Source organism: Lepidochelys olivacea (assembly GCF_965140295.1).
Source record: "Lepidochelys olivacea isolate rLepOli2 genome assembly, chromosome: 7".
NCBI lineage: Eukaryota > Metazoa > Chordata > Testudines > Cheloniidae > Lepidochelys > Lepidochelys olivacea.
This window is the reverse complement of record NC_140417.1, coordinates 10707562-10779650: the sequence shown is the minus strand read 5'-3', so window position 1 is coordinate 10779650 and position 72089 is coordinate 10707562. Positions and strand designations below refer to the sequence as shown.

Here is a 72089-nt window from a genome sequence, read left to right as displayed (position 1 = left end):
TTCCATAATCTAAACCCATCTGATACAGTGGGCAGGATTCAGATTATAGGAGCCTTGTTCATGGACCAGGGCCCCATTGTGCTAGGCGCTATGTAAACACAAAACAAAAAGACAGCCACTGCCCCCAAGGAATTTACAGTCCAAGTATAAGATGAGACAACAGATGAGTATAGATAGATGGGGGAGTATAAGGAAACAACGAGACAGTGTTGATCAGCATGATAGCAGTGGTATCCATGCAAAGGCAGCATAACCGGTGTCAATTTTTTTGGTGGTATGATGGCAAAGAGTTTTAAGGAGGGATTTTGAAGGAGGATAATGAGGTAGCTTTGTGGATGTTTATGGGGAGATCCCCCAAGGAATAATACTTTGTGACAACTGTAAAACAGAAAGTGACACAACATTAAAGTAATATTGGGACATTACCATGACAATAGTGTAAGGAATTGTAAACCTTGATAGTATTACCTGACTTAAGTGGGTTGCACAGCAACCATGCTTCCCTGCTGTAGCCTGTAACACACAGTGCATTGGCTCCCAAATAGTTAACAAGTAGAGAATAAAATGGTGATTTAAAGCAAAACAAGCTCCTCCCAACATCAGTCCCTAACTCCACTTTTAGGAGTTCCAACTGCCAGGTCACAGAGGTGGCATATTCAGGACTCCCATGACAGTGGAATAGATTAGCACAGGAAAGATTTGCAGCCAGTAAAACTAGATTTAAGCCTTTCTGGCTTGTCTCTGTTCATAGAAGTATTGCCACACTAGTGCAAAACATGCAAGTTAGACCTGACCAGGAGGTTCTCCCTCAGTGTCTCTGAGATAATGGAGAATGACTGAGTATTACTGAATCCAGCACAATACCCTTCCACCAAGCCACTAAACATGCATATAGTTATGCAGGTCTGGTCCAAAGGTGTTAGAGATGAGCTATCCAATTTTTGAAGGGGTTATCCCTGACAGTTTAATACCTGAGATTTCCATACTGGGGGAGTATATTCTATCCTGACAGGAAAACGGTCTCTGACTTAATGGGTCTATTCCATCTCTAACTACTGAGTTCCTGTAGCTGTTGAATAGAAAAAGAGAGCACAGCTCTGCACTGACACTAATCCTCCTCCACAGCAAGCTGGATGTTTTGAACTAGAACAGCTACTCGCATTTTCCCTCATGTGATTGTGAGTCAGGCTTGGCTTCTCTATTCTTCTCCATAATTGAACAGAAGATTATTTTGACTGGAAATAACCAGACAGACCCAGCTACCAGGACTGTGATTGCTTCCATGCATGCCACTTGCTAAAAGTTCTTTAGCATTCGCGTTCCCTACAACAGACGTTAGCTTTTAAGAGCTCACTTAATGGAGAGGGAAGAAAAGGAGGCAGGAAGAATAGGCATTTGGAATTCAGTTCTATCACTGTCTTTTCTAAGGTTGACATTCTGTGCTGCTGATAACGTGCTGTTCTTTAGAAACTGAGCTTTTGTAGATCAGTTCCTCTGTGACAGAGGACACAGCAGTAGCAAGGCAGGAAATACCAGCACCATGAAGTCTTTCTGTATGAGCTTTTGGTAGCTCTTCCAGACCCTGCCAGACACATGTTGAGAAGTTGCAAAAAGTAATCGTATGAAAATCTCTAAGGAAACTTCTATGTGCATGCAAGTTTTCTTCCTGCCTCAGTCCACTTTGCCATGTTACCCTCTCTTTGGGCCACAACTTGTCTGATTTGGTAGCATTTTACCCTCCTCGCACATGTGTAACTGACTAATCACTGTGTAAGATAGTGGGGACTCAGGCCCTGTATCTGATTGAAAGAGTGTCTTGATTTTTGATGCTGGTCTGGCACCTGCCATATTAAACAGGTGTTGGAAGCCTGCAAGGAAAAGCTAATTGAGCCCTGATCATTATGGCAGATGTGGCTCATTGGCTCACCCTGAGTATAAGAGAGGTAGACAACACCCCCCCTTGGTCAGAGGAGAAAGGGCTGAGTCTGGGGTTTAGCAAGTTGTTTTTATGCTAGCAGAACTGGCTAGTAAGGACTACCTGAACCTCCCAGCAGGTATGTTGGAGCAGTGTAAAGATACTATCTGTTTATAATGTCCCACAAGAGGAAATAACTGAAGCTCTCCAGTTCCTTGAACCATAACTCTTTGGCTCCCTCAACATACCAACCCCACAGACTTTGTCAGTAGCAACCTAACTACCTTGAATCAGGGCTATTCTGCCTGTGCACCTAAAGCCTCAGCTCCTTATTCTGGAGCTAATGAGCTTATGGAGATATGATGGTGCTTAAGCTCCTTAGTCCAGAGATAAGTAGCTTGCTGCACTTAGACGCTCCACCAGCCTCTTGTTCTGAAGCTATTATGCCTCTCAACTTCAAAATCCCCTCCTTCAGTAGGAGAGGTTATAAATTCTTGTGACTAAATAGATGTGCTATTAATTATCTGCATCCTTCTTTAAGGACTGGATGTCACCTGAGCAGAGAGATGAACATACAGGCTGTGAAATAGGGGGCTGAGAAGGGAAGGAATTCTTGTCCCCCTGTGACAACAATGCATATGGGTAACGGGTGATCTACTTCTAGTTCTACCTCTGTCCCTCTCCAAACCAGGCCCTTGAGGTGGGGTGCCATAAGCTCCTGTGGAGCTGTATTGTATGGTCTGAAGGAGTAGACCCCCTTTGTGAGCTCCCTGAATTTTGTCCTTGGTGTAGCAGGACCCTTTTGACCACTGAATTCAGGGCCCTCCTCACCTGTCGGAGTCTGAGGGGGAATTTGTCTTTTAGCATATAGCCTTGTGCGTCATGTTCTCTTCCACATTCTTAACTTTGTCAAACCTTTTCCATATTCAGACTTAGCAAAACATGTTCTCTCTGCAGAAAGGTCCATTTAGAGACCATGGGCTGAACCTGTTAACATTGAAATAAATGGTAAAATATCCGTTGATTAGAATAGAAACAGAAAGCAAGTGTGTTACCATAATCTTTGAGATATTGCTGTTAAAAGCAAGTGGACACCGTAATTTTATCACGTGAAAAGGGCTTTTTTTTTTAATGGCTCAAAAGGTTTTGCTCAAGCTTTCCACAAAAACAAATTCACTTCTCAGCAGGGACAAAGCATGGAAGGGTTCAGAGAACCCTTTTGAAATGTTATGAGCCCATGGTAGGAAACCAGGTTAAAATGGAAGTTGTTTTACAATACTGAATATATAGCTTGACTTTTCTTTTGGATACTGTAGTAATAATTATTTGTTTAAAAATGTAAGATGTGCTTCTTATCATTCTATTTGTACAGCACATAATATGGTCCTGATTGGGATCTCTAGGTATTACTATAATATCTGACCTAAATTTCCATAATCAAAACATAGAATCATGTTTTACCAAAATAGGAAACACTAATTATTCCTTCATCTGCCACCAGAAAGAATCACCACAAACTTCCACACACGGGAGAATTAGCTAAAAAAGGGAAACCTCAACAAAGTCTTTTTTTTTCCAGAGGGAATGAGTACACAAGTCTTCAGCAATATAGTAAGGACCCAATTCTCCACCCACTTCTTACTAAGCTTAATGCCTACTACAACGAATAGTCTTATTTAAATCAATGGGGTGACTCCTGGCAGTAATTGCTACTCTTTGTGGGTACAGGATTTTAGAAATAAAAACATTTCTAATTGGCTAGTCAAAGCTCCTTTATTTTTATTCTTTGTTTTGCCTTATTTTAGCTTAAAAATAAGTGAGCCCAGTTCTGACTAGCTGCACTAGTATAACTGAGAAGAGAATTTGGAACACACCCCATGTGTCTTTTAAATTTTGAAGTCACTTACTCTCCGTGGAATACCTGTAGATTTGATCTCCTAATTGAATTATTTGGCATGACAGCAGTAATAATGGAGTTGTACGTTGTCACTAGGTTATAATGGGGCATATCACAAATAAGAATCTTTAACCACTACTATTGCTTGGGTATTATTCCACCTAATAATAATTACTTAAATATATTTATACGGTGTTTTTTGTGGTACTGATAAATGTTGCTTTTCCAGTGATACAGAAAGTGCTCTGGTAAGAGTTTCACAACATAATTGTTTAGATAAAAGCTTAATGCTTTCTACTGATAATCCTGTTGTCATAAAGAAGAAATGCTTTCAGACATCAGTCTTCTTACGGGCATTAATTTCTATATTCCTATTGATTCCAGAATTCAGAAAGCGTTTTGGGAATCTCTTCAAATTAAAACTTTAATATTTTTATTTTAAACCATCAAAGGGTTGAGAGTTTATTTGTACTTCTTCAAAATTGCTACACTTCTCTCATTCACTCTCAAGTTATAAGATCATTTAACTTGAACAAATAATAATACCTGAAATCTGATATTACTGTTAGACTATACTTTGTATATTAGGTTTCAGGTGATTTATGAATGATAGCTGTGAACAAGCTGGGTTTAGAAAGTCTCATGTGGCCTATGTGCCTGAGTAAAAGAAAGCAAGACACTGCCCTGCACCTCTCGTACATCCTTTACATCATTGGACAGGCTACCCAGATCTTGAATCAAGATGCTTGGAACAAATGGAACGGGAGGGGTGAGAAATGGGTAAATTTTCAGGCACAAGCTAACCTAATATAAGATTTATACCAATAGTAGAGAGTGCACATACAACAGTCACACCAGTTTAATTAAATTGACTTAAGTTAAATTGGTGCAGCTTCTGTGTTCAAACAAGACCTAAGCCAGTGTGCTAGCATCGTCTGCTATAGGCTATGACCCCCTGGAGAAAAGAGGAATTAAGGAAAGGGACTCAAGAGGTGTATGTCTGAGCTCGGGTGCCTCCAGAGACTACGTCTGGGATGGTGCAGTTTGCTCAGGCCTGTGCCTAGGGTAGAGTCTCGCCCCTATTGCTTTCATGTATGGGGGGTTAAGTAAACCTATCCAGCACTTTTTATATTTAAACGACTGCTCCAACATTATCTCATTAAAAAAAAAAATTATGCTATGAAAACAGTGCAGAAAAAGGGTATCTCATTTTTATGAGTTCATAGGTCTGTACTGAGCTTTTGTGGGCTACTAACTAAGGCTTTTAAAACATTTTTATCATGCTATATTATTATTTTAGCTTTTAAGACTGTCTAATGAAAGGGAATCTATTATTTTAATAGCTCGCTCTCTGGTAAGAGGACTTACTCACTTACTGAAGTAAGTAGAACTTGAAATGTCAGCTAGAAATTGACAGGAAGGCTGTGACACGTAATGGAGACGAGTGAATTCCGTAACCAAAATTTGAGCGGAGTTTAAATGTCAAAATGCCCCAGAACTCCCAGATGCCCATTCGGATTGTCAGACATAATGGATTGCTTTCTTTGTTCTCTTACCCATGTTTTAAGCCTTTGTGTATTGGGACTTTTTATTTTTATTCTTGGTTCTCATATTCTGTCTAAGTAGGTTCAATTTGACGGGAGTGTTTGGAACAGAAGTTCCACTTCAGGATGACCCAGAGGCCAGAGCTGTGTCAGAATAAGGGGGGGAAGCTCTTTAAAATAGCCAGCATAAAATTTGCAAACACATGGGTAAAAATAAGGAGAGGCAGCTTGTTCAGTGCCGTAGAAAACAGGGTACTTTAATCTTTCAGAATATTATTTTTAATGGTTGAGAGTCTTATGTATTAATCCTGCAATCCTCACTCATGTGAGAAAATGGGACTTCTGTGGTGAGTGAGTGCTGTGGGAACGGACCTAAATAGATTTATGATTTTTTGTTTGCCCTTTAAATGTTGTAGTTAGATTTAAAAAGGGGAGAATCAAGTACGCCCAATAAGTAAAATCCATCCCTCAAGTGAGGGTGCATGCCATTTAAAACCTTCCATGCCATTTAACACCCATTTAAGCTTCACCTTAAGGGCTTACATGGTGGAAAGGGACATTGAGACTGGGGTGAGTTGAGTCCTGTGAGCAGAATTTGGCTCACCAAGTTCAATAAGGCACCCAAGATCTGATACTGCTCCCATAGAAGAAAATGGGAGTTTGACATTGACTTCAGTCGGAGCAGGATTGAACTCCATGACAACTGAGTCCTAGCATGCAATGCTCCATTTTATGTTGATTGATGTGCCAAATCCATTTCTGTAATACGATAAACACTTAAATAAGTTTTATCTGGCTATTGATGGTATTGAGAGTCACAAAACTATTTCAAACAAGCTGGAAATAAAGCATTACCATATTGGTGAAACAGGATTACTATTACAATCCCAGTTTTCATGGAATCTGTCGCGTTGCCAGGATACTAACAACCATTAGTATTCTTTTTTGTTTGAATAGATTCATTCTAATATACAAACAATATGTTAATAGGACCTTTAATATTTAATAGGAGGCTATGGGCCTGTTTTTTATCTCATTTTCAGTATGATTTCAATGATGTTAACCCCAATTTACATCGACACAATTGAGCAAAATTTGACCCATTTGATTTAGCCTCACCTTTTTATGTGAAGAAAAAATGTTTGCACCGAAGTCTGTGTTTCATAAGGTAGAATCTTGATCTGAACTAAGGAACACACTTTGTTTGAACTCTATAGTTTTTATTTTTTAAATTTATAATTTTTTTAAAAAATCTGCATGTTTCAGTTACATCCATGAAGATAGTCTGCCTCTGGGGGCTAACTTACACAGAGGTCCATGGCTTTGCTTTCTTATTGTATTGCATTTCTTAAGTATATTGGTGTAGCCTAGGGGATGGAAGTTGCTGACTTTGGTATAGAAGATTGTTGGCTGAATCATCAAACAGATTCTAGCTCATAATCTGCAAAAGATGAGAATAGACTCCACCATATCTTTTCTTTTCCTTTTTCATATTCTTCCCTTTATTGTGGAATCTTGTTTAGTTCTTCACTATTTAAGTTACGGATGCTGCTCCCAAACTTTGCAGTTCCCAGGTCAAATCCACTCTAGCACACAAATTGAAATGTTTTGCCCGTTTTGTAGGATCTCTCTCCTGCATATTGTTCCCTTCAGCTATGAACCATACTATATACAACATGAAAAGATTTCCATCTTTATGCTGACACCAGCTCAGGAGCTGTTAGTTGCAGTGCCAACAGCATTTCTCCAAAAAAAAAAAAGTCAAATCTTTGCTCCAACGGAGGACATCAGTAACAAAATAAAGAACACATATTTGGGAAGATGCATATAATAAGTGAAGCATATTACAGATATTTCTTAGCAACATGAGACAAAGGAAAGATGCTTGGAGGGTCTTTTTCTTTATACCTGGTTTAAGGCACTATTCTAACCAATCCTGGTTTTAAGGCACTATTCGGATCAAATTTTTTTCTTTGCATTTCTGCATGTGAAATTCCTGCCCTGCTTAGTACTTGTTCCTTTCAGTGTCTCAGGGCCTGATCCAGTGCCTTATGACAGTGGGAGCAGAGATGTTCTATAAGAGAGCATTGGCGGTCTAGCAGTGACAGTAGTCTGGAGATCTGGGTTCCATACCAAGCTCTAACTCTGAGGCAAAGATTCTGTGCTGTGTTGAAGCTGTGTTGCCCCAAAGCCAGTAGAACTGGTCATGGGAGGATTAAGGAGCTGATCTAATGCCCACTGAAGTCAACGGGAGTCTTTATGTTAACTTCAGTGGGCTTTGGATCAGGGCCAGATTTTTTCCGTAACCTTTTCCATTGGAGTATGGAAGGGAAGGTATTTTCCCCTGTTATATCCTCAACCTTCCCTCTGTCCAGTTGCAAATTCCCAAAATAGTTTTGAAGCATCTTGCTTAGGAGAATACTATAGCGGCACTATCTATGCCCTTAGTACTAACCTTCCAATCTGCTCCATAGGAACTGAGGCTTAATGCATTGTAAATCACTTTGGGATGCTTGAATCAAAGGTGATCTAGAACAGGAAAGAATGGTCATTATTTATCATTAAGATATTTGTCTTCAAAAGGTTACAGGATAGATTTATATCAAGGCATATTTTTCTACCAGTTGTGAGTCATGCAATAGATAATACATTATGGTAGATGAAAAGAAGGTATCAGAAGCTCAAATTAGGATGCTGGCTTGGAAGAGCTAGCCTGTTTAGAACACAAGATGTTTGCCCCATAGCTACTCTTCTAACCTCTTCTTTAGCTGCAGAGCCTTTTTCAGCCAATGTAAGCTGTTTGGCCTTCCACATCTTTCACCTTAGGGCTTGCCTCCAGGAGCTAAACGACAGGGAAAGTCCAAAAAGAAAGACGGGCTCTTCCACCCCAGAAAAAAAGAAACTTTCAGCCAGTTTTCATAACCACAAGAGCAGGAGATTGTGAAATACCATAACCATTCCACTGATCATTTTACATTGTATTCATTTATGTAACACCTTCAGTACTGAAGTGCTGAGAGAATTTTTTTAACCTTTTACCTGAAGATCAACCTGTACCAGGCAACCAGAATTTCCCGCTCCCTTGTATCATCACTTAAGACATTAAGACATTTTCCCCTGAACGCTTTCCAATGCATTATCTTCTATAATCTATGTGTGGCATGTTAATGGTTTTCATAGTGTAACTGTAAGGGCAATTTTCTTTGCAATTATAATAGAAGTGGCAGCAACTGCTATAGCAAAAACTCTATAATGGTTTCCATTGCAAGGTCAGTTTGGGTCACCTTTTTTCCAGATGGAAATTTTCCAAGCTTGCTGTCCTTCCCAAAGGTGATTTTTTTTTTTTAAATTTGAACAAAACCAATTCAGTCCCTTTTCTGTGTTCTAAATATGTATATTTCCTTTCTCACTGTATTTAAAAACATACTTGTGATTTTTGGTTTTTTTTTACATGCTCTATAGTGAAAAATGTACTGAAGAAGCCGTGAGTTCTGAGAAGTGGGTTGCTGTTTGCTCTGTAACGTACCAAGGGGTCTAGCGGTTCCCAAACTTTAAGAACTTGTGAATCCCTTTCACTAAAATGTCAAGTCTCGCAAACCCCCTCCTAAAAATGAATATTTCCAGGGATTTTCTCCTTTACCTGAGTATAAATTATAAAAGCAGTGATCCCAGAAATATAAAATTTGTTTTAATGACATGCTTATTACGCACCATTTATTTATTAATTATTATTTATCATTACAGTATTTTAATTACATTATGAAATCAGCAACACTCTTACAAGATCTCACTTTTGTAGCTTGTATCACCTTGAATAAGGCTCCTATTTTTCATCAAGGAATATCAGATGTGAAACAGCATGAAGGTATTTAAGAAGCCAACTCAGAGTTCCCCCTACACAAGCATTCAGGTCTTGAGCAGTCCAGGAAAACGACATATGTTACAACAAAGCTTAAACTTGTTCTTCATAATAATTTTTAAAACAATACTAGCTGCCTATTTAATTTTAAAAACAGCAAAAAATAAAAAATAAACAGCAAAAAACCCCACCTCCCTTTCTTATAAGGAGTCTTGAAGTTTAAATCTCCTCAGCGTGATAGATATGCTTGTTTTGATCTGCTTAGCTCTTGGAAGTCCAGGGGCTCCGGGCTGCTGGCCCCGTGCTGTCCGGGGTCCCTAAGGCCCTAAAGGAATTTTTTCCTGAGAACCCCCTGTATCGGGGGTTCATGAGCCCCAGTTTGGGAACCACTAGTCTAGAGGATGTAAAGGTCAAAGATGAGTACTAGGCACGTCACAAATTTTGCAAGAGGGAGCCCAGCTGTGAGCATCCTTAGTTTCTCCTAAGGAAAAAAACTAGTAAATTCCAAACTACATTTAGGATGCCTGGCTAGGTACTCAAAAGTCAGGAAATGCCATAACTAAGGTTGCACCACAGCTGTAACCAGGAGTGAAATTAAAATTGAGCTTTTACTGGTACGGGGCTGCTGTGGCCCCCCTGGAAGGGGCGGGGCCTCAGGCGGAAGGGGTGGGACTGGGGTCAGCGTCCCCCAGCCAACCCATCAGAGCTGCCTGGCCCGTGCCACCTGGGGCCATGATTTAAAAGGGCCCGGGGCTCCCACCACCCCTGCTGCAGTCCGTCCCTCCCCCCGCCCCCATTGGCGGCCGGGGGGGAGGGCAAAAGAGGCAACGACAGTAACTTTAATGCTTTAACATCACTGCCCCTTTTGCACCCCCCGTCGGTGGCCCTGCTGGGTTGTCGCTGCTGGTAGGAACCTGGCAGGACCGTCAATGGGGGGTGCAAAAGGGGCGGCAACGTTAAAGCACTGCCGCGGCACGGGCCGGGACTGGCGGCTACTTTTTACTGGTACGCTGTACCGGCCCGTACCGCCTTACTTTCACCCCTGGCTGTAAATCTGAGCACCTCTGGTTAGATATACCAATGGGAAACAGTGCACTATGCAGGACTGAGTCCATACTTTGTAACAAAATAAAGGGAAGCCCATTTGTTTTTAACAAAATAAAGTTACATAATGGATTTTAGCTCTGCCATGTTCCCAATTTGCAGCAAATGAAGAACACATTAAATAGAGTATATCACTGCCCATATCACTTGAATACATTCTGTTTCCATGACAACCTCTGCTTAACAGCTTGGCTATGAAATCTTTCCTAGATGGGGGATCTCTTGCCAAAAACAGTGCAGTTCAACATTATACATATTTTTAGGCATTTAAAAACATTTCCTTTAACCTTTTAGAAGTAAATATAATGGGCTATAAAGGATGCTTTTATTATATTCTAAACTTTGCTTTGGCTTTTGGACGGTTTGCTTGTCACTCTTTCCACCTACCATCAGCAAGTCTTTTATTTCTCACAATGCCTCAACACACAGCACTGTCGCAGTCAATGATTCAGTAGTGACTGTAACATAAGGTTTATATCCAGTAGAAATTAGCTTTCATGGCTGCTGGCCCATTCTGTGAGCCTCAAGAATACCAGAATCAGGAACTGAATTGTAAGCGGTATCAGCAAGAGGATCCATTCAACTTGGAGCCTGATTCAAGTCTCATTGGAGTCAGTGGATGTTTTCTTTGACTTCAGGCCATTGATGATAGGAGACCCCAAGTTGGCTTAGAATGGAGGTGACATCTATTTTTTTTTTAAAGCAATTTTAACAAGGGTTCAGCCTCAGTTAGTTGGCAGGTATCAGTTATGTAGGCCTGAGAACACAAAGAGGAAAAGAGAACTAGTATATTGCAAGTAAAACCAACTAATGTCTAGTTAGAAACTGAATAGTATAGAACTCATTAACCAGAGGCCTTTTAAAAAGAAACTAATGAACTTATATAGTGTTATGTGCCTGAAAAAACAACCAGAGGCCAGAATAGATCAAATGTAGTCCACCATCATGTAATGGGCCTGAAACTAGTAATGTTGGATCCTCCAAACAAGGGTTGCAGATCTTTCATGATTAGGTAGATTAAGAAATAACTTGGTACCATGTCTATAGACGGTAGAATAAATGGTGTAGAATAAATGTTCTTAGATCACTGATAATATTCATGTCCTTAAATATGTTATGTAAAATTAATAATATGTCTTTAGTTAAATTAAGTGCTAATATTACTAGATATGTGCTGTGGAAAATAAATGAATGCACAATAATACATAGGGTAGTATTACAGTAATCATTCTAGCAATTAGCTAGAGTGCAATCTGACACACCAGTATTGGTTCATTAATTTCTGGTTCCACATCTTCTGTTTTTACCAAGCATGATTTCAAGATAGTCTTGAATTACAACAATGTGGCCCTTTTTGTTTGAATTGATTTAGTCTCTGTCTGGTTCTCTTGCACCTGTTTATAACATTCATTACTGAAAAAAACTTGACCTACTTTCCATCAACTTTTTTCTTGTAGGTTATTGTAAAATCTAATGAACGTTCATATACTTTTTACAGGTGAGCTCACAATTAGGTTACATTTGTCTATCACAAAAGGTCTTTCCCAACTGACTGTACATCAGTCATTCCTGATGCTTCCAAAGAGCCTACTCCAGCACTGTGTGTGTCTAATCACCTGCCCACAGCATGAAATTGGTTGAGGCTCTGCTATGGCAGAGAGGTGCAAGAACTCAAATTAGGCACAGGAAAGTGATGCTAGAGGCACACTGCTACAGTTACAGAGCTCGCTGAGCTTCTATTGCGTCCCAGATCTCTCTGAGTGGTGCCAGGCCTTGGCCTTTACCTATTCCAGGGTGGAATTTTGAAGTTCTCTCAGTCTCACCCTTGGCTACAGTAGCCTATGTATCAGCTGTGCTTATTCAGCTGGTCTAACTTGTTCAACATCTGTGACGTACAGCGATCAAGGCAGCTTTCTTAAAACCAAAGTATTAGTTATTTTAGCAGGAAGAACAAAACATTAAAGAAAAAAGGCTTTTTAAAACAGTCTACACATGTCTGTGCCTTACTATCACCTGATGGTGACCTAGGCAGTTCTAACTTTTTCAGACGCCCCAGCAAGTCCCAGTGCCTCAGTCTGGTTCCCCCGAACAATTTTTGCTAGGCTAGGTTGGCCCTCCGACATCCTCACAGATGCAGGAACTAATTTCCTGGCAGGAACTATGGAAAGCCTTTGGGAAGCTCATGGGGTGAATCACTTGGTTGCCACCCCTTACCATCATCAAACAAATGGCCTGGTAGAGAAATTTAATGGGACTTTGGGGGCCATGATACGTAATTTTGTAAATTCAGATGGGGAGATACATTTCTGCGTGGACTACCATAAGCTAAATGCTGTAATTCACCCAGACAACTATCCAATGCCACGCACAGATGAACTATTAGAGAAACTGGGACAGGCCCAGTTCATCTCTACCTTGGACTTAACCAAGGGGTACTGGCAGGTACTGCTAGATGAATCCGCCAAGGAAAGGTCAGCCTTCATCACACATGTCAGACTGTATGAATTTAATGTACTCCCTTTCGGGCTGCGGAATGCACCCATCACCTTCCAAAGACTTGTAGATGGTCTCCTAGCAGGATTGGGGGAATATGCAGTCGCCTACCTTGACGATGTGGCCATATTTTCGGATTCCTGGGCAGAACACCTGGAACATCTACAAAAAGTCTTCAAGCGCATAAGGGAGGCAGGACTAACTGTTAAGGCTAAGAAGTGTCAAATAGGCCTAAACAGAGTGACTTTCCTTGGACACCAGGTGGGTCAAGGAACTATCAACCCCCTACAGGCCAAAGTGGATGCTATCCAAAAGTGGCCTGTCCCAAAGTCAAAGAAATAGGTCCAATCCTTCTTAGGCGTGGCCGGATATTACAGGCGATTTGTACCACAATACAGCCAAATCGCCGCCCCACTGACAGACTTAACCAAAAAGAAACAGCCAAATGCCGTTCAGTGGACCAAAGAGTGTCAGAAGGCCTGTAACCAGCTTAAAGCGACACTCATGTCTGACTCTGTGCTAAGGGCCCCAGACTTTGACAAACCGTTCCTAGTAACCTCAGATGGGTCCGAACGTGCTGTGGGAGCAGTTTTAATGCAGGAAGGACCGGATCAAGAATTCTACCCTGTAGTGTTTCTCAGCAAGAAGCTGTCTGAGAGGGAAAGCAACTGGTCAGTCAGTGAAAAAGAGTGTTACGCCATTATCTACGCTCTGGAAAAGCTACACCCATATGTTTGCGGACGGCGTTTCCACCTGCAAACCGACCATGCTGCGCTACAGTGGCTTCATGCTGCCATGGAAAATAACCAAAAACGTATTTGGTGGAGTTTAGCTCTCCAAGATTTTGATTTCGACATCCAACACATCTCAGGAGCTTCTAACAAAGTGGCTGATACACTCTCCCGTGAAAGTTTCCCAGAATCAAGTGGTTAAAATCTTCCTTGAGATGTGGAAAATATTGTTAGTCTTTATATACTTGGTAGTATATTTAGAGGTGCATGTGTCTTATTAACTCTGTTTTCTCCTAGCGCTCCAGGAAGAAATCCTAGCCAGCGTTTCACCCTATCTGTGATTTGGGGGTGTGTGTCATAAATATAAAGGGAAGGGTAAACACCTTTAAATCCCTCCTGGCCAGAGGAAAAGCCCTTTCACCTGTAAAGGGTTAAGAAGTTAAGATAACCTCGCTGGCACCTGACCAAAATGACCAATGAGGAGACAAGATACTTTCAAAGCTGGAGGGCGGGGAAACAAAGGGTCCTGTCTGTCTGTGTGATGCTTTTGCTGGGACCAGAGCAGGAATGCAAGTCAGAACTCCTGTAAAGAGTTAGTAAGCAATCTAGTTAGATATGCATTAGATTCTGTTTTGTTTAAATGGCTGATAAAATAAGTTGTGCTGAATGGGATGTATATTCCTGGTTTTGTGTCTTTTTGTAACTTAAGGTTTTGCCTAGAGGGATTCTCTATGTTTTGAATCTAATTACCCTGTAAGGTATTTACCATCTGATTCTTTTACTTTTTCTTTAATTAAAATTCTTTTAAGAACCCGATTGCTTTTTCATTGTTCTTAAGATCCAAGGGTTTGGGTCTGTGTTCGCCTATGCAAATTGGTGAGGATTTTTATCAAGCCTTCCCCAGGAAAGGGGGTGTAGGGCTTGGGGGGATATTTTGGGGGCGGGAGATGTTTCCAAGTGGGCTGTTCCCCTGTTCTTTGTGTAACACTTTGATGGTGGCAGCTTTTAACCAAAGCTGGTAAGAATAAGCTTAGGGGGTCTTTCATGCAGGTCCCCACATCTGTACCCTTGAGTTCAGAGTGGGGAAGGAACCTGGACAAGTATATGTCCCACTCCCAGCCGTTTTGTTTTCTCCAACTATCAGTTAAGAGAACTGAGGTTATGGCATACTCATATATCTCCTCAATTTGATTATGGCTTAAGGGTTGTTATCAAATTCTTTACCGGCTTTACAGATACAGAAATCAGAAGTTTCCAGTACAGACCAGTATTTACTTTGTAAGAGGAGATGGCACAGGGTGGCTTTTATCATTGTGTATCACTTTAAAAATAAATTCTTTAACTACATGACAAACGTTAAAACAGTATTTTAAAGCAAAATCCTGTAAAATTCTTTAAATGTTTCAATGATTATTTCCCTAGATGTTTCCTCATTGGTCTGAATTCAAACCTGCTAGTGCAAGGAGGTGCTTTTTGTGATGCACAGAGGATTCATCCTACGGTTGTAGGGGACAGGCAGTGTTTTCATAGTTGTTCTTTGTTTGATCCAACCCAGGAAGGTGGCTTTAGCTTCTATCTGAGGCTCCATACAAGCCTCGTAGATAAAGGACGCTCTAATCCAGTGCATCATCTGACTGCATTCCCCCTCCCCAGCCAGAGTCAGAACCAAGGGGCAGGGGGTTTCATCAAGGAGTGTCCAGAATGCCCCTCTGCCATGTACATTGGTCAAACTGGACAGTCTCTACGTAAAAGAGTAAATGGACACAAATCAGATGTCAAGAATTATAACATTCATAAACCAGTCGGAGAACACTTCAATCTCTCTGGTCACGCGATTACAGACATGAAAGTCACTATTTTACAACAAAAAAACTTCAAATCCAGACTCCAGCGAGAAACTGCTGAATTGGAATTCATTTGCAAATTGGATACAATTAACTTAGGCTTGAATAGAGACTGGGAGTGGTTTAGTCATTATGCAAGGTAGCCTATTTCCCCTTGTTTTTTCCTACCCCCCCCCCCGCCCCCAGACATTCTTGTTAAACCCTGGATTTGTGCTGGAAAAGGCCCACCTTGATTATCATACACATTGTAAGGAGAGTGATCACTTTAGATAAGCTATTACCAGCAGGAGAGTGGGGTACTTTTTCAGGAGGAGGTATTTTTTCATGCTTTTTGTGTGTATATAATAAGATCTTCTACACTTTCCACAGTATGCATCTGATGAAGTGAGCTGTAGCTCACGAAAGCTTATGCTCAAATAAATTGCTTAGTCTCTAAGGTGCCACAAGTACTCCTTTTCTTTTTGCGAATACAGACTAACACGGTTGTTACTCTGAAACCAGTCTGGTCTAGGTTGATGGCTAGTAACAGCTAGTAATCTGCTGGATTTTGTGAAATGAGTTGGTGGTCTCAGCCTCGTTTCTAGGGTAACAGCTGTGCATATGAGAAAATCACCACATCTATTGGCACCGATGGACATGTTTGATGGGAATCTCAGAAAGGCATACCAATAATTTAATAGGCATGGTGACTGAACTACTGCAGTCATAGGGCCTTGATATGGTCCTTCTAGGTCAAGAGACATTGGCCCCTTCCTCATCCCCTACTCCTTCTGAGGAGAAAAACACCACATGGGTTATTTTGGCTGGATAAAGCCCCATGTTGTGTTGTTTTTGCAAGATTACAATTTTTGATGTTCCCTGCCAAAATAAAAGGAGAGTCCACAGCAGGCATATCTATGGATACAGGAATCCAAACTATTCCAAATGGTCATTATCTTCTGCCTTCTATTTGAAGAGTAAATTAAATAACAAGAGATGATGCAACTAGTTTTCCAGATCTTATTTGATTTGACAAAGCAGTTAGCAGTTTCCATCTGCACAGTATAATCATTAACTTTGTTTCCCTGGTAATGTACATCCTGTTTTTTATGGGTGACCTTACTGATGGATTCGTTTTTTAAAAGGAACATGATTTTATTGATGTTCTTTTAGGATGAGGTGTATATGAAATTATTCAGCCCATTAAATATGCTTTCCAAGAATCTGATATGATTCATAGTCTCCAGTCGTGCTCTTGCTTATGCACCTGCTTAACTTTACTATGAGTAAAATTATTTTGTATTTACTTTTTATTAGAGTAAGGTTCTAGCATGTGTGCTTTCTGAAACATAAGGAACAGCTTTCCATAGACAAAGGTAAATACATTCGATCAAAAAGGTATATAGAGAATTGTCATATGCTGTATCCCTCCCATTGCCTATATGTGGTCTACTTATGCCTTTATCCTGAAGATACACATGAGCAGTCCCATTTCACTCCATGGGATGAAACATGCATTTGTTACCCCGGTGTTTGCAGGATTAGGCCCTAAAGTCCAGATTTTACAGGTATTTAGGCACGGCTCTGCTCAGCCTTGCAAGATCTAAGTGATTTAGGAGCTTACGGTTTGGTCTACATTTGAAAGTTATATCTGCATAGTTACAATCCATCAGGGGTGGGGAAAAAATGCATTCTTATTGACTGTAGCTATGCTGACAACTGCCATTGCAGATGCAGCGATGTTGATGGAAGAGTTCTTCCATCAATGTACTTATACCTAATATCATTGAGGGAGGTGGTGCCATTACACTAACAGGAAAAATCCTTTTGTTAATATAGGCTGTCTGCCCTATGAGGGTCTAGATATACCCCAAGTCTCATTTTTGAAAGGGGTCTTAGGAGCTAAAGTCCCATTGACAATGAGGTCAACATGTGTGAATTGGCCTGCTCACAGAGCCTACTGCGGGATCAGGGCCTTAGACTGGGAGTTCTTTGGGACAGGGAATCTGTCTTCTCCACCTGTAATGCATCTAGCAAACTTCCCAGGTACAGGAAGTGCCATAATGGAAAATGGATCATGTACTTTAAAAAATGGTTCGCCCTCATTTATGAGGACAGTGACGTGTGCACCCTTCGATGTCCCTGCCTTTGTGGGGGTGTCTGTGTGTCTTTCTCCTTTTCGGTAGGCGTCGGTGTCCTGGCGTGGTGCACTGACCGGTCTGTGTCCCTCTGTCGGTGTGTCCTCCCCCCTTTCCCTGTCTGTCTGTCTGTCCCTTTCCATTAGGCTTAGGGTTGCCCATTTAGGTTGGACGCATTCCTTGGAGGTTTCATCACAGGACATAATCGTTAAGGAAAGATTTTAATTTTTAAATCCTGGAGGGCTGGCAACGCTACGAGGCTCTGGGTCTCTGTCCTTCTCCTTGTCTGAGTCTCCCTCCTTGCCTGTGTGCCTCTTCTCCCGGCATCCCCGCCCGCCCTTGTCTGCCTGCCTGTCCCCTCGTCGGTGTGTCTGTCCCCCTCCTTCTATGGGTCCCGATGGCTGCCCCCGCCCCGCATCTCCTCCCCTCCCCGTCCGTGTGTCCCTGCGGCGCGGCGCCCCCTGCTGCCCGGCGCGGGGGTGGCAGGCTGGCGCCGGCGAGCGGAGGCCCTGGCAGCCTCGGCCGGCGGTAGGAAGCGCAGGGCGATGGCGCTGAGCCCCCCCGAGAGCCGGCCGGGCCCGGAGCCCCCGCACCCGCCGCCCGAGCAGGAGGGCGACGAGGACCCGGTGCCCATCAACCACCAGCAGCTGCGCAGCCTGGAGCCCGAGCCGGGCGGGATCCCGCTGCACTCGCCGTGGACCTTCTGGCTGGACAAGTGAGTGCGGAGCCGGGGCCTGGGGACCCTCCGCGGTACCCCCCGGCCAGGCCCTATAAGCCCCCTGCCCCTGGGCACAGGGACTCTGCGCGGTACCCCCTGGCCAGGCCCTGTGAGCCCCCCGGACCCAGGGACCCTCCGTGGTACCCCCCGGCCAGGCCCTATGAGCCCCCCCTGGACCCAGGGACCCTGCGCGGTACCCCCTGGCCAGGCCCTATGAGCCCCCCCTGGACCCGGGGACCCTCCGCGGTACCCCCCGGCCAGGCCCTATGAGCCCCCGGGGACCCTCCGCGGTACCCCCTGGCCAGGCCCTATGAGCCCCCGGGGACCCTCCGTGGTACCCCCTGGCCAGGCCCTATGAGCCCCCGGGGACCCTCCGCGGTACCCCCTGGCCAGGCCCTGTGAGCCCCTGCCCTTGGGCACAGGGACCCTGCGCGGTACCCCCTGGCCAGGCCCTGTGAGCCCCCCAGACCCGGGGTCCCTCCGCGGTACCCCCTAGGCAGGCCCTATGAGCCCCCTGGGACCCTCCACGGTACCCCCTGGCCAGGCCCTATAAGCCCCCTGCCCCTGGGCACAGGGACTCTGCGCGGTACCCCCTGGCCAGGCCCTGTGAGCCCCCCGGACCCAGGGACCCTCCGTGGTACCCCCCGGCCAGGCCCTATGAGCCCCCCTGGACCCAGGGACCCTGCGCGGTACCCCCTGGCCAGGCCCTATGAGCCCCCTGGGACCCTCCGCGGTACCCCCTGGCCAGGCCCTGTGAGCCCCCCGGACCCAGGGACCCTCCGTGGTACCCCCTGGCCAGGCCCTATGAGCCCCTCTGGACCCAGGGACCCTGTGCGGTACCCCTTAACCAGGCCCTATGAGCCCCCTGGCACCCTCCACGGTACCCCCTGGCCAGGCCCTATGAGCCCCTCTGGATCCGAGGCCTCTCCGCGGTACCCCTTAACCAGGCCCTATGAGCCCCTCTCCCTTTCCCCCGCCTGGGGACCCTGTGCGGTACCCCCGGGCCAGGCCCTATGAGCCCCCCCACCCCAGGGCACAGGGACCCTGCGCGATACCCCCCATCAGACCTGCCTGGGCCTCGGGACTGTCTGCTTGACCCCTAGCCCTGGGGCCCAGGGACTCTCTGCCCAGGAACCCTCCGCAATACCACCGCCCCCCCTCCTCCGGCCCCCCGCAAGGTCCGCCTGGGCCTAGGAACCCTCTGCCTGACTCCCCGCTTCCCCCCGGGCCCAGGGACTCTCCGCCAGGCCTCATGAGACCCCCCCCAGCATAGAGACCCCTGTCCTGAGCAGGGCCCTGCTCGACCCCTAGGCCCAGGGCCCAGCGCTGCTGTCTCTCTCAGACCGGGGAGAGGTGGTGGGTCTGGTCTTCTCTGCCTTGCAGGCTCTGCTGGGGGGGAGAGACCAGCTCCATAACCGCCAACTGCAAATACATGGGGCTGAGCCGCGGGGGGCGGGGACGACCCTCTCCTAGTGCAGAGTACAAGCCCCCCACTGCTCCCAACTGTACCAGCCCACTCACCCCCACACTCCTAACTGCCCCAGTCCAGACTCACCGCCTGACACCACTCCATTCCTGACTGCCCAGCTTAGAGTCAAAGTTTAATGCCTGCCCCCATTTTTGACTGCCTCACCCTAAGGTCAAAGCTTGATCCCTTCACCCCATTCCTAACTGGTTCACCCTCACTGCTTTTACCCCATGTCAGAATGAAATCCTGAAACCCACCCTCTAATACACACATCTGTACCCAAACTTCATAATGTGAGATTGGCTTGTTATCCTACAGAACTGGGTTGTAAACAGAGAATGAGTCCAGGAGCCATAAATAAAAAGCTTCTTCCTATTAGTCAGCTGTGGCCTGAAACTAATACAATTTCTTACAACTTCTTGGATTTCATTAGCACCTTTCCCCCCACAGGGCTTTACAAATGAATCTTCAACCTGAATGCTGGGATCATTTCAGCTGCTGCTGAAATGTTGCCATGCTTATGGCAGCTGTTTAACATGTGCACAACAGCTCTCAGCACAACAAATTAGAACATGAAGTGAAGGACGACAGTAATAAAAACAAAACTTGTTTGTAATGCTGACACTTAAGATCATAAATGAATTTTTAAAGGAGTAAGAGCTCACCAAGTTTCCTGAAATACTCTTATTGCTAATTATTGAGCACCTGCAGTGCACTGAGTGCAGTACAGAAGAAGAAATTGTCCCAGTGCCGTAGTGTTTACGATCTAAATTGAATACTGACAATGCAGTTCAGATGCTACAGGCCGTCTATATATAACGTTTTAGCAATTTAAGTTTTATTTGTTTTATGGTAAACAACCTAGAGTATTTTGGCAAATAGGTATCCATTGATCACTGCTATTACTCACAGAATACTCTAGGGTTTTGATATGATGTTCTTTTTAAAAATAAGCATAAAAACATTTCAAAAACAGCTCTGATCTTCACCAGTGTCTTTTGTAACACAGGTTGAACGATGATGAGTTATTTGTCTCACCCTGACTTTCATGTGTACTACACATGGGAAAACTTTCTATATGTAGGTAGTATAGACATTAAATAAATGAAACATTTTTATATACCACTAGTTGGTAGCTTTAACATTTTCTAATACTGTAGGCATAACATTAAGAAAATATATTTCAGAAATGCCTTTTGTTCATAGTATAATAAACATTGATTCAGGTAATAGTGTTGTTTCAAGCCCTAAATTTAGACATAATGGTTGTAAGGGAAATAATAGTAGGCTAATGGTTATATTTATAAGATCGTGCTGTTATTTCACTTAAGTCATGTACACACCTTTATAGTTTCTTTAATGCCCTGATCCTGAAAAACTGACTCAACATGGGCAATGCCTCCTCCCCCGACTTTAGCGTGATTTTATGTGGGTGCAGGGATCTACCAGCACTGAGTTATTTGAAGGACTGTGGCCTAAATTTGTAATCTTTTAAAAACTGCATCACTTCTTGTAGATGGTCCAGCAGAAGTGAGCTTTTTTGAGGAAGTAGCTAAATCTTACATTAGTTAAGCAAAGTGAATATCTAATGGTCACCTAACATTTTACCTGCTTGACTGTTTTTAGGAGCTTTACCTTATTCTGTAGCTGAAACATGGGTAAGGCTACGTTTTAGTCATGGGTATTTTTAGTAAAAGTCACGGATAGGTCCCGGGCAGTAAACAAAAATTCATGGCCCGTGACCTGTCCATGACTTTTACTATACCCCTAACTAAAACTTTGGACGGGGGGTCTGAAGGAGGGTGGCGCGGGCTGTGAGCTGCGAAGCCAGCACTCTGGATGGAGATAGTACACAGAGCTGCCTGGCCATTACTCCGCCTAGAAACTGAGTATTATCTCATTCATATATGTAAAGTTGTACACTTGCAATTCTCACAGGCAGTAAGCCTTTTTCAGTATGTTTGACTACAGTATTCCTCATTAGATATTGTGTGCTGATATCTTGCCCCATATTTATTTTAGGAAAATGAGAATGATGGAAGTATCTTGGAGAAAATTATTATTCAGCAGTCGGACAAGGAAGGTCATGTGTATGATCTTCAAATGTTAATAATTCAGCTGCATCATAAAAGATCAAGGTAGCTTCCAGCGTTTTTAAAAAAAAAAAAAAAAAGATATAACTTTTTAAAAAGTGATGCTAAATTCTACTTTTAGGTTATGTTCTAAGTGTTCCGAAACTAGAGAGGAGCATTTAGCACATGAAAATTAAACTGTTTTCCTCCTCCTTTTGCAGGATCCCTAGTCTGCACCTGCTGTAGTTTACCTGCTTTTGTTGTTTGTTGTAATGCTGCAGCATGAACTGTGTTGGTGACATTGTATTGCCCACGGACCTCCATTGGGTCTTACAGATGCCTGTCACTCCAACTCAGCAATGCACCCTTACGCCCACATGGGGCCGAGGCTCTGCACAGGTGTAGGGTTCTGCCCACATGAATCAGCTTTCAGGATCTTGAGCCTTTGAGTGAAAGGAAGTCTTGTGGTTTTTACAATAATCTGCAGTCTTGCAAGTTTTCAAAAATGATCATATTTCATAGGGTATAAGCATTTTAAAAACAATGCTTTAAAAACTGAAGACTCTCGTTAGGCAGTTAGCAGTTTCCTGGTGTGTGTGATGTCTGGGTTATTGTGTTAAATGAGAATTCGACAGCTCCAAAGAATTTGGGTCTTGCAGAAAAAGAAGAGAAAATGGTAAGTAAGGAGCATGGATGCCCCCAATACTAAGGTGGCTGGAGGCATTCAGAACAATTGTTTCATTTGATCTTGGAATTTAGATCTGCAGATCATCTTTGTATAAAAAACAAAGCTACAACTGAAACTAATATATATACCCATTTACACATGTATATCAATTTCATATGTCAGTACTGAGCAAATTTTATAGCAGTTAATAAGCCCCAGAAAATTTGAACACAGCCTATAATATGACCAATGTACAACAATTTATGGCTAATGCTACACTGAGGCCTGGTCTACACTGGGGGGTGGGGATCGATCTAAGTTACGCAACTTCAGCTACATGAATGACGTAGTTGAAGTCGACGTACTTAGATCGACTTACCATGGTGTCTTCACCATGATGAGTCGACTGCTGCCACTCTCCCGTCGACTCCGCCTGCGCCTCTCACGGAACTGGAGTACAGGAGTCGATGGGAGAGCGCTCGGGGGTCGATTTATTGCATCTAGACTAGACGCGGTAAATTGATCCCCGCTGGATCAGTCACTGCCCGCTGATCCAGTGGGTAGCGTAAACATACCCCGAGTAAAAACCTTTCTAATGAATAACTAAAATAATATGCTAGTAGCACTAGCTGCTAGTTTTCAAGCTGTGCTAGGAAAAGACTGCAGCTGGATCCAGCAATCTGATCTGTGGGTAACTTCTCCAGAGCCCCAGTTACTTCAGTGGAACTCCACATGGGTACAAGGATCTGCTATGTAGGTTAGATGGTAGGATCATAACTTAATTCTGTTCCTGCATGACTGCAAAAGCAGTGCTTTTGAGCTAAATTACTTACGTTATAAGCATAGATTAATACTACTGTAACCAAAAAACCACAAACCTTTTTTGTTTTAAAAAAAGAAAAAATATCAGTGGCTGTAGTTTCTTGTGACTAAACATAGACAAATTTAGTGCAGTGTTGTTAGTCCACTCCAGGGAAGTGAAAACTTTTATTTCCAGCACTTATCCTGTCAAAAATTTAGATTTCCCTTTTCCCTTAAACGTTATTATGAGCTTTGTAATTACAAATAAAGGAGTTTAAAATATAGTTTTAAATATTTCCACCAATCAATTAAATCTGTGTATTTTAGTGACCATTTTGAAATTATACAATTGTGGATTTAACACGTATATGGCATATATAAAGAAGTGAAATAAGATAGTAACCAGACCCAAAAACAAAAATCATGAAACATCCTGTGTTTAAACAGTTGATGTCTTATTGGCCAAGTAAATATTTTAGTTACTAACTTTTTATTAATGATAACATTGTTGATAGTAGATTTTTTTTTCACATAAGTATGAGAGAGACTTTTTGTCTATGCCACCTTATAAGGGAATAAAACAGTATCCTAACCGATAGGAGTGGGGCAAGGGATGTTGTAACTACTTCCGTAAGAGGTGCAAATGAAAGGCACTGTTTTGCCATCGCAAACAATTTTCAAGGCATTTGTTGTCAATCTCTGCTCTTGTCTGCATGTATTATTAAAATTAGGATAAATCCTTCATTGCCAGATAGATGATCTGAATGGCCTAATATTAGTCTTATCCTTAAACTTCTGTATTTCGGTGCTTAAAAATTATGTTGTTTCTTAATACATAGAATTTAGCAATGAAGAGCTACAAAGATTAATTTCTGGCCTTCACAGAAAAGTGAATGGCACTTTTGCTTTACCTATTTTGAAAATGTTAAGGTGATTAGACATTAAGAGCTGGAAAGCTGTCCTGTATTTTAGTCTTGCATCAAAGATCTAGGGGAGATTAACAGTGGGCAATTGGTCGCCACCCCCATATTGAACAGCAATAATAGTTGTGATAACTAGCAAAATCACCCCCACAAACATTTTTTAGAATTGATATTTGCTGTGGTACTAACCTAGAACAAAATAAATACTGATGCACATATATTATAATAAGTTGGTGCATAAACTGGACGATAGAGAGCACAAGGATATATCTCAGTGCATCAATGTCTTATATAAAATACACTGATTCTTAGAACCACATGCACAAAAACCACCAGCTTTTTGGTGGTAAATAAGCCTGATAAGCCCTCTTGCCGTATGCTTCAGAAAGTGGCTGTTGATGCACTGGGGGTTGTAGGGGATCACAAACTAAATATGGGTCAGCAATGTAGTACTGTTGCAAAAAAGAGCAAACATCATTTAGGGATGTATTAACAGCAGAGTTGTATGCAAGACACAGGAATTAATTCTTCTACTCAGCACTGATAAGGTCTCAGGGTATGTCTACACTACGGAATAAGGTCGAATTTATAGAAGTCGGTTTTTTAGAAATCGGTTCTATATATTCGAGTGTGTGTGTCCCCACAGAAAATGCTCTAAATGCATTAAGTGCATTAAGTCGGGGGAGTGCTTCCACAGTACCGAGGCTAGAGTCGACTTCCGGAGCGTTGCACTGTGGGTAGCTATCCCACAGTTCCCGCAGTCTCCGCTGCCCATTGGAATTCTGGGTTGAGATCCCAATGCCTGATGGGGCTAAAACATTGTCGCAGGTGGTTCTGGGTACATATCGTCAGGCCCCCCTTCCCTCCCTCGCTCTGTGAAAGCAAGGGCAGACAATCGTTTCGCGCCTTTTTTCCTGAGTTACCTGTGCAGACGCCATACCACGGCAAGCATGGAGCCTGCTCAGGTAACCATCACCGTATGTCTCCTGGGTGCTGGCAGACGCGGTACTGCATTGCTAGACAGTAGCAGCAACCCATTGCCTTGGGGCAGCAGACAGTACAGTATGACTGGTAGTCGTCATCGTCATGTCCGAGGTGCTCCTGGCCACATCGGCCACGAGCGCCTGGGCAGACATGGGCGCAGGGACTAAATTTGGAGTGACTTGACCAGGTCATTCTCTTTAGTCCTGCAGTCAGTCCTATTGAACCGTCTTATGGTGAGCAGGCAGGCGACATGGATTGCTAGCAGTCCTATTGCATCATCTTCTGCCGGGCAGGCAAGAGATGAGGATGGCTAGCAGTCCCACTGCACCATCTTCTGCCGAGCAGCCATGAGATGTGGATGGCATGCAGTCCTTCTGCACCGTCTGCTGCCAGCCAAAGATGTAAAAGATAGATGGAGTGGATCAAAACAAGAAATAGACCAGATTTGTTTTGTACTCGTTTGCCTCCTCCCCCGTCTAGGGGACTCATTCCTCTAGGTCACACTACAGTCACTCACAGAGAAGGTGCAGCGAGGTGAATCTAGCCATGTATCAATCAGAGGCCAGACTAACCTCCTTGTTCCAATAAGAACAATAAATTAGGTGCACCCTTGCTTATTGGAACCCTCCGTGAAGTCCTGCCTGAAATACTCCTTGATGTAAAGCCACCCCCTTTGTTGATTTTAGCTCCCCGTAAGCCAACCCTGTAAGCCATGTCGTCAGTTGCCAGTCGCCCCTCCCTCCATCAGAGCAACGGCAGACAATCATTCTGCGCCTTTTTTCTGTGCGGATGCCATACCAAGGCAAGTATGGAGGCCGCTCAGCTCACTTTGGCAATTAGGAGCACATTAAACACCACACGCATTATCCAGCAGTATATGCAGCACCAGCACCTGGCAAAGCGATACCGGGCGAGGAGGCGACATCAGCGCGGTCACGTGAGTGATCAGGACATGGACACAGATTTCTCTGAAAGCATGGGCCCTGCCAATGCATGCATCATGGTGCTAATGGGGCAGGTTCATAATGTGGAACGCCGATTCTGGGCTCGGGAAACAAGCACAGACTGGGGGGATCGCATAGTGTTGCAGGTCTGGGACGATTCCCAGTGGCTGCGAAACTTTCGCATGCGTAAGGGCACTTTCATGGAACTTTGTGACTTGCTTTCCCCTGCCCTGAAGCGCATGAATACCAAGATGAGAGCAGCCCTCACAGTTGAGAAGCGAGTGGCAATAGCCCTGTGGAAGCTTGCAACGCCAGACAGCTACCGGTCAGTTGGGAATCAATTTGGAGTGGGCAAATCTACTGTTGGGGCTGCTGTGATGCAAAGTAGCCCACGCAATCAAAGATCTGCTGATATCAAGGGTAGTGACCCTGGGAAATGTGCAGGTCATAGTGGATGGCTTTGCTGCAATGGGATTCCCTAACTGTGGTGGGGCCATAGACGGAACCCATATCCCTATCTTGGCACCGGAGCACCAAGCCGCTGAGTACATAAACCGCAAGGGGTACTTTTCAATAGTGCTGCAAGCTCTGGTGGATCACAAGGGACGTTTCTCCAACATCAACATGGGATGGCCGGGAAAGGTACATGACGCTTGCATCTTCAGGAACTCTGGTCTGTTTCAAAAGCTGCAGGAAGGGACTTTATTCCCAGACCAGAAAATAACAGTTGGGGATGTTGAAATGCCTATATGTATCCTTGGGGACCCAGCCTACCCCTTAATGCCGTGGCTCATGAAGCCGTACACAGGCAGCCTGGACAATAGTCAGGAGCTGTTCAACTACAGGCTGAGCAAGTGCAGAATGGTGGTCGAATGTGCATTTGGACGTTTAAAGGCGCGCTGGCGCAGTTTACTGACTCGCTTAGACCTCAGCGAAACCAATATTCCCACTGTTATTACTGCTTGCTGTGTGCTCCACAATATCTGTGAGAGTAAGGGGGAGACGTTTATGGCGGGATGGGAGGTTGAGGGAAATCGCCTAGCTGCTGGTTACGCGCAGCCAGACACCAGGGCGTTAGAAGAGCACAGGAGGGCGCAGTACGCATCAGAGAAGCTTTGAAAACCAGTTTCATGACTGGCCAGGCTACGGTGTGAAAGTTCTGTTTGTTTCTCCTTGATGAAACCCCCTGCCCCTTGGTTCACTCTACTTCCCTGTAAGCTAACCACCCTCCCCTCCTCCCTTCGATCACCGCTTGCAGAGGCAATAGAGTCATTGTTGCTTCACATTCATGCATTCTTTATTCATTCATCACACAAATAGGGGGATGTCTACCAAGGTAGCCCAGGAGGGGTGGTGGAGGAGGGAAGGAAAATGCCACACAGCACTTTAAAAGTTTACAAATTTAAAATTTATTGAATGCCAGCCTTCTTTTTTTGGGGGCAGTCCTCTGTGGCGGAGTGGCTGGCTGGCCGGTGGCCCCCCCACCGCGTTCTTGGGTGTCTGGGTGTGGAGGCTATGGAACTTGGGGAGGAGGGCGGTTGGTTACACAGGGGCTGTAGTGGCAGTCTGTGCTCCAGCTGCCTTTGCTGCAGCTCAACCATACACTGGAGCATACTGGTTTGGTCCTCCAGCAGCCTCAGCATTGAATCCTGCCTCCTCTCATCACGCTGCCGCCACATTTGAGCTTCAGCCCTCTCTTCAGCCCGCCACTTACTCTCTTCAGCCCACCACCTCTCCTCCCGGTCATTTTGTGCTTTCCTGCACTCTGACATTATTTGCCTCCACGCATTCGTCTGTGCTCTGTCAGTGTGGGCGGACAGCATGAGCTCGGAGAACATTTCATCTCGAGTGCGTTTTTTTCTTTCTTTCTAATCTTCACTAGCCATGTATAGTATTTTAAAAGGTACACTCACCGGAGGTCCCTTCTCCGCCTGCCAGGTCCAGGAAGCAGCCTTGGGTGGGTTCGGGGGGTACTGGCTCCAGGTCCAGGGTGAGAAACAGTTCCTGGCTGTCGGGAAAACCGGTTTCTCCGCTTGCTTGCTGTGAGCTATCTACAACCTCATCATCATCTTCTTCTTCTTCGTCCCCAAAACCTGCTTCTGTGTTGCCTCCATCTCCATTGAAGGAGTCAAACAACACGACTGGGGTAGTGGTGGCTGAACCCCCTAAAATGGCATGTAGCTCATCATAGAAGCGGCATGTTTGGGGCTCTGACCCGGAGCAGCCGTTCGCCTCTCTGGTTTTCTGGGAGGCTTGCCTCAGCTCCTTAAGTTTCACGCGGCACTGCTTCGGGTCCCTGTTATGGCCTCTGTCCTTCATGCCCTGGGAGATTTTGACAAAGGTTTTGGCATTTTGAAAACTGGAACGGAGTTCTGATAGCATGGATTCCTCTCCCCATACAGCGATCAGATCCTGTACCTCCCGTTCGGTCCATGCTGGAGCTCTTTTGCGATTCTGGGACTCCATCATGGTCACCTCTGCTGATGAGCTCTGCATGGTCACCTGCAGCTTGCCACGCTGGCCAAACAGGAAATGAGATTCAAAAGTTCGCGGTTCTTTTCCTGTCTACCTGGCCAGTGCATCTGAGTTGAGAGTGCTGTCCAGAGCGGTCACAATGGAGCACTCTGGGATAGCTCCCGGAGGCCAGTACTGTCGAATTGTTTCCACAGTACCCCAAATTCGAGCCGGCAAGGCCGATTTAAGCGCTAATCCACTTGTCAGGGGTGGAGTAAGGAAATCGATTTTAAGAGCCCTTTAAGTCGAAATAAAGGGCTTCATCGTGTGGACGGGTGCAGGTTTACATCGATTTAACGCTGCTAAATTCGACCTAAAGTCCTAGTGTAGACCAGGGCTCAAATGGAGTATTGTGTCCAGTTCTGGGCACCCTACTTCAGGAAAGATGTGAACAAATTGGTGCCCAGAGGAGAGCAACAAAAACTATTAAAGGTCTAGAAATCATGACCTGTGAGGAAAGATTATCATATTCCTCCCTCCCCAATTTTTTCAGTCTTCAAGTACATAAAAGGTTGTTACAAGGAGGAGGGTGATAAATCCTTAGCTACAGAGGACAGGACAAAAAGTAATGGGCTTAAATTGCAGTAAGGAAGATTTAGGTTAGACATCGGGAAAAACTTCCTAACTGTAAGGATTGGAACAAATTATCTAGGGAGGTTGTGCAATCTCCCTTCTTGGAGATCTTTAAGAACAGGTTAGACAAACACCTGTCAGGAATGGTCTAGATCAGGGGTTCTCAAATGGTGGGTCAGGACCCCTCAGGGGTTGCGAGGTTATTACATGGGGGGTTGCGAGCTGTCAACCTCCACCCCAACCTCGCATTGCCGCCAGCATTTATAATGGTGTTAAATATATTTAAAAGTGTTTTTAATTTATAGGGAGGTCTCACTCAGAGGCTTGCTATGTGAAAGGGGTCACCAGTAAAAAAGACATTTGAGAATCACTGGTCTAGATCAGTGAGACTCAGACCTCAGTGGTTCAGGAGCCAAGTTAGTGATCAGCCTTACCCAAAAGAGCCACAATAGTGAGAATTCGTTGTTTCATTTACTATAGTATGGCTGGGAAATATTTAGTTTATATATATCTCATAGCAACATGACTGACCCTGTATTATTATTTTATCAACTACAATTGGTTAATAACAGAGTAAAAGCCTCCTGACTGGTTAATATCATGTGTTGCAAAGAACTGCAGGAGACACATTAAAGAGTCACTTACAGTTCCCAAGCCTCAGTCTGAGTATCACTGGTCTGGATAATACTTAGTCCTGCATCAGTGCAGGACAGGGGAGGAGGTGACTATCAATGTCCCTTCCTATCCTACAATTCTACGATTCTAAAGAAAGCCTATAACACATATAACTAACATAACTTAATCTAGTAATCATCTCTGTGGTGTCTAAGAACCTTTTGGTCAGAATACGATATGCTGAGTCTACCTGAATGGATATTGAGGAGGCTTATATGTTGAGTCTTGGCATATGACAGTTGCCCTACTGTTGGAACACCAATAGAGGCTCTCATTGCCTCTGACTAGAACCTCACATCTTCCCTATCCAGCATAGGAATATTTTTGCAATTTGTCCAGTTTATAACATAGATACATTAGAGGTAGTCATCATAAATCTGTTACATTGTTGACTGACCTGACTACCGTGGCTCTGACCATCCATTACACACCCTGAGGGAGTCTGGAGATGATTGAGAGCCCTGGTTTGAGCCTACTATAGCAACCTCAAAGAAAGTCAAGGGTACATTTTAAAATTAGAATTTGTCAGCTGATACAAAACTTTTCTGTCTCTGATGTGCTGTGGAAAACTATACTAAGGGTCACACATTTATCATATGAATTCAGGGAAATGACCTCCTCTTTTTCAATACTTGATGATAGCCTTAAATAAATCAAAAGACCTCAGTGTTATAGGAATAGTCTTGATAATTTTATGGTTAGACCAGCTGTTTTTCTGTGTTTTCACAGAAAGGAAAAGTAATTTCCTATGTAAGCTATTTAAACTTCTCTGGCATAAGGGCCTTATTTATCAAGAGAAGGTGCAAGAAAGGTAACTAAAGGGCTAGATAATTTTATATTAACTTGTGTGAGAACAAACATGAAGCAAAACTAAAGAATTCCATGAGGGAAATTTTAAAATTGTATAGAGAAAGATTGTGATTGGAGCAGTGCTTCAAGGTTAATAAGAACTAGGGAGGAGAAATTGGTGGGACTTTATTCAAGTTGTAGAAAGGTAACTAATAGCTATTAATTTATCAACATTAGGCTCCAGTATTAAACTCTTTATATGAAAGGGGCAATTAGATCTCCTTAGGGCTCCTATTTCTGTATGTAGACTCCATTAGTTCAGATGCAGAAAGTCAGACTAGATCCCACTGGTCTCTTCTGGCTTTATAATCTGTAAATTTGTGAATCAGTGTAATTGTATGTTGCATCATTTGTTGGAAGAACTCAGAAAAAGGAGTTTTCTAAGTTTTTTGTTTGTTTTTTCATAATTGTTTGTGCCAATTTATAAATGATCTAAACTTTCTTCCTGTGCATTCTGTAACAAAAGTTAATTGTTTAATAGATTTAAGGCCCAGGAGGAACCATTCTGATAATCTAGACTGAGCTCTTGCACTTCCAGGTATTGAAACACGATAAAAGGCACCCCAAATTCTGTCAGTGTTTTCTGTACATTTTGCAGCAAATTAGACATTTCTCCATTCTTCTAGCTGTTGTCTGTATTTTGGATACTTTTTCTTCTTCTCCAAGTTGTGGCTTGGGCTACTCTTTTCTGTCCCATAAACAAATGTGTAATTCCATTTTGTGTGGCAACTAGTGCAAAGCTAAAACTTCCAGATTGACCATTGCTTGCATTTTAGGACTTTCAGCAGTTTTTTTTCTCACTAATCCAATAATGATTTTTTGTAGAAAAACAAAATTTTCACAAGTAAACAATCTAGAAGTACAGAGGCGTATTCTTAAGGACTTTGAAAATTATTTTAAAGTGAGTTAGATAGCAACTCAACCAAGATTACTGGGTCATTTTAATATAGTTATGGTGATCGCTTTTCTTTAAGTGTTAATTTTTTCTTTGCAGCTCAGATATTTTTCTGTTCTTTAGTTTGTGTTCGTGCTCATGACAGAAGATTGATGTCATTTGCTAGACTTGGGTGTAATGCTGAAATATGCTATGCAAGCTTGTCCACACAGCACCTGTAGTATTTGTCAGTCAAGTTGCTAAAAATAAGCAGTGAATAGTCTTCCACCTAAACCTTAAAATGAGTAATGTGGTGGCTGGTGGTTGTTCTCTGCCAGCTTGTAATGTTGTGAATGTTGTTTCTCTGGAACATGTGATTTGTAGCTATCAAAATGAATGATTTTATGGCCCCAAAGTGGAGTACTCCGTTCTTTATTCCCCAAGAGATTCCTGAAGTGGCATAAAAATGTGATAAATATCCACTGCTGACACCCTGCTGGCTTTTGAAGTTTACTATTTCATAATGCTTATTTACCATTCATGGGAATAGGTTTTCATCTTATCACAACGCTCCAACAGCAACATCAGTGAACGTATGTGGGGATGATGATGTAATGTATAGTAAGGCAAAATTATGTCCATGTATGACTGTGAAGTTAGGAAACAGGCAAAAGGAAAGCATGTCAAAACTAATTTTTCAGACTATTATCTATCTGATACATTTAAAAACAAAACAATCCACCCATGTCTTTTGACCACAGAATTACAATGTAAGAAACACAAAATGTTAGAGACTCTTAAGATGTGAGAAGAGGCAAAATAGCATTGTTTCAAATGTATAGCCACAGTATTTTACACTGATTATTAAAGAGCTGTGTGAATGCAGTAAAAGTTGTGAAAGGACTACTACCCTTATTAAGCAATCTTCTGGCCTCAGAGACTACTTCTGTGTATTGCCAAATATATTGCTGTCAGCCTACTCTCCATTTATTAGAAAAATCTTTCTGTCATGAAAATGATTTTTGTTGCTCAATTAAGACCAGGTTCACTGGACTTAAAATACTTGAGAAGTAAGTTGTGGTGTGTGTATGTGAAGCAAATCTTCATTTGTCACTGTAATAATTCATTCAGGGGACATGGGGCAAATATTTCTTTTTAATTTAGCAGATCTGCTGACAGAATGTCACTTCCAGTAAATTTTTCATAGTGTATAAAACACACTGCCATTAGAAATAATCTACATTGTACTGAATCCATGACTACTTTAGAAACAAGGAGACACCAGTGTAACTGTTCTAACTCATTTATTTAAACACAGTTTTCTCATTGGGTCCATCAGCACAATGCAATGTCTATGCCATTGTCATCAACAGATAAAAGAGTCAAACATACGTTGCTGTCTGCTCTGCATTGAAGAAATAAATAATTGTTCTAAGCTATCTTTTGTGTGTTCTTAAAAAAACATTCAGCTTTGTAGCTGTATCTTCAGCATGTATTCCTGAAACAGAGACAAAGTACAATCTTTCTTTTCTCCTTATTGCTTTCTCAGTATGACTTTTGTGAGGTTACCATTTTAACCCAGTGGTGATTAAAGACACAAATAATGTAAAATGTATTACTGCCAGTAAGAAGAGAGAAAAAAGAATTTTGCCAGCACTCATTGGTTTGAAGAGAGAGACCAATTTGAGTTGTCCAGATCAAAGAAGAAGACAAAGCATTTCAGGATTTGGGAGGCAAGATAGACAAAAGCACAGACAGAGCAATGTGCTGTCTTCTCTCTGCCTTCTGTCCATTGAACACACCTGTCATGCTTGTAACGTGTATCATCCGCACACACAGTTGTTTGCAGTTTTGCACAGCACTTGTGCAGCTCCACCGGCAGTAGCAATATCAGAAAACACACACCTGCCATTCAGTGATATTTGTTTGAGTGTTTTACGCTGTGGAGCCGCAAAGAAATAATAACAGGTTTCAGAGTAGCAGCCGTGTTAGTCTGTATTCGCAAAAAGAAAAGGAGTACTTGTGGCACCTTAGAGACTAACCAATTTATTTGAGCATAAATTGGTTAATCTCTAAGGTGCCACAAGTACTCCTTTTCTTTTTAAAGAAATAATAGCTACACTATTCACTTGTTCAGGCTCAGCCTGCAAGATACACCACTCTCGTATCCTGCATTAGGTCACTGGGCATTGTTGTGGTGCTAATGTACACAAAAACCATTAGTGCTGAATTTGCACCGTTGTAACTGATCCTCTCAGTACAGGCCCACAGTCTCCTATGCCATGCGAATTGACTACTCTGTTCACTGTCTCCTGTTTTCCTGATTACTTGTTTTGTTTCAAGCTTCTGCAGTCTTTTGCGTCTGAGTTTGCATGCATTTCACCTTATAAAATCTTAAGGCTATTTTAAGGGAATGAAAATAGTATGGAAGTTGTTTGGAGAAGCTGAGAGGGATTAGTTCAGCTCCTCACCTGGTGTAAATCAACATAGTTCCATTACTACAGTGAGGTTACACCGACTCTTATCAGCTGAGGACCTTGCCCTGTGGCTTCACTAGATGAAGATAGTGCCTTTACAGCTGCAACTGCTATCAACAATGCAACTGTATCTGTGATAGCAGTGGTGTAAACACCAACATATGCAGGGCTAAGGTGTTTCACCTCCATGTCATAAAGGGCTAGACAACTCGGAGGGGGGGGGGGTGTGAAATGCTAGTGGGCTAGTTGGTGGTGTTGATGCTGGAGCTGTATCAGCATTAGGCCAATGGTTGGAGAATTATCTGAAATTCTCTGTGTAGACACAGACTGAATGCATTGCATGGATCACAAGAAGGAAAAACTAGAGAGCTGACCATTTAGGGTTTATACTTGCATCGATGCATATGTACTGTATGTTTCTTGTTAATGTGAACTCTGCCTGGTTTTTGCAGGGAGACTTCCTGTATCATTTGTTTCTTTTCCACTTTTCTCTATGTATGTCTGTTTTATCTTTCATCATTTGGTTGTGCACAATTGAGGGAGAATTTAAGTATCAAGGTTTTGGTGGAATGTCAGTGTATTTTCAAAATAATTAAGCATAACGCTAGCAAGACCCTGTGTAAATTTTCTGCAACTTTAACTGCTGGCATTGCAGCCAAAGAGGTAGCCCTATGTGCTGGATCTACCTGTTTGATCTCTGTGTAATCAATGCCATTTTTAAAATATGACATCTGACTAAAAGTGCTTCTGTTTTCCCTAAGAGAAATTACAGCTAACAGTTGGTAAAATTAGCTGCCTTTTTTTTTTTTTAAAGTGTGGTGTCGTTTTTTTGTTTGTTTTTTTTTAAATGTCAGGTACTATATTATTTGTGAGAGTTTGTAATATGTTGCCATCTAGTGGGGTGTGTATGTAAATTAAAGGTGATTTCTTTAAAAAAAATCATAATTATTGCTTTGAACTGCATTGTTAATACAGCTAAAACTCCTTAATAAGAGAACATTAAAGTATGACATTTAAATATTTTAATAAGTATTCAAAGATAAATCAGATGTAAATCTAGTTGAAATTTAAAAACATTAACCCTGAAATTTCATTTAAAGGAACACTCTCAGTACCCATGGTTCAAAATTTGATCTGGATTTTTTCTTATTTCCGAGGACTCCTTTTGATTATAAACAAATAGGAAACCCACTTAGCTACTCTTTCCCTTTCTCAAAATCCACACCAGTAATCTAGCAAATGTGAACAATCCTATAATTACAGACAAGTGTTCTTGCATAATTAAAGTGGGTGGGTCCCTTTTTAGAACAAGCAGCTGTATCTTTGTTTTAAATATTTAATGTACAGTTTAATTAGAACATAAATATTTTTAAAATATCCTGACAACTCTCAAATTAAACTAAACATAAGAACGCTCAGCCTTTACTTTTAAAACTTTTTATAGTAATTTTATAGTGATTGGAGTTGATTGTATAACTTTGATATGTTTGTAAATGTGTCAGTCATTTGCTAAGACAATCAAGTAATCATTTTTTGGATAAAGTATTTTATTAACATAAACTTTTTTTAGGTCACTTCCAGGTACCACAGCAGCTGAATGTGCATCGAATCTCAAGAAGATCTATACAGTACAGACAGTACAGGTAAGATTAAAATTAGAACTACAGAAATTGCTACGCACGAGAAATAACACTCAAGTTATGAGGTTATATTGGCAACCATGTGCCAGATGAGTAATTCTCATGCTTTCACTTCTCTGAGGTACAAAATGTAAGTATCAGTTGATAGTATATGCTGTTCCTTAGGCTTCCCTAGAATTTCACTGGTGGCGTGTTTGATTCCTGGGTGGTTTCTAAGGCTCATACAGGGGTGAGTTGCAGGGTAATACACTTGTTTTTGCCAGATACTCTGTCTTTCTAGAAGATTTCAGAGCCTCAGGCTGTGCCTCTAAATTGGATCATGAAACTTGATTTACTTTAAATCTCCGCCTTTTGTCTGCCTTTTCTCCAGCTATTCTCCAGTGTAATAAATTATTATATGAGCAATGGAAGATATAGTACACTGAAGTCTTCTCTTTGAGTACCCGGTTTGTGACTTTTTTTCTTGTGAACTGATTTGTTATGTTAAGGCTTTGTCTCTTTTCCAGAACGCTTGCAACAGATGAGAGATTCTGCATAATATCATTCCGTGTTTTCCCTTTTACCTGTCATATATATAACTTTGTATCTGCAAAAAGTCAGAGGGTAACACTTGCACTCTGTATTCTGAATGGAAATAACCTTATTAGGAGTGTGGGTCCATATTAGTGCTGGAGCAGGCATGAAGTATCTGTTGTTGGGTTTTTCTTACATAATGTTAAAAGTCTGGCTTTAATTCACAAAAAGCCAGGATATTCTGATATGAGGCTAAAACTCTGTGGTGGCAATTTGGGGGATCTATTTACAGCTTATGACTTCTGGTTGATACTGGAGATTCTGCATATGTGTGTCAGACTGCAGATTCCCTTTTGAATGTGGATCTTGTTCACCTTTTTTGCTGTCTTTTAACTCCATATAGAGCTAAAACCCACTGGAGGTGGCAGAAGAAGTTCTTGCATCTGGCACAAGATTGACAATGGATGGTTGCTAAACTTTGATGATTGCCCATTCAAATGGAGTGCCTTTAGGTGGATACCGCTCAGGGCAGATTAGTTTTTTTTCAAGTCTGAACTCCAGAAGGTAGTAATGAAACAAAGGGCCATCTAGTAGGGGACTTTATCGCATAACAAGGCTGATGAGAGGGTCACCTGACATAAGGGACAGGAGGTTATAAAAGAAAGGGTCTCTCATCAGTCTTTTTTTTTGGCAGGCAGTAAGGGAGGCTGGGCACTGACAGCTGAGTAAAGAGAGAGGGTTATTTTATTGTTTTGTCTAGGTCTGTATATTCTTGTGCTACCTGAAGAGGGATTAGCTTTTGAACCCTTGGCAAATCCTTGGTGTGTTGGTTTGCTTCTACTATCATGTGTTGGGGCATCCAGCAGGGTGAGGGGGAGCAGTGTTAGCACATTGTCCTGCAGGCCTAGGCCAGCTGGACCAAAAGGGTCAATTTCTGTGAAGGGATAGAGACAGAGCACGTCTGTCCAGGAAGTATGCCAGAGAGACCAAGGAGAGAGAGCGAGAGCGCTGCAGCCTCCTCAGACCAAGGGAAGCTTAAGACTATCTGGGCCCAGTGTGGTGGGACCCATACATCGCAGCCTGGTGAATGTCAAGGAGAGAAGGCTTTACAAGGGCTGTGTGACAAAAGCCAGGCAATTTGGAGATGAGGCTAGAACCCTGTCTTTAAAGGGACACTGTCTTGGTGACTATGTTTTGAAATAAAACTGCCTTGACATTTGTATTGTTTTGTTTATGCCTTGTATCAGTTGTCCCTTCCCAGCCACACTTTCCCTCTGTTCACTCTGAGGCAATTAGCTTTAGAAATGTTCAGAAAATGAGGGCGTCGGTCAGAGCTCTGGCAAACAGGGTGCAACTGGATAGCTTGCGGTTGTGCTTTGCAGACCTTTATTGCAGGTGTCTGTTGTCCAATCTACGAATGAGAATATGCACATCGTTCAGGTGATTTCTGTAGAGGTTTCTCCCCAGGGAATTAAGTTTAACAGCATAATTATGCCCCTGTTTAAACTGGCTGAAATGGTTCTTACTCTGACAACTGAAGAGAGCACTGCTTAAGCCCAGAGTATGGTGTACATAGCATCACTTATCATTGCCTTTTCCGCTCTTAATCCAGACACAATTAACTAAACTGGACCTTATTGTATTGAAGAGCTACATTGGTTTCCTCCCATCAGGTTGTTAAAGTTTTAGAGAATTCCTTCAGGTCCCCTGAGAAGGCTGTTTCCACTAGATGAATTATCGCAGGCCAGCAGCTTGGCCTATAACTTGTCTATTGATGGGTTTAGCCTCAGTATGTACTAACCTATATCTGATAAGACTGCCCTGTGGAAAACAACAGAAATGTTCAGTGACTTTCTCTGTACTCTTTAGAATTTGCTATCTCATCAAAGGTAGTTGGTACAGAACATAGTAGCCTATACAAGTTCAAGAATATTATAGGTGTGAGCCAAAACCTTGGAGACACAAAGGGTTTCCCTTATTCTTTCAATTTCGGCAGATTATTGCTTACTACTAGACTGGTGAAAGCAGGGCACAGAAGACAATCTAAACTCACCCAGTTGTTCTGTTTCTGTCAGACTTTTCTATTATCAGTTCTCATGGCTTTAGGTAGTAGTACTCAACTTTTAACAGCTGGATAACAAAGTAGCTTTCAGATGGAATTGCAGAGAGCCACAAAATCATATTATAATGTTGCAAAGTTTGTTTTGTAAAGTTGCACTAATGCATGATTATGATGCAACATAATGACTTAACATCTTTGTTGCTTCTCCTTTACCTGTCTGCTGGGAAGGAGGGATCTCTTTGTTCTCCTCCAACCCCCACTACCACTTCTGGGGGCTGAAATGGGATTATTCTTGCTCTTTTTCCACCTCATCCCCTCGATGGTGGCTTCCTCTCTTACCTGCCTCTGAGAAGTAGAGTCTGATGGTTCCCCTGCTACTTGGTCTGTTCAGAAATCCCCAATCTTGCATTACCATGCTATATCATATTTTGTCATAGGCAGTACTCTTTCTGCCTGAGCTCTGACAAAATAGGTGGATCACCAACTAGGCATGATGCTCATAAGAGCTATAATGTAATCTTGTGATACAAGTTACCATGACGAGCGGTGTGATCTGAATCTCTAGACAGAAGAGCTAGAGGATTACTGTTCTATGGTATTCTGTTTAGTAAATAGACAGAATAAGTGTTTCTTTTTAAAAAGCACGTTAAGGAAGTTTTACTCAAACTGCTTTGGATATATGTTCCATTGTAACTCAGATTTAGATAATATTTAATATATTGGTTTTATTCCTCACACCCATTATGCTTTAGTATCAAAGGCTCTGTTGTTAGGGTAAAAAGGTGTCGGTTGGAGGTTGTGATACAGCACACATCGCTTCAGCACATACAGCATGCTACTAGGGTCAGGTCTACACTACAGCCGGGATTGATGCTCTGAGATCGATCCACCCGCGGTCGATTTAGCGGGTCTAGAGAAGACCTGCCAACTCGACAGCAGATCACTCTCTAGTCAAGCCCTGTACTCTATCTCCTACGAGAAGAATAAGGTAAGTTGACAGGAGAGTTTCTCCCATCGAGCTTCTCCCATCCCCCTGCGGTGTAGACCCCACAGTAACTCGACCGAAGGTACGTCGACTCCAGCTACGATATTCACGTAGCTGGAGTTGCGTAGCGTAGGTCAACTTACCATGGTAGTGTAGACATAGCCTCGGTTAAAATAGTAGATTTAAGAGCTGATACTTCTATTCCACATTCACGTATGAGGACACGGAGTGTGGAGTATTCTGCACTTTGGGAACTTCATTACAGAGCAGTTGTTTCCCTTCTCTCCACCTTCACCCTCCATAGAAATACGCATTTGCTAAGCAACAGTGGCTTCCTAATAGGACACAACTTGTCATAGTTTTAGTGACTTGTAATTAAAATATTACCACTTCTGAATTATGTTCTCTTCAACAAAAAAGCTGAAAGTGAAATTGTGATGAGCTTTAACTTTAAAGAGCTTAAATACATAACCAGGGTAAATTATAGTTTTCTATGAGCAGGAATCTTGATAATTTTATGAAGTACAAGCAAAGCAAGTAAATCTGTATACAGTTCACTGTCATACGTGAATGATACTAGAACCTTTCTTTTTTTTTCTTTAAAGATTTTCTGGAGTGTCTATAATAATATTCCTGCTGTGACAAATTTGCCTCTGAGATGTAGTTACCATTTAATGCGGGGAGAAAGACGGCCACTTTGGTAAGTATCTTATCATTGTAAGCTCCTGGGGATAGGGACACTTATGTTGTTGTGGAAATAATAAATAATGGGTGGAAGGAGAGAGTAAAGAGTTGCATGTCTGTACTGTACTGCCTTTAATCAGCTCGACTTGGGATTCAAAAATAACTTTCATATATCATTAAAGATCTTGTTCAGCTTAAAAGCTAATTATCTTAAATCGAGCATTTATTAAAAATTAGCATGTGGAAATATGGGCTATAAGAAAAAGAAATATGGGCTAATAGTATAGTACACATTTATGTTGATTAATTGTATGTGAATTATTTTTAATTTACTGATTTTTCTTTTCTCTCCACACAAAATAGGGGGACATTAATGCAACTGACTAATATTCGTTGGTAATATTCACTGTGCCAAGTATGCTCCATATGTGCACATATGCACATACCTGTAGACATACACGCGCATTCCTTTAGGCTTAGATCAGGGAAGATTGACTATCAAGTTTTTTAACAGTACATTGCAGCTCATTCCAATTTGATAGCTTATTGTTCGTAGAATGGAAACTCAAAACTATAAACCATCAATTTTTTCTTTATAAACTGAGTTTAATTTCTCTTCCCACTCATATAGTTCATGCACTTTTTAGTGTATTAGGATTAGGAATCTTCTGAGTAGGCTGGCTACTTTTTTGCATGGTTTCATATTAGTTTGGCTTGTGATCGAATTACAATTCTTTACATATTAACAATAGACCATAAAATGTTTCACTGAATTTTGACAGACTACTGTAGGTTCAAGTGACTAGCGAGTCCGCACAAGAACTCCTTTTAAAAGATATTACTGCTGAACAGTGTAGGTTAAATTGGTTTTAAGTAAATGTCGACATTGGGATATGCATACACCAGCCTTGATATTTTTGCTGGCAATGTCAAAGGATAAGCGAGAGAAACTTTCTGGTTTTGTTCTTCTCTATTTTTAGTTTTGATTTGGTCAGTGATTTTGGGGAGGGGGTGCACTTCAAAGACCTTCTCTGAAGATGATGCTGGTCTATTTTAAAACTCCTCTGTCAAAGAAATTCAGTGTACTATATTTAAGGAAAGGAATGCGCAATGTTGATCTCATCACTAAGTCGCTGTCTTAGTAAGTATTAATAAATTATTGCAGAGGAAGCAAGGGTCTTATTGAGATTCTCAGATTAATTAGGGTTTAAAATGTGGTTTTTGGCTAATTATGGCCATGTTTTTATAAATACCAATCTATTTTTGGGATTGTCCTGGAAAAATTAACCCCATAAATAAGTTTAAATTTTTATCATACTATGAAAAGCACACTGTATGTAAACTTTACCTACATATGGTTTTGAATGGTTTGTTTTCTTTGATATATTTCCCACAACCAGGGAAGAGGAAAGCAACGCCAAAGGAGGTGTATGGAAAATGAAGGTCCCTAAAGAAAGTACGGTATGAAATGTTCATTTCTATCTGGAAATGACTAGTCAGGGTTTCAGCTTAATTTCCATATATAAAATGATGACAATTTTCTTTTCTCATCTAGGTAAGTGTTTTAGGAGTAGGGCCTAAATAGCGAGGACCACACTGTCACTAACCAGTCATGTTCTTCACTGCCATAAGTACTGCATAATAATATTCGTTTTTCAACACACAACCTAATGTGCTTTTTATTCTCATAAGCCTGATCCTGCAAACATTTTTTACAGGATGAAATGCTTCCTGCACACAAGACCATAGGACAACTCACAGGAGTGAGTTTATGCTTGGTGGCTTATGCTCTGCGCTGGTAATGAGAGTTTGCAGGATCAGTCTGTACATTAATATATGAATCGCTCCATTGACAGAAAAAACACATCAAGTCAAAGATTGTCAGATTGACATCTTCAGACTGCATCTTGAAGCATGACCTCCAATTTGTCTTTCCTTACTATAGATTGATACAGTACCTTGTATTGGCTGATAATGAACCAATGAAATGTTTTATGCTAAGTCTTTGCATCCTCAAAGGTGGATAAGAATGTTCAGAAACAAAGGGAAAGTTTTCTTGGCTCATTGTGTTTGTGCTTTGTGGTTTTAACCTTATTTTGTTTTAATTTATCATTTTTAATAGTACTAAAAAGCACAAACTAAATTGAAATAATTGTGAGGCCATGGTTTGTTTAAAAGCAGCATATGCAAAAGCCATTATGGCTGTATAGACAAAGATAGATGTTGCCATATGCTCCAGAAATATGATTATTTCCCAGTAAGCACACACCTTGAAGCATATTATTTAATTTATTAGCCCAGAGTTGCATGTGATTTATCAGCAATAGGGTTCCAAGTTTTGAATGCTTTTTTGGCTTAGATAGTAACAAAAAGGAAATAACAGTAACATCTGTCTAACATAGCCAAAGACAACTGTGTGATAGGTAGACTTTTTTAAAAAATTGTAATTCTCTAGTTAGCATTTGAATTTGTTGAAAGAAACTTTTTTCATAGTCAAAGGACAGTAAGACATGAGTTTTATATATAAATTTATCAATTTTTCTAGTACAGATTGGTTCTTAAAATGAACAGTACTTATTTTTGATAGAAACAAGCATTCACAAATGTGGTTTAATGGTCTTTTATGTTGCATAAGCAGGAGAAATACTTGAGAGAAATCTATGTTTGTACTTTACATTAATTAACTATTTAGGTTGAGTCCCAGTCACAAATTTAAAGAAGGTAAATTTATATTTAAACATTCAATAGAAGAATGTCAAGTTATGCTACCTATAAGTATTATAAATTCTTGCTCCAACTCTGTGCAAATAAGGAATAGTATAACGTGAGATGCACTTATAACACACAGCCTCAGAAACTGCACTCAAGGCTGAGCAAGCAAACCTTACACATACACTGAAAGATCAATAACCTAGAATAATAACTGATTTTTTTTTCTTGTTAGTCTGCAGTTTGGAAAGAGTTATTGCTGGCAACTATTGGGGAACAGTTTACAGATTGCTCTGCAGCAGGTAAAGAGATCATTTTCTTAGTGTTTTCTTCTTATTTCTGTAGATTTATTTTAAGCCCCTGTCCCAAGCAGTAGGTTCTTGTTCAAAATATTAAAACATCCAACACTTAAAAATTGTGTCACAGTATATAAGCATACCTATTCTCCCTGTCATGAACACAAAAGAGGACAGACAAGATTTCCTGGCTAGCTATGTGGGACAGAGTTAGCTCTAGATCGGGGTTCTTAAAGTTTTTCTCTCTGAGCCCCCCCCCCCCCCCCCGCCTCCCCCCCACATGCTATAAAAATTCTAGGGCCCAACAGATGCTTCAGCCGGGGTGGGGACGCTTCAGGGCTCCAGGCTTCAGCCAGGAGGGGTGGGAGGCTGGGGCTGAGGGTTTGGGACTTCTGTCCTATGAGGTGCCGCTGGAACTTGAGGAGGCTGCAACACCCCCCTCCCACCTCCGGTTGAGAACCTCTGCTCTAGATTATTGTTCTTGCCTGCCTCCAATGGCCCAGCTTGAATCCCTTGGGGACTGGCAAATGCTCTAGGTTTTAAACATCTGTGTATCAGCAGGTGTTGTAATAGTTTAATACTAATGCCATGGTGCCAGGATTCTGGAAGTCTCAGCAGGCATCCATTTGCTTGTTATGGGGTGTTTTGTACCATTACTGCTGAGAATCTATCTATCCTAAGCACTTTTATGGCGCTCATTACTGTAGTATCTGTGTGCCCCACAATCTTTAATGTATTTATCCTTGCAACACCTTTGTGGGGTAAGGAAGTACTGTTTTCCCATTTAACAAATAAGGAATGGAGGCACAGAGAGGTTAAATGATTTGTCCAGGGTCACAAAGGAATTCTGTGGCAGAGCTGGGAATGAACCGGGCTCTCCTGAGTGCTAGGTTAGCAACCTAATCAGTGGACCACCCTTCTTCTCATTTGATATTGCGTGAACCAAATTAGTTGTTAGTGTTAATTTTACACAAAATGTACTTGAAATAGGTTGCCTGTTATGTGAAACCACTAAATTCACTCAATAAGTGATATTGTTCAGATGCAATAATTTAATGACCGTATTTTCAAACTAAATCTAGTCCCTAAAAATATACTTGAGATTGCATGCTTTATTTAGGAATGGACTGCAGAGGGGTTGTGAGCGTAACCTTGCCTAAGACATATTATCATATTTTACATATTCCAGTCATCAAACACTGGAAGAGGTCTGTCTGTTTCAGAATATAAGGCTGAGTTATAGGAATTGTCCATAGTTACTGGAGAAGGCAAATGCTTGGCTAACTTGTCAGTCCACTGAGCTAGGAAATAAATGCTCAAAAATTGTTACTAAGCTAACTTTTCTGTTTGATCAAGGAAAAATAAAAATATATGTTTATAACTACATTTAAATGTCCTAAACACAAGCATCTGGTTAGACAGATGTTTATTTAATGCCCTGAATATTACATTCTGAAGTTGTTCCATTTCTGATTTATCATTCAGTAGAAAATAATTTGGTTTCTTAATTCCATAATGAAGTTCAACAAAGACCTTTCAAACCGGGGAATTTCTCTCCAGCCTGATCAGTACAGTAGAGCAGAAAAGTAGTATTTATCTCTCTCTTTGGTGTGTTTGGCTTGGCCATTGTCTTGGATTTTTTTCCAGCAACGGTTTGTTGAGCTAGTATACAGATAATAAACTTCTCTGACTGCTTGCATTATAGGAAACAGAATAAAGGTGCCCCACATCCTTCCACAGTAAGAAACTTTTAAAATCTGTGCCTGTTCAGTCATATGCGTAGTTAAGCTGACATTAGGAAGTGAAAAAGCATGTATGCCTTTTACACTTAATCCTCTGTGCAGAATTCTGTCCCAATCTCAGTGATTCAGCAGTAGAACACAAAGTTCTGAATGCTGGGAGCAGCCCTGTGAAACTGACCATAGTCTTGTTAATTTCATCCTGCTGCTGCTGCTGCTTGAGGAAACTGTGTGGCAGCCCTATTGAAGCTTACATTCTGGAAACTTTACAGTCTCCATCATACTTTGAAAAATAAAGCTTCCTACATAGTGGTGACAGATTTTTTTTTTTTTAAATCCCTCAGCATAAATTCCTTATATTATTGCAACACAGAATTAAAGCCATAGCTATAGATTATGAACTGCACCATTTCACTGTCAGGTACTATTTACAATAACTACTGCAAGTAAGCATACCTATGGTTTCTACACTGGTATTCCCTTCATTCTAGACCGCTCGTTTTCATTTCATGTTTGATTTATTTGTACAAAATGTTCCACAGTAGCATAACTAGCCAGAATAGACTCTTCTCCCTTTTAAAAAAACTGATTATTTCTTCAACACTTCTTCGTCTATACAGATGATGAAGTAATAGGGGTTAGTGTCAGTGTTCGTGACCGAGAAGATGTTGTTCAAGTCTGGAATGTGAATGCATCTTTGGCAAGTGAAGCAACAGTTTTAGAAAAGATCTATGAACTTCTGCCACACACCTCCTTTAAAGCAGTGTTTTATAAGCGTAAGTATCTTGTCAATTTATTTCCTCATAGCAGGATTTCCAGGTTTTGTTAGCGAAAGTGATCGCAGATGAGTATAGGATAACCTTGTTAAGTGACTGACTGACTGACTGAATTTTTAGCATTCAGAAATGTAGCATCTCTTGTTGCATGAGGATTTTTACTTTCTAATTATTGGAGATTTTTTTTCCTCTGTACAAAATCGTGAGAATGGCTTTCGTAGTTAAGTTTTAACAAATTGGTTTGTCAGATTCACAAGGTATTTTTGGTCTGCAAATGCAATAATAAAAAAATGCCTGCATAACCCTCAAGATTGTGAGCTATTGTTAATTAATATATTTATTGGTATTGTAGCAACTACAGTCAGGATTTGGGGAGGAGAGGGGCTTCTGCTAAGCTCTGTATAAACACACTAGTAAAAATAGTTGTTGTCTTTTCTCTTGTCCTCCCTGACCACTCATCCTTATTATTGTCTTCTCCTGTTGTTCTCATCTTAATTTAAACTGTAAACTCTTCCAGGTAGGGATTCTGGGTGAAATTCTTGCCTTTGTTGAAGTCAGGGTGCTATTTTGCTAATTCATGGTGCTGGACTGGGAAGGAGAAGAGAATGGGGGAATTCCTCCAGGGGTCTGATCCAAAGCCCATAGAAGTCAATGAGAGTTTTGGATCAAGCTGCAGCACAAAAAAACTTAGGACTTGATATAACAACTCATATCCATATGAGTAAAGGTTGCAGGGCCAGGCTCGTAAGTACAGTCATGTTAGATCTTGCATTATGCCTTAAGTGTACAGGCATTTGTAACAAAAAGCTTAATGCCTTAATGGAAACAGACTATTTCTTACTAATAGTAAAAGCAACAGTAGGAATACTTTTTATCCATTAAAATATACCTCAGTCCCCAAATTTCCATCCCTTAGCATCTTTTTACTTAGTACTTGTTCATATAGTCAATTTAAAAGTTGAGTTTTTTTCCTTTTTTCCCCTGTTAGCTCACAGAGAGCATCATGCTTTTGAAGGTGGACGTAGAAGACATTAACTGCACCCTGTAAAAAACTCATACTTTGTAGTCTGAGTTTGGGAAGTGGTCTAAGCAGGGAGATGGATGGGCAGAAGCCTTGCAGAAGCACCACATCTGCTCGTCATTTTCAGTTTGTTTCTAATGCTTTCAAATTGGGCCATTATTACTCAAAATGAGGAAAATGGTTGCCTTGATTACTAAACATGGTGCTCCTTACTTTCTTAGCTTTCTACAGTCTCAGTTTGGTTTCCTTGTTGGGGGGGGGGAAAATTGGCCGCTTGTTTTTCTTTTGTTCAGACTGTATTTGTATTTCTGTTTTGTTAAACTTAGAAGACTTTCCTTTCTTTTGAAGTAGTTGTACTGTACTTAGTAAATTGCAAATATGCACAAACATGATATGCTGCTTTTTCTAGGTTGCTGTACATAGAGGAATCCTGGCTTGGTCAAACGTGTTTTCAATATTTGTTTTGAAACATTCCTATCATGTTAAGATTTACTCACTGTCTTTATCCCGAGAGAGAGAAATTGCACTGCATTATTCTAATATCAGGTCATGTGGTCATGCACTGATAAGAGCACACATACTGTAAAAATAAATAATAATCACTGAATGAGATCCTGGAAACAAAGAGCACATTTGTATTGGGACTGACTTAAATTCTCTGAGTTGTTATCCAGTGTTTAATTTAAGCTATCTCAAAAAACCACATTCAGCCTAGAATGAGAGATCTGTCAATAGAAAACCCTTCACCTCTTATTTTAGAGGAGATGATATTGAAATAGTTTTGTATGCTTTCTTATGAAGTTTTTCGGTGCACTCACTAAAAAAAAGGTTTCACAAGTCAATTCTAACACATTTTACTAAATAGATCCTTCTCTCACTATGCTTTGATCATATTTGGCCTCTGCCTGCACCCATAAAGGTCAGTAACAAAACTCCTGTTGGCTACAGTGCAAACAGATAACCCCCACTGTATTTAGTTTCAAGCTATGGTGGCACCTTAAGTGAGGTTGTTCTTAATTTAGAAAAATGAAGTTGATTAACATTTTACAGCATGAATGTGAATATTTACAATGTTAAACTCTAGGTGTGTTTTTGTCTATATTAATTATTGGAGGTTTCAGTATGTTTTATTATAGTACCAAAGATTTATTGAGTTAGTTCTTTTTACTAAAGGAAGCTTCAAAGTAAAAATGAATGTATACTCCACTGAGTATTACTGGATTGGTGTGTTTGTTTGGAAATTGTTCAGATTGCACTGATTTCCACATATTTAGTATATTAAGAGGCAACCATTGGAATTAATTACACTTATAAATTAAAAATTCCCTTTGAATTTTTTTACTTCATCTGTATTTATGAATTATAATTGTGCAGTTAATGAGGATTATTAAACAAAATTTTTCTAAAATCAAAAGACTCGCTTCAATAATTGCTTTCTGAGATTGTGTTACTAGAACTGCTTTCTTAAACTAGATATGGTCAGATGAAAATTCGTCTCCAAGAAACTATACATCTAATCCTGAACATACATCAAAATCTTTATTTTTAAAAATTCAAATATATATATTTTTGTTAACATATGAAGAAAGGGAATGTTTGATTAATCTTTATCAGAACTGTCTCGTATTTTCAGTAGTAAATCTGATTTTAGGATTTTTTTTATTTTGAAAGACTTGTATTTCTTTATATGTGCTATTAAACTTTGCATGTAGTTTGATGTTCTGAAATAAAAGCAGAGAGACTTTATGCTTATGTTAATGACTTGATATTTTACAGTTCGCATTGTTTCAGTGTCTCAGAATATGAAATTTACTAGTTACTGTTTGTCTAAATGAGCTTTAACACCTGTGCTATTCTAAAGTCTAGTTACAGATTTCAAGGATTTCCTTCCATTAAGTTGAATTCTCTTGGTTACCCCATATCTGTCTGAAATCTTCAAATTTGTTTCAGAAATTTTAAAATTCAATATTTAACTTACAATAAAAAGAAAAGGAGTACTTGTGGCACCTTAGAGACTAACCAATTTATTTGAGCATGAGCTTTCGTGAGCTACAGCTCACTTCATCGGATGCATACTGTGGAAAGTACAGAAGATCTTTTTATACACACAAAGCATGAAAAAATACCTCGTCCCACCCCACTCTCCTGCTGGTAATAGCTTATCTAAAGTGATCACTCTCCTTACAATGTGCTGGAAATGGCCCAACTTGATCATCATACGCATTGTAAGGAGAGTGATCACTTTAGATAAGCTATTACCAGCAGGAGAGTGGGGTGGGGGGAGAGAAAACCTTTTGTAGTGGTAAACACCCATTTTTTAGCTCACGAAAGCTTATGCTCAAATAAATTGGTTAGTCTCTAAGGTGCCACAAGTACTCCTTTTCTTTTTGCGAATACAGACTAACATGGCTGTTACTCTGTAACTTACAATAGACTTCAAACTAAAGGAGCTGTTTAAATTATTTCTAAGATTTCTTGATAACACAGTAGCTTTAAAGAAGAGACTGTCTTGTAGAAATTCAAAGATGTTCTTTGTGTACCAGGTGACCTGGGTCTTGCTTATTTTCTTAGGCCCAGATTCAGCAAAACACTTAAGGACCAGCTTAAATTCCATTTGCTTAAGTGACTTGCTGAATAGGGATTGATTTAGTCACATGCTTAAAAGGCCCTTATCTTTACCTATGCTGTATGAGAGAGTAGTCTCCGCTTTTCCCCCCAGGAAATGAATAGAGCCAAGCCTCGGAAAGCCAGAGCTCCTGGTTCTGCATAGGTTGATGTATGCAGATTTGCAGGATACGGACAGCTAAAAAGAAAAACCTTGAGCTGTACAGTATGGAGTTGCAAATCAATTTCAGAGAAAGTAGGGAGGGCAGACAACTCATGCAAATAAATTCTTAGTGACTTTCAAAAATGATTACCTCTCCCCCATCTGAAATACTTTTCTGAATTACTCTGGAGGAAATGTGACTGAAATTCTAGTCAGAAATTAATCTCTCACATCACCCCTCATTTATTTCCACCTGTTGGAAACAAATTCCCTCTACCCCATATTTGCTTTGTGGACTAAATTCCCGGCTGGCTGCCATTCTGCTGACTTTAATAGAAGTGCACCTACTGACAGCAGGTAACTAGAATTCGGCTAAATAACTAGAATCTGCTAATCTGACGTTTTGGATTATTAATCCTATTGAAGCAAACTGTCCTTATGCCAATACCATGTAGTTTAACATTTCCTGGCATGCCACATTTTTCTTATTTTAAAAGTCTTTATGCTGGAACATTGCAAGAGACATTGTCACAGTTAGTAGGTCCGTATTTTGGCCTACCTCTGCCCACCTTATCTCATATCTCCATATGGGCCATCCAGAGTCCACTGAAGTCAGTGGAAAGACTCCCTTTGATGTCAGTCCCTAAGCGTGCTTGCAATTCGTATTTGTTTTTCCATCCTAAAAAGAAAGTAGTTAGCAACCTTATTCTAGTACTGAATTTTGAGGCTGTGCTGAAAATGCATTGACTGGCAGAAGAAATTTACCTTTCTCTCCCTCTGAAGTGTACTCATTTGTGTCTAATTTGTGTGAAATTTATTAGAGATTGCATTGTTCTGAATGCCCACGATATAATGGCCTAGTATATGATTTCCTGCTTACTCACCAGCTTTGGGTTTTTTCTGCTTGATTTGTGATTTGTAGCAAAAATTCTTATTGTTACTTTAATATTATAATTCGTTGGGTTATTTAATACAAGGTTAAATAAATTGATAAATTAGGGTTCAGTCCTGCATAAACTGGTAAAATAGGGTTCAGTCCTGCATAGTGCTTATTCTATACAGTGCATATGTGCATTGATTTCAATGAGACAACACTAATTAATGTTTGCAAGATAATGCAATTGAACACTACCAGCCTAGCACAATGCTTCTACTTAGGGAATTGCATTGAGTCTCTGAGCTAACGTGAGTTGGAAGCTATGTGGAAGTTAGACATTCAGCTATCCTGCAAGCAGCATAATATATCTTCGGTTTGTCCAGTATAGCTGAATATTGGGCATACTTCTGGGAGGAAGTGGGTATACTACTTCCTGTTTTTACTAATTAGAACAGGCTTAATCATTAACTATAGATTTCCATGTTTTTTAATATTTCAGCCAGACCGTCAGTATCCTTTCCACTTTCATTCATTCACATTTCTTTCTGATTTTAATAAACCCTATATATAACTTCCATAACATCCACAGAGTAACTTTGGTTCCCGGGCTGAAATTAGTAAGGATCCTTTCATTCTAAAATATAGTGCTTAGGCTCCAATTCATTAAATTGCGTGTCTATAAATTAAAATTAGGGTTGGATCAAAATCCATAATGTAAGTCTACATGACAACACTGATGTTCATTTTATGTGTATTTTTATGCTTGCAATGCTCAGGGCATGTCTACACTAGAAACTTAAGTCAACCTGTGGTAGGTCGACTTACAACCACCGCAGCAATTACTATAGTGGTTGATGCCCACGCTACCCTATTCTATCCGTGGCACATGTCCTCACTAGGAGCGCTTCCACTGACTTTCAGCCCCCCACATTGCCCCTCTTAGACGGGAACTCAGCTTCCACTCTCAGCTCCCTGCCTCCAGGAGCCCTGCTGGCCCTGGGCTCTCGGCTCCCTGCTGCCAGGAGCCTGGCTGCCTCGCCAGGCTCACGGTGGGGAGCTCCCTGCCTGGAGTCCGGGGGGCTTCCAGTGGGGAGCCATGAGCCTCCAGGCAGCACCCAGGCTCTCTGCAGGGAGTGGAAATACTCTGGGCAGCAACCGGGGGTCCAAGCAGAGAGCCTCCGGGCAGCAGCCCAGCAGGGAGCTGGGAGGCGCAAGCGAGATAGGGGAGCTATGACCAGAATGACAGCCACCATCCAAAGTAAGTAACGCAGTGTCTCCACAGACCCTGAATCGCCCTAACTAGCCAGCATAAGCCCTATGCCTCTCGTGGAGCTGCAGTTATGTCGGTGTAGTAAGTCACTTTACATCGGGGAGAGCAAGGCTGTAGTGTGTACACTGCCATAATTAAGTTGACATAAGCTGCCTTATGTAGACCTAACACTATAGTGTAGACCAGGCCTCAGTCAAGCGAGCTTCCAGAATTTGAGTCAATTGGTCTTTAGTTCAGACTGACCTATCTGATGTTTTCTGAAATATGTTACAGTAATGTTCAGAAAAGTGGACACTCCATAAGTGTCGTAAGTATTTTTCTTGTTGTACCTAGAGTTGAGCTTCATTGAACATGATTAAACGAACAGTGCACTGCTGTAAAATAACCCCAGACTATTCAAAAGAATCTCAAAATAGACCATGAACAAATTCCTAGTAAAACAAATTGCCAATTCTGATAGATCAGCTAAGTATTAATAGCATCAGAGATCGTCTATAAATATTCTCGAAAGGGAGGAATGGAAAAAAACAAAAGCAAAGGAGTTGCTGCTCTTGTCAGGAGCTGATGACGAGTTGCCTTCTCTGGGAACTGTTCTTACCATCTGAGTAAGAGGTTACCACTGCAGCCTCCAACGGAAGAGAAACCCAGGAGCTGAGCAATCTCTGCAGGGGTGGGAGGAAGAGAAGAGCTTAGCTAGGGAGTAGTTACACTGGCTGGAGAAGTGTGGAACCACATGCATAAGGCAGAGAAAGGGAGCCACGTGGATTGGTGTTCTGAGGGGGGAATGCACTGCCGTGTGCAGAGGGAACAGAAGCACGGATCTCCTGCTGGCATGCTGTGGAGCACAGGGGTGTGGGAGAGAGCAGGGGAAGGGCCTGTGGCCTGCTGCTGAAGCAAAGCAAGTGGGCGGGAAGGCGAAGGAGTTGCAGTGAGGAGAACAGAGGAAGAGGGGTGAGAGGAACAGCCGTGGATGATTATTTTTAAGTATACTCCGTTGTGGTAGTTGCCCCAGGAATGGGTGGTGGCAGGGACTTGTAAGGGAAGGTTGGCCCTTCTTGAGAAGCTGTCCAGGCTCTCGCCTGCTCTAGAGCTCGCCCGTTGACCATTAGTGATGCATGAGCAGCTCAAGAAGTCCCTCTGCGTTATGCTCGAGGTAACTGGGAAATCTGCATAAACTCCAACCCGTAGGAACAGGAGCAGCCAAAGCAGGGATTACTGGATACCACGCCTCTGGGCATTCAGGGCAGAGCTGTTGGAATTTCAGACTTTCTCTGCCCTGTGCTGATGGACAATTTGCTCCAACCCTCCCTCATCTCTTCACCTCAGCTTCACTCTACATCTGCCCCTCCTTCTCTTCTTCTCTACCCTACCCCCCATCCACTCTTCACTTCTCTCTTCTTTCCATTTAGCTGATCCCCTCCTAAGTAAACCCCACCCAACCCCGGAAAATTCTGGACTCCCATGACACTTGCTGCCATCACTCTGCTTGTTACAGCTCCTCCCCCGCCCTGTGTCTGTCCTGACTACTGTAGACAATCTGGTCTCAGGGTTTCCTTGTAGTCGCCCATCTGTCTGTAGCCATCTGTTGTCACTTGTACACACAGACTGTCTTTTTGTTCTGTTTGTTCAGCACCTGGCACAAAGGGGTCCAGGTCTCTGACTGGGGCCGCAGGTGCTACGATAATACAAACAATAAATAATAGTAGTAGGCTTTTTCCAGAGGACCGAGGGAGGCCCGGCAGAGCTGGTCCTTAGTGGCGGCGTTTAAAGCTGATGAGCGTCCTGCTGAATGCTTTAGTGATACGTGGGATTTTTGGTGTTTGTCTCACGCTTGTTCTGACCGGGCTCCTCTATCAGCTGTGAATCCTCCTCTGCGGGGATACGTGCAGAATGAGGATCGCTGGCTACCTGGCTGTCTTATACAGCTGTTGTTTTCACAGCTTTATTGGCTGCTGGCCCACCGAGCCATGTGCCAGTGGCCAGGCTCTAAGCTGTGACTCTGGTCGTGCTTCCGCCCAGCTTCCTGGGCCTCTCTGAAGGGACTCTTCAGCGCTCTAGACAGCAGCATTACTGCTACTATGGTGACTGTTAATTGTAAGTTTCACTTCATGGGGCTGAAATGCTGTCTTCTGGGGAAGCCTACTTAACAGGATTCTACTGTAATAAATAAGGAGCAGTTTACTGAACACCACTTATTTGATGAAATCAGTGAAGACCTAAGAATGAAGAGGCAGGAAAAGGCCACTTTGCCTCAAAACCTCAACTCCCCGCTTGTCACTTATCCTTTAATCCTCCCTCCCCGTAAACGTATCTAGCTGTGTCTGTTTTATGTATACTTTTTCAGCAATATTATTTGACCACGAATTCCCCTTCTCCTGCTGTTGGAGCAAGAGCTTTCGGTATGGATTCTTCTCAGCATTTTAAATGGTTCTTGGGTTTTGAATTTCTTGAACAAGTTATTCTTCCTCCATCAACTGATATCAGTTAACCTCTTTGTTCACTAATGTCTCGATGAGCAGTATTATTACCAACTGGCTCACCTTGGTAGCCTTGTTATGCCGTGGTACCTGCAGCCAGTACTGCCTCTGGCTATTATCAGATCTCATAAACTAAACAAAATCAAGCCAAGACAGTACTTGGCTGCCAGTCTTTTATCCAGGGGATTGCAGGAAGTTGTAGACAGTAAGTATTTCTCCTTAACCGTGTGTCCCAGCATGGTGCTAGAAGGCACTATAAGTGACTCTGCGGAGCTATTTGCGCCATCAGATGTTAATACTGAGGGATGTATTCCTTGTTCAAAAAATCCTGACCGATCTTTTGCAAATTTAATGGCGTTAGCCCTGGTGTTCTAGCCAGATTTCAGTCTGAATAACTGCTTTTTGCTTGCCCTGTGTAAACTCAGTGGTGGAGAGAGTTTTCTCACACAATTCGCACTGAAGTGTTGTGCAGAGTTTTGCGCTATGAAACATATTACTCATCTCTAGGCTCAAACCCAGGTGAAGTGATTCCTGTATGTAACTTATAAAACACATTACATTTTCTTCAACAGGAGGCCCTACACACCTGCAGTTATCATGGATTTAAACAGGACACTGCTGCATACTGAGACTTGTCTCCTCCAAGTCAACTCTCTCAAATGTTGTGCTGTTTTTTAATACCGGCTTCTGCAGACTGAGTAATTTGTATGGGAACAGGAGAGTCACAATATTAATGGCACTAGACCAGTGGTTTCCAGCCTCTTTTTTTTTATTTGCAAACCCCTAATATTTTTGAATGGAGGTGCGGACCCCTTTGAAATCTTAGACCTAGTCTGCGGACCCCAAGCGGTTTGCGGACCACAGGTTGAAACGCAAGGCGGCCTGGAACATGTTCATGCTCCTAGTCTGCAAGGAAAGGCAGGGTTATCAGTAGGGAGTGGCTGAATCCACTTACTCTTGGGTTGTGAATCTGTGTAATCAGCATATCAAACAATTTGTATAATGTAGTGGGGCATTCTTTCCTACAGAGATCACTCACCACCAGGTTTACAAGCCAGGGCCGAGGTCCTAGGAATGCTTCGTAGTTGAAAAAAAAAAAATCTTGACGTCCGTGTGCCGCATCAAAACAGTGGTTAGTTTTACAAGCAGGGCCGGATTAAGACCTTTAGAGGCCCTAAACACTGAAAAGATTATGGTGCCCCCCCCCCCCGCATATGTAATTCAAAATAAAAACAATACTATACCGTAAAATAAAATTTTATTTTTCAAAATGACACAAAACTTACGTGTATGCTGAAATTAAAATAGCTTCTTTCTAGATTTTCTGATTGCAAAATTCTGGATAAGTTCATTGAAGCTGACTCGACGAAGCATGTCCGCTTCCGTACACTATAGAAAAAGTGAATCAAGTCTGTCCTTGACACATTGTTGTTCTCTAAGGGTTTTTTATTCTTTTCAGCTGAGAAAAAGAGCGTTCTGCGGAGCGGTTAGTAATCATCAATGTTAGAAAAATACGTAGTGCGATCTCTACATTTGGAAATACACGTTGTATTCCATCTTTCCGTATTGTGTCATGAAGATCAATGTGACTGAATTTCATTTTTCCTGTTTCATTAAACTTTGTGCACATATAACCGTGGAACTGCCATACTTCTCCACAGAGATTCATGTTCAAGTCAACAGGGTATGACTCAACTAGCTTTTGGGAGCCTTGTGAATATTGTTCATCAGATAAGTCCATATAGTTTAGAAAAGAAAATCTACTTGATACTTCTTTGTACACTTCACCTCTCCTCTTCATATGAGCTTCAAGTGTATCAATTATAGCGTAGTAAGTAGATAAGCAAAATTTGTCTCTAGGATTCAATGCTGTTTCTGTTGCACTGCTATCATTTGCTTGTTTTTTCCTGATTTGCTTGCAGGACTGGGCTTCTTTGTAGTTAGTATTAGGCAAGATATCTTTTGATATGTCTTCAAATCTTTCGAAATCATTCCTCAAAGTGTGTAAGTGGTCTGCTAATGATTGACCGAGGTCTGCTTATGTTTTCAAATCCAATTCTTTTTCTTGGAGAGCTTGACTTGTGTGGTCAAAGTGTTGTAAAATTTCATTCCATATGGTCAACATGAATACAAACTCTAGTTCTTGCATCTTGTTTGCAATGTTTTCTGCCACTCATATAGTTTCTCCCTTTTGTGATTGGTCTTCAGCTATACTTTCTAATGCATCCACAATCTTTGAGTAGGACTCCAGAATTGCACTTGTTGCCACTGCGTGTGCCTCCCAACAAGTATTAGAAAGAGATTTCAACACACGATCATGGCCCAAACATGTTTGAAGAACTGCCCATTGGTTTGTTGAGGCAGAGAAAAATGTATAAAGTAATTGGACTGTTGAGAAAAAACTTACTGCCACCGGACAACAATCACCAGCACTGCGGCCAACAAGATTGAGAGAGTGTGCAGCACGTGGTGTGAATATGGCACATTTGTTCTGTTCTAAAAGCTTTTTCTGCACTCCTTGATAACGCCCTGATATGGTGGCAGCATTGTCGTAAGATTGACCTCTGCACTTTGAGAAATCTATTTTGCAAGCGTGGCACAGATAATGCAGTACTTGATTTGCCATTTCGTCACCCGTGTGGCTTTTCAAATTGAGGAACGTTATAAATCGTTCAACTGGTTTTCATCTGTGGGAATCACGTATCTTAGTACAATACTCAGCTGATCAATATGTGAAAGATCAGGTGTAGAGTCGTCAGATAAACTGAAGTATGCAGCAGTACTTATTTCATCCACAATAGCTGAACGAACTTTGTCACGCATTAGACCAATGAGTTCATCACGTATTGTCTTGGATAAGTATGATGGGTTACCTTTGCCAGCATTCCCATATTTTGAGATATGGCCTGCTAAAAATGGATCAAACTGAGCCACAAGCTCCAACAATCCCAAGAAATTTCCATTCTGCAATGATCCAAATGTGTCATTTGATCCCCAGAAAGGCAGACCACGTTCAGCTAATGTTTGAATAACAGGTATAACACGCTCTCCTTTAATTTGTTCTTCCAATTTTTGTGTCAATCCAAAGCCCTGTCTTCGATTTAAATATGTCAACATTGAATCTCTGTGACTAGTGCTATTTTCATGTTGTTCAATTAAAACCGTATTCCGCCAGTCACTAAATCCATCTGCAGCAAACCGGGATGTTGACGGTTTATATGCAAAAAGTTTGCAAACAAAACAGTACACAGACCCTGTTGATGGTGAATACAGTAGCCATTCTCGAGTGTATTTCTCACCATTCGCTTTCATGCCGAAAAATATTTTTTGTGGACAATATCTTGTTTGTTTGCCATTGGTAAAAGTCCAACGTGATTTCTCAAATGGCCCAGTGTGGTGTTGACAGTCATTTGGTCCACAATCTATCCAGTAAGCTACATCATCGGTAGTGAAATCAACCCACATACCAGGATCTTTTCTCCTATTATTTACAGCATGAGCAGGTTCAGTCTCTGACACATCCACACCTTCTAGAACAAAGTCTGTTTTACCACCAGGAGTAGGATGATCAGTTACAGTCTCTGACACATCCACATGTTCTGGAATGGTGTTTGTTTCACCAATAGAAGAAGGGTCAGTCTCTGAAACACCAACAGGTTTTGGAACGATGTCTGTGCTACTGTGAGAAGATGTTGCTTCTGATGGATTTGCTTTGAAAAATGATGTCAGTTTTGGACGATTTTGGAAAATTTCACTAGTTTTTTGTTTCTTCCACCAGTTTACATTTCTGTGCTCCACTCAGTTGGTTACGTTTCACCCTGCCCCTTATCTCAGTTATCTGAACTTAAAAAAACAAAAAACAAATTACACAATGTACACTGTGTGTGTGTGTGTGTGTGTGTGTGTATAAAAATATATATATGAAAGAAAAAAACTAATCAAGTACGTATAACTCAGAAGAATATATCAATAATAAAACATAAATTTATTGCAATACATGACAGGATCTGATTTCCTCTCATTATTTCGATCTACGTTAGTAGGACGCCCCCCTGGTTTAGGTGGGGATAAGTAATAAAAAAGAGAACAGAAAAATGGGGGAAGAGTGTGTAGTGGAGTGTAAAGAAGTCTAACAAAGTTCTGATTTTTCCCATGATGACTACTTCAATGCTTTTTTTGAAATATCAAATATCAAATTTTTTCCAAAAAAAAATCGCATTTTTTTTGGTGCCCGCTGCTTTGCTGGTGTCCTAAGCACTTGCTTAGTCTGCCTGTTGGGTAGTCCAGCCCTGTTTACAAGTGATAGCTGCCCCATATAAAACAACACCCCACAGCTCAGGATGCCCTCACCAGGCCTGGTAGTTCTTTTCTGATACATTGCCATTGTCTTGAGGAAAGCACTTAAAACAGAGCATCCAGGAACTAAGCCACACTGCAGCCTTCCTTTGCTTCCACGTTGCTGAAGCCCACCAATGCAGAAGTGAAAGGTTCATTTTCATTGTCTTGATGCTTTAGTGCAGCACCTCTGTGCTTCTGCCAGCCCAGGCACCTGCCACCAAGACAGTGGCCAAGCGTCTGTGTGGCTTGTGTGTGTTAACTCCTCAAAGGGCTTGGAAATATGAACAGCCTGCCAGATCCCTCTGTGGCTACACCTTTCAGCTCCTCCCAGCGGACAAAGAGCTGAGACCGTGAGCTTCAGCACACAGTATGTGTCGCTCCCCCTTTATTGCTACATCCCGTGACAGCTGCTGGACAGGGAGGACCATTCCTGCTTGTGGCTGGCACAGCCTGGAAATACCATAGCAGAGGCTGAACAGTTAAAAAAACAAAAGCCAACTGGCTTCTAACAGCGCAGCATTAATACAAAGTTGCAGGGGATGGGCAAAGCCTTACCCGCTGTACACACCATAGGCACTGACAGCTTTCACCCTGTTGCAGGCAGCATCTCCGGAATCACATGAGGATGCCTTTGGCTGCGTTCCCAGGATTGAGGATGCCCAGGGAAATCATCTGAGATGGCAGGAACTTGGAAATCTCCCACTGCAGGAGACAGGTTTGTCCCATAGGGAAGCACTGTGCTATTAATGATAACATCCAGCTCCCATAGGGCATTTTTCATCCGTAGACCTCAAAGCACTTGGAAAGGGATAAATATTGTCCCCATTTTACAAGTAAGAAAACTGAGGCACAAAGAGGTCTAAGTCATTACGGGGTTCAGGTGCCTTTACGGATTCAAAATTGCACTAAACAGGCCTGGATCAGTTAGAATATGTGGCAGGTGGCAAATGACTCTGAAACTCCTACATTATCAGGGAGCCTGCAAAGATTCTCAGGCCTGCTGGTACAGATCCAAAACCTCAGTCAATGATTTGGCACATCCCCAAGTTACAGCACCACACTTCTGTGTGATGGATTGCTTGGTGTTGTGGGGAGGGGACCTAAAATATATTTTAATGTATGGTCCAGCCCTGCAAAAGGGGTCGACTAGCATGGTTTCTTTTGCCCAGGCAGGGCCCCATTGACTTCAGTAAGGCTTCATACAGGTTTGGCTCCCTATGAGTGAATTCCATTGAAGGGTCAGGGGCATAGTTTGTATCAGCATACGCTCCCCAAGTTAATATCAAGCTAGTAGCTTCCCTAGCACCAGTGTAACTATTTAGGGTCACAGTTTCAGAAATATTCATTCAGTTTTTGGATGCTTCTCTGTTTGGGTGCCCAAATGGGAGGCATCTGAAAGAGGTCCAATTTTCAGAGGTGCCAAGCATCTAATCGACAAATCCAGCTCATGTCCACAGGAGCTGCAGGTGCTCAGCCCCACAAGCAGACAAGCCCTGGCTCTTGAGTAGGGGGCACCCAAAATGAGTGTGCACTTCTGGACCAGGACTCCAAGGTGCTAGGTGCTGTACACTCAAGTGAGGGCAAGTCTACTCTGCAATAAAACACACGCAACTGGCCCGGGTCCTGGGCTCATGAGGCTTTAAAATGGCAGCACAGATGTCTGAGCTTGGGCTGGAGGGTCCCAGAGCCTGGGATCCAGCCTGAACCTGGATGTCTGCATTGCAGTTTCATAGCCCCCGAGTCAGATGAGGTGTGCCAGCTGTGGGGGTGTTGTTGCCGTGTAGACAGACCCTTTGAGTTGTGTGTGTGCGGGGAATGGGCATCAGGTTGGGGCAAAACTCAATTATAGCTCAAGCTGATGTGGCAGTGAAGACAAACCCTCAGGAACTTTCCAAAGTTACACACCCCTTCCAGGAGCAGCTGAATAACATCTACCTTATTAAATTAGAGCCCACAAAATACTGATTCCTCTTACTACTGATATGTATTGCTGGGATTAGGCCAGGATTTTTTGGGGGGAGGAGGAGGAGGAGCAGGATGGTCCCGTGGTTGGGGTGCCAGCTTTGCCACAGACTTCCTGTGGGACCTTGGGCAACTCACTTAGGCCCAGCTCCTCAAAGGTATTTAAAATCCTAATGCCCACTGAAGCCAGTGGGAGCCTGGAGCTTAGCCTACACTGTGGCTGGGAGATATGATTCCCAGGCTGGGGAGACCGGCTCGAGCCAGCGTGCTAATGCAGCAGCCTGGGTGACCTGGGCTAGCTGCCTGAGTCCAAACCTACCTGTCTGCTGGATCTGAGCTCAGGCAGTGGACCTGCACTGTCACCAGTGCTGCAGCATTTTTAGCATGCTGGCTTCAGTCTGTCTACCGGTGCTGGGAATCACACCTCCCAGCTGCAATTTAGCTGTGCCCACCGTGCCTCAGTTTCCCACCTCTGAAACGACGGTAACAGCACTTCCCTACCTTGCATTGGTGGTGTGGGAATAAATACATGAAAGACTGAGGCATTCAGACACTATGGTGACGGCAGCCATATAAGTATCTCGAATAGATTGTCTGACTGCAAGATCTCAGGGCAGTCTAAATCAATAACACCAAAGGAAGCAACATCATCTTGCTGTCAAGCTGAACCCTGGCTCTCTCTTTGCAAAGAAGTCAACCTTTCTGTTGTATCCTGTTCCTGTAATAAGGGTCATAGATCTCACCAGGAATATACCACTACTCTGGAATGCCATAGAAGAAAATCTCCTAATCCAGTTAACCTGCAAGCCTCTTGACTCATCCCTTCACCACCTGATTCAGACCCAATCAGCACCACCTGTCAGGATCAGGATCCTTTTTAACCCGGTGAAAGAGCGTTCAAGAGAAGGATCCATACAGGACTGAAGTGCTCAGAGTTTAACAGGACACTGCTTTCCACCATTCTCTAAATCTCCCAGCTGAGTACAGTGGGACTCTGTCTAACCCCCACTGCGATTCTTCCTACCAGAGGACAAAGTGGCCAGAGCACTCTACGGAGAACAGTGTAAGAAGAGCTCTCAAAACTGAACGTGCAGCCTTTGCCACAGGCCCTGCTGCTGCCTGGGGTTATGCGCAGGGTAAGTAAATTGTGTAGCTGACAGAGGTGGGAGCTACCATCGGGGCCCTCCCACACAGCTCTAACCTGCAGCCAGCTGTGAAATGCTCCTCCCAGTTAGCATGTCAGATGGTGTTCAACCTTACCCCCCCTGCAGACAATGTGTTACTGGAGAGCTGTCCTCGCTTGCTCCCACCCCACAATAGTATAACATCCCTGTGGAAACATGGTGGGGAAGTATTCCATGCATTTGGAGCTGACTTAAAGGCACTTGATTCGGTTAATCATCCTGCCTGCTTTGCTCCTGCTTGTCTTTCTTCCTCCCATCTGTCCTCTTCCTCTCTCCCTCTGCTCCCTGGCACTTGCTTCTCTGCCACCTGCTCCCCTTCTCATCCTCCGCACTTGCTAATGCTTCCCTGATGCCTAGTCCTCCTCTTCCCCAGCATATGCTTCTCTGTCACTTAACTTCCTTACTCCCCCTCTGCATATGCTGCCTGGCCCTTCTCTTTCTCCTCCAAACATCCCTCTCATTGGTAGCTCAGGGCTTCAAGGGCAAACCCTGTTTCTACTCCCCCCCCCCACCCGCTGGAGCAGCAGCGTCTAGTGAAGGCATCTAGGCTGTCTTGTTCTGTTTTTTTGCAGTTGCTTTTCTGGGCATGCAGGCTCATCTTTGCAATAAATCAGGTCACCAGTAACTCCACCGACGACCGGCAAGTGCATGGAGTTGTCTCCTCCTGATCATGGTGTGGGAACCACTGTCCTACGACTAGGTCTGGCGTTAAGTCGTCGTCATTTTCAATGAGAGTGAAAATTAATCTCTTGAAATGACTTGAACGTGGAGGCCGAGGCTACAGACTTTGTACTGGTGTAACTATTCCAGTTAGGGGTGTGATTGTTTTACTGAAATAGTGATGCTCGTACAATCCCTGATGTGGACACAGTTATACCAGTATGAATGTGCCATATACTGGGATAGCTTTTACCCTGAAATGTATCAGGATCGGTTACTCCAGCGTAAGTACCTTTCTGCCGGTAGAGGTGTGTCCACATGAGGATGGTTGTGCCAGTCAAGGGTGTGATTGTTTTACTGAACTAGTGATGCTCGTACAGTCCCGATAGGATTCATTCCTCTGCAAGAAACCAGCAGCCTGATGAAAACAAAGAGTGGCCCTTGTACCTGCTGCCTCCCATAAATGGGCTAGTAAAAGAGCACCTGGCTTGTCATTTACATGGTCTAGGTGTACCAGTTACCGATCACTGAGAGAGAATCATAGAATCATAGAATATCAGGATTGGAAGGGACCCCAGAAGGTCATCTAGTCCAACCCCCTGCTCGAAGCAGGACCAATTCCCAGAGTTTTAAAAGGGTTATTGCAAATCCTCCCTGGAACTCCGTCCAGCTAATCAGCCAGGTTGTTTTTGTGGAATACCTACCTGACAGCAAAAAACATCATGTGAGATCTTAAATAACAGCCCCGTGGTTAGCGGGCCTCTCAGAGAGGTGGGAGACCCCTGTTCAAACTCCTTCCCATCAGCCAGAGGAGGACTTACAGGGGGAGAAGAGTGTCTCCTGCTTCCTGCATAAGTGCTATAACCACTAGTCCCAAATTTACACAGGAGGGCTGCTTAGGGTTGCCAGGCATCCAGTTTTCAACTGACCTGGCAGCTCTGGTCAGCACAGTTGACCGGGCTAGTAAAAGTCCAGTTGGCTGCAGCAGCCAGCTCCATGCGACGGTTGGAAGTGGCCAGCATGTCCCTCCAGTTCCTAGGCACAAAGGTGGTCGGGGGGATCCGCGTACTCAGGTCCGTCCCTAAGTATTTTGGTGCCCTACGCAGTCAGAAGTGAAGTGACCCGGCCCCAGGTTCTGCTCCCCTGGCTCCCAGGCTTGGGGGATAGCGAGGAACCTACCCCCAGCACTCGCTGGTGGCATGGCTGGGAGCCAGAGGAGTGGAGCAGGCTGGGGCCAGGTCGCTCTACTTACCGGTGAGTGCAGGCCCGACCGCTTCTGGAGTCCTCGGGAGCAGGGGTGGGGTTGGAGCAAGGGGGGGAGCTTTGGGAGCGGGGGGGTGGAGCAGGGGTGAGGGTCCTGGGGAAGAGGTGGAGCAGCATGCAGCTGCTTAGGGCACCAAGCACCTGCTTAGGGCACCAAATTTGATGCCCCAAATTTCCTCGTGCCCTACGCAGCTGCATACTTTGCGTATGGGTAAGGACGGCCCTGCGCGTACTGCCCCTGCCCATGGCACAGGTGCCGCCCAGAGTGCTGGCCCCGCAGCTCCCATTGGCTGGGAACTGTGGCCAGTGGGAGCTGCGGGGGTGGCGCCTATGGACAGGGGCAGCACACAGAACCCCCTGGCTGCCCCTGTGCCTAGGAGCTGGAGAGACATGTGCACCGCTTCCAGGAGGTGCCTGAGGTAAGTGCTGCCTGGAGCCCACACCCCCTCCCACAATCCAAACTCCTGCCCCAGCCCTGAGTCCCCTCCCACACCCAAACTCCCTTCCAGATCCCGCACCCCCTCCCACACTCCGAATCCCTTTGCCCCAGCCTGGAGGCCCCTCCTGCACCCCAAACATCTCATCGCCAGCCCCACCCCAGAGCCTGCACCCCCAGCCAGAGCCCTCAACACCCCCAAATCCCTGCTCCAGCCTGGAGCCCCCCTCCCACACTCTGAACCCTTTAGCCCCGCCCCCAAGCCCAGAGCCCACTCCTGCACCCCAAACCCCTCATTCCTGTCCACACCCCAGATTCCACACCCCCAGCCGGAGCCCTCACCCCCTCCTTCACCACAACCCTCTGTCCCCACCTGGTGAAAATGAGTAAGGGTGGAGGACAGCGAGTGACGGAGGGAGGGGGAAGCAGTGGGGCAGGGGCTCGGGGAAGGGGCAGGGCCAAGCCAGGGTGTTCAGTTTTCTGCAATCAGAAAGTTGGCAACCCTAGGGCTGCTCTCTCCTCCTCCCCCTGCCCAGCCATTTTGTATGGAGTTAGGGGGCGTCTGAGCATGCCCACTGGATTGGGTCCTGCATGCAATTTAGGCAGAGGAATGCCTGTCTTCCCCCTGGCGCACAGATTGCTCTGGGACTTAGGTGGGAGATAGCTGTCCAGATGCCGAGAGGAAGGCAGCACTGCACACGCTCAGAGGCGGAAACTGGCACCTAGGGAAACTTACCGCAAAAACTTTGGCTTGAGTGAATTTAAGCACCTGCGGGGTTTGGCAGCAGCCGAGCAGGGGTTTTACTGATTGCAGTGGCTCCTAATAAGGATTTAGGCATATACATCTGTGGGTAAAGTGCCTAAGTACCTTTGTGGACCTGGGCCTAAATCCGTTAGCTGTATGTAGCTAATGGAGGGCACCAAAGATCCACACTGTCCTTGCTTGGTTATGCACGTACTCACACGCTGCCCTGAGCTGTGTGCTCTTCTCTTTCCATATATGATAATTATGCTTCTGAATAATTTTCATCATGCATGTGCCAACCAGGATATCTTGGACCAGGGACCTACTGTGTCTGGCTTTTGAGCCGAGCAGGATGAAAACTTTGAAATGCTCTAAATTTCAATGAGAATCTTTTATGGAAAGGGGGAAAAATTCTCACATTTCATTTTTTTTAATATCTGTTTAATTTTAGGACAAGTGGCAAGTTCAACCATTGCTGCTGGGGCATTGCCCCACCACGGCCCTGGCAGGACCCTGGTGTCACCACGTGCAGCATTGGGGTACCAGAGAAATCGGTACCCTAACAAATGAGTTCCTATCATATTGGCTTTTAAAAAGCATCGTTGACTGTTCCTTGGAAAAATCTATTTTTGACAAATGTCGGTTACTTTTTCAGACTGCGTGGTCTTTGGCTGAAAACTCCTCTCTCTTGTGGTTGTGGATATCATGAATAAATGTGATATGAATAAATATGTGATATGAATAAATATCATGGAGAACCACTGGTCTAATGGGCTGCACGTGGGACTGTGAGTCAGGATGCCGGCATTCTAATCCAGTGATTTAGCTGGCCTTGAGCAAGTCATCCAGTTTCTCAGACTAAACCATATTCCCTCTCCCACAGGGTGTTTGTGTGCACTAATTAATGATTAGATATTTATTAAGTGCCAACTCTTGTTGTTTCACTAGAGCTGAAATAAGACTCCTGGGACTAGAGCTGTTAAATCTAGATGGGCGGTGGAACTGATATTCTCCCCCTGGTATTGATGATGCCAGCATCACAGAGGAAATTGTCAGGCAAGGAATACAATCATTTTAGAGCAACATTTTTAAAGCAGGCGCAACTCGCTGCCCAATTTCACATGTGCAAACAGAACGATTTGTACATTTAACTTCTTGGTTTGTTCATACAGGCAGGCAGGCAGTTAGACGTGAGGATCTGGGCCCACAAATTGGAGAAATTGTTTTGAAAGACAGGGCAGTTAGATTACTATCTCTTTAAATATTTGTCTTGGGTCTGGTCTTGGAACTGCTAGTGGTTATGTCTGTAAGTCTTAAGAGAGAGAACGTATGGAAAATATTTTTAAATTGGATAAGACATTTGTATTATTTTTGCACACAGACAGGCACTCCCTATGGGGAAATATGTTTAGAGAAGCAATATAGCAGTAACATCACTTTCCTGGGATGGTGTAGCACTGTGAAAGTTTTAACTTGTATATTGTATCGAAAAGGTTGCTGACTCTTCCCAACATTCTGCTCCTCAGGCAGACACACATAGTTAACAGGACCTAAATTGTGCTGAATTGTCAGTACGGACCCTTTGGGTTATATTCACCCCACATGGTGGAAATATTGCACTGTAGCCTATAACATGGCTGACCCAAGTTACAGGAGAACCTCAGAGCTATGAACACCTCGGGAATGGAGGTTGTTCGGAACTCTGAAATGTTTGTAACTGAACAAAATGTTATGGTTGTTCTTCAAAAGTTTATAACTGAACATTGACTTAATACAGCTTTACAACTTTACAGTGCAAAAGACAAATGCTGCTTTTAACCATCTGAAACAAACAGAGAAGCAATTTCCTTCCCTTGTCAAATCTTTTTTTAAACTTTTCATTTATTTTGTAGTCATTTGCATTTCACACAGGACTGTGATGTATTTGCTTTTTTTGGTCTCTGCTGCCTGATCACATACTTCAGGTTCAAAATGATTGTGTGTGTTTGGCTGGTCGGTACGTAACTCTGAGGTTTTATTGCACTCAATGGAATAACTTTCTAAGTAAAGCTGGCTGAAAAACAATGTGATGAAATCATTCACAATTTTGAAGCTGCTTTTTTTTTTTCCAGGGTTGAAAGATGTTTTAGTATTTCCTTTTTTCCCCCCAATATTTTTCACTTATCAATTTTGGGGTTTTAGTTTTTATTTCCCCACTTTCCCGCTCCCAGACAACCAAAAAATGAAGGGTGTGCTTAAATTCTGTCCTTTTAAAAGGAAGCTGTCTTGACTCGGGGACTACAGCTCTGCAGTGTTGGTGCCAACGTTACAATGAACCATCCTTTACTCTGAACTGGATGGCATTACTTGGGCAGGAGGGTGCCACTAAGTGTCATGGTGGCAGAATTGGGCCCTAAGACAGCAAGACAATCTGTAAAGTAACTTTGCGGAAATCTTCACTAAAACACCCCATTCATGCACTGAAACCGTGGCCCCATTGAAGTCAATAGGAGTTTTGTCGTTGACTTCAATGGGTCAGGATTTTGCCCACAGTATTTTGACAAAGAATACAGGAGTTGTTTTGTTTATTATTAACAATAGCTCGCACACAGCTATTGTTTGCTCAAATTGGATTTAATTTTCGTTTGCTGCAGGGAAACCTATTTTCTTGGCTCCAGTATTTCTCGTGTAATTAATTACTGTCCATTTACTGGGATGGGGGAAATCCTATTGCCTCAGCAGGATTCCTGGAGGAATTACTACATCTGCTCACTCAAGTTGTTTGTATTTAGAGCTGTGGCCCCAGCTGATACTAATGTTCTACACTGCTGAGCTATTGAGTAGATTCTGTCACTAACATCTAGTCTATTGCAATGTTGTTTGCCTTTCTTATTAGAGTTCAGGGGTGGCTGGAAAAAAATATGTTTTATTTTCCTGTTCTATTCCTTGATGTTTAGGCAAAACACCCCACCTGGGCCAATACTGTGCACGCACAGCTAAATAAAAAAACAGACCTGTTTCTTCTCTCTCCCTTTTTGTTTTGTAAACCTTGCTTGCATTTTTCACTGCAAATCTTCCGTATTAGGCCTTAAATTATTCTCTACTTCTAGAAAGAATAAGGTTGTGTTCTTGAAGGGAAGCTCTTCTGAAATGTAGCTTTCCAAATACCCACGATCAACCTTCAACCACAGATTCAAATGGAGCTATTTTTGTAGTACAGTGCTACTCACTGCGAATATGAGTGGCACAGTAGGTACTCTTATAGCCTGAACCTTTTGACATCCATGAAAACAAGGAATCCTCAGATTTGAAACACTTTTTTTCTCTTTTGTGTCTGTGGCAGAATACACAGTCTGTATTAACTCCCTACACACTACTGTAAGAATCTTTGTACAAAGGTATGCTTTGTAAGGTTTCATTTCAAAACTTATTTGCTGGTCAGTATTCTGGTAAAATGTGTGTGGCAACGCTCTATGTGAAATGATAAGATTCCCCTCTATGATGTTGTTAACATGAAGCACTTGCATGAGAGGAAAGTGATCAGGAACAGCCAGCATGGATTCACCAAGGGAAGGTCATGCCTGACTAATCTAATCGCCTTTTATGATGAGATTACTGGTTCTGTGGATGAAGGGAAAGCAGTGGATGTATTGTTTCTAGACTTTAGCAAAGCTTTTGACACGGTCTCCCACAGTATTCTTGTCAGCAAGTTAAGGAAGTATGGGCTGGATGAATGCACTATAAGGTGGGTAGAAAGCTGGCTAGATTGTCAGGCTCAACGGGTAGTGATCAATGGCTCCATGTCTAGTTGGCAGCCGGTGTCAAGTGGAGTGCCCCAGGGGTCGGTCCTGGGGCCGGTTTTGTTCAATATCTTCATAAATGATCTGGAGGATGGTGTGGATTGCACTCTCAGCAAATTTGCGGATGATACTAAACTGGGAGGAGTGGTGGATACGCTGGAGGGGAGGGATAGGATACAGAAGGACCTAGACAAATTGGAGGATTGGGCCAAAAGAAATCTGATGAGGTTCAATAAGGATAAGTGCAGGGTCCTGCACTTAGGACAAAAGAACCCAATGCACAGCTACAGACTAGGGACCGAATGGCTAGGCAGCAGTTCTGCGGAAAAGGACCTAGGGATGACAGTGGACGAGAAGCTGGATATGAGTCAGCAGTGTGCCCTTGTTGCCAAGAAGGCCAATGGCATTTTGGGATGTATAAGTAGGGGCATAGCGAGCAGATCGAGGGACGTGATCGTTCCCCTCTATTCGACATTGGTGAGGCCTCATCTGGAGTACTGTGTCCAGTTTTGGGCCCCACAGTACAAGAAGGATGTGGATAAATTGGAGAGAGTCCAGCGAAGGGCAACAAAAATGATTAGGGGACTGGAACACATGAGTTATGAGGAGAGGCTGAGGGAGCTGGGATTGTTTAGCCTGCAGAAGAGAAGAATGAGGGGGGATTTGATAGCTGCTTTCAACTACCTGAAAGGGGGTTCCAAAGAGGATGGCTCTAGACTGTTCTCAATGGTAGCAGATGACAGAACGAGGAGTAATGGTCTCAAGTTGCAGTGGGGGAGGTTTAGATTGGATATTAGGAAAAACTTTTTCACTAAGAGGGTGGTGAAACACTGGAATGCGTTACCTAGGGAGGTGGTAGAATCTCCTTCCTTAGAGGTTTTTAAGGTCAGGCTTGACAAAGCCCTGGCTGGGATGATTTAACTGAGAATTGGTCCTGCTTCGAGCAGGGGGTTGGACTAGATGACCTTCTGGGGTCCCTTCCAACCCTGATATTCTATGATTCTATGAACATGTTCCAAACCGCACAGCCCCGCCCAGACAGAACTCAAGTCTGTCCTAAACAAAAGAAGGAATGTGTGCTTGCCTTAATTTGCATTTAAGCAGTAAACAGAGTAATCAAGCAGGGAGGGGAAACAAAGGAAACTCCAACAGGTGGAAGGAAAAACCAGCAGGGAACATTCTTCCACATAGATTCTTAATCACCTGTTTCCAGCTGGAAATGCTCTTCAAAGAGGAACAGGAGTCTATAAAAATCAGGGCAAACATCCTAAGACACCCTCGTCCCCTGTCTGTTTCTGGCATTGCACCTAAGAAGATAAAGGAAAACAGCTGTTGGACTTAGAGGAAGAGATCCTGACCTGAAGTTTGGTCAGTAAACTTGCTGGAAGTAGGTGGTGAGAAATTTTGCTTGAATATATTATAGTTTTGTCAAGGTAGGCACTAGTAAGGATTTTATCTTTATTTTTCTTGCAAACGTTTGAGTGTTATGCCTCACAGCTTGTACTCACCTTCAAAGGGAGACATTTTAAGTAACAAACTTGTTTTATCTAATCCAGTGTGTTTAAATTGAAGTGTCTGGGTAACTCTAGTTAAGATTATAAACTGATATATGATCCCTTTCAAGGAATAATGGATTTAAAATATTTGTACTGTCCAGGAGAGGGCTGGGCAGTAAAGGACATACATTTCCAGGGGGAAAGCCTGGACTGGGGGTGTGTTGGGGTCACCCTGCAGTATAACCCAGGCTGGTGAGAGCCAGGGTGTAATTGTCAGGCTGCAGTTACACACAGACACTTGCATGCTGGAAGGCTGTTTGTGAGTGTCCCAGGTGGGAGCTGCTAGAGCAAGTCATGGTAAGACACCCAAGGTTGCAGGGTAGAGGTGACTCAGTCCCCCCATTGGTCTGAATTGTACCCCGGTATGTCGGTGTCTCCAAAGAATCAGTTTCCAGACTTCTAGTCAACCTTTGAACCTTTGTTTCAGCAGAAAAAAATAAAATAGGGAAACTGCAGCTACAGATAGTCAATCAGTAATATGGAAGACACACATTTGTAGAATATTACACATCTTTATTTCCAGCAGTCTGGATGAGAAGGCAGCACATCTTCAGGGAAAGAGGTTATCGGCTCACTGCTCGTGTCCTGTCCTATAACTTTCTTTGGAAGCTCTTAGCTGTTGGTAATAGGGTTTTTGGCAATAAAACTTTCTTTAGTTTTTATGTTTGGAGTCTAACCGATCAGTGGGGAAATACCTGGAAAGCCTGGTCTAACTGAAAATAACAGTAATGAAGCTACCATAAGATGGCACTATAACATAAATTATGGAGCAAGTCAGCTATATGCTATAAGGACTGAAATAAATACAACTGTATTTATCCTACTCATTTACATACACAAGTATGCTCCCTGCTGAAAAATGGCAAGAGAGAAAGAGGACATATGTAAGAATAATTCTGGAATGAGTCAGTGAGACTTTCTCATGGAGCTCTGGGCTGGGCTCTTCCTGCTTTTACTAAATGCATAATGCAGTAGGAATCTGTATAAACAGCACAGAAAAGAGCTATGTAGACAAAGCAAGGAAATAGATTTGCTTTGGAAGTTGCCAGCAATTTCAGAATGCATTTGATTTCTGTATCCTTGGGCGAATAACTGCAGAAAAGAAGTAGCCATGTCCTGGGTTGAAGCTAGATTGGTGTATTTGTCCTGTGGTGTTTTTTTCTTTTTACCAAATTAAGTTTAAAGTAGCCTTCTAGCAATGGGGGTAAACTTGGCACAGCCAAAGTAAGGACCGAATTTAGGCACAGGTGTCCCTCGGGGATTAGACACTTTGTCCTCTAGGGTATTCCTGTACCAAAGGGAAAAACTTCTTGTGCCCACTTCGTTTTGTGCATCCATACAAGGGGCCAGGGACAATCTGGCCTTATGTTTCCCAAATGCCATGAAACAGACTGTCAGAAAATTGGTTGCAACTGTGGGACATTCTTTCTTCCTGGCTTTGTCTTTCTCCTGCAAAAGCAATATATGTTCTGTACAAAAGCACCACATTCTGTTCCAGGTGGGGTGGGGGCACCATGGGGGTCAGTGAGAATGGAATTTTGCCCCAGATGTCTGACCCCCATTTTGTCAACAGCCATCTTTCTGAAAAGTGACGCTATCAGACACATGCCTATGGGAATCCAATTTCAGGGACAGTAAACCAGTTGCAGTTAGATTTCAGGTACTTCTGTGGCCCCCTCACCATGCTATCTGAGCCCCTCACAACTTTAATGAATCTGTCCTCCCAACTCCCCGGTGCAGTAGGGCCGGGCTATTCTCCCTCATATGCGGATGAGGGTCTGAAGCTGAGGAGAACATTGTCAAAATCACGGAGGTGACTGAGGAGTGTAAGTCTTTGAGAGTCAATGGGTCATAGGCTTCTAAGTGCCTTAGTCACTTGTGAAAATTTTACTCTAAGTGACTTGCCTAAGGCCACACAGAAAGTTTGTGGCAAGGCAGGCAATCAAAGTCCATGGGAATCTTTCTGCTGACTGGAGGGGGAGTTGGACTGGGTCCTTAAGATGGTGTTATGACCAAGTATCTCTGCTGCTTAATAATCTCTCACAGTGGGGTCCCACTCCCCCATAAAATGCTTGTTACACTCATGAGGCCCAGATGTCTGACAGTTCAGTATTTCAGATTATACCTAAGTTCCTCCTCATTCTCAGAAGGCTGGCTTGCTGCTTTTCTTTGGCTGAACACAACCGGGGCCTGCTTTTCTTTTACTTCTAACCTAGCACTAGCTTCGTTCTTCAGCTTTGAGACGCGGCTTTGACTCTCTGTGATTCTTCAAGAGCAAACCAAGGAATGTCAAATAGATTTCCCCAC

General features: G+C 42.8%; 1 protein-coding gene and 1 long non-coding RNA gene across 2 annotated transcripts; both read left to right on the top strand.

The window, feature by feature from the left end:
• Window positions 1-17991: 17991 nt before the first annotated feature.
• On the top strand, window positions 17992-47843 carry EIF4E3 (eukaryotic translation initiation factor 4E family member 3). The gene is made up of 7 exons (XM_084635498.1): window positions 17992-18219; window positions 35614-35686; window positions 39849-39943; window positions 41328-41388; window positions 42872-42938; window positions 45292-45447; window positions 46436-47843. Exons 1-7 carry the CDS (start codon window positions 18050-18052, stop codon window positions 46480-46482), a joined length of 669 nt encoding a protein of 222 aa, XP_084491624.1. The 5' UTR covers window positions 17992-18049; the 3' UTR covers window positions 46483-47843.
• A 10960-nt stretch (window positions 47844-58803) lies between these two features.
• On the top strand, window positions 58804-65052 carry LOC311524097. Its single transcript, XR_014712480.1, has 3 exons — window positions 58804-58912; window positions 60888-61295; window positions 64899-65052. It is a non-coding gene; the product is annotated as an uncharacterized lncRNA (long non-coding RNA).
• Window positions 65053-72089: the final 7037 nt, after the last annotated feature.

Coding starts and splice junctions, on each gene's coding strand:
- EIF4E3 (XM_084635498.1), top strand. CDS start 18,050: ATGGCGCTGAGCCCCCCCGAGAGCCGGCCGGGCCCGGAGCCCCCGCAC. Junction 35,687..39,848: donor ATACAGTACAGACAGTACAG/GTAAGATTAAAA, acceptor TTTTCTTTAAAG/ATTTTCTGGAGTGTCTATAA. Junction 45,448..46,435: donor TAAAGCAGTGTTTTATAAGC/GTAAGTATCTTG, acceptor TTCCCCTGTTAG/CTCACAGAGAGCATCATGCT.